The sequence below is a fragment of the Fulmarus glacialis genome, unplaced genomic scaffold, assembly GCF_000690835.1.
Source record: "Fulmarus glacialis isolate BGI_N327 unplaced genomic scaffold, ASM69083v1 scaffold9041, whole genome shotgun sequence".
In the NCBI taxonomy this organism is placed as follows: domain Eukaryota; kingdom Metazoa; phylum Chordata; class Aves; order Procellariiformes; family Procellariidae; genus Fulmarus; species Fulmarus glacialis.
In genome coordinates, this window is record NW_009193422.1 from 1 (window position 1) to 54,708 (window position 54,708).

The following is a 54,708-nucleotide window of genomic DNA, read 5'->3' on the forward strand; positions in this document are numbered from 1 at the left end:
CACGGAGCGGGCAGGACAGGGCCGTGGGTGCTGCCCGCGCTCTGCGCTTAGCGACCCGCAGGAGATGTGTGGAGCGCGAGATCTGATGCGTCAGAGCCTTTTATAGTCATGCAAAGGGGCATTTTGGTTTTCATTGTGCCTCACGCCTGCTTTCCACGCAGGAGAGGCTCCTACCACTGCGTAGTTTTAGAGCGCAGGAGTGTACTAACATGCCCTGGAGGGCGAAAGGAACGTAACAGAGTGCGGTAACATACATAAAGGCACGAGAACCATGTCCAAATACCTCAAATAAATCTTAGCTGTCACACAGAAGTTGTAGGCCTCTGAGCAAGACAGGTGCTCCAGCTCCTCGCTTTCTTTGTCCTTAAGAGGGCAGCATTACGATACCATGGAGCGTCCCTGTGAGTTAACTTTGAATCATCGGCACCTTAGTCTATTTTACTTTCCTTAAACTTCGATTTTATTTTCTTGACTGACTTTGTCAGTTGTGTTTTGTCCCAACTATGCAGTTGCAGCCATTTGCCTATTTAGGCAAAAGTTATGAGTTTAGTTAAAAAAAGGAAAGGGCCCCTCATATTGCTGCGGAAGAGTATGCAATAGTGATATGTGAAAATAAAACAAGAATTTGAACAAACATGAAGCATTTTCATTTTAGACAAGTAACACCTTCCTACACAAAAGTAAGTTCAGAATATTCTAGATTTTTCCCTGTTTGTTTTTAAAAACAAATAAAAATACTTTCGGAATAGAATAAGTCAAACCAAAAAGTGTTGGGGTTTTTTTTATATTTTATTTTAGCACACTGGTAAGAGCTAGAACCTCAGGTTTGCACTTGATTTAGCTTTTAACCCATGAAGTTGTTCAATGCACAGGTAGAAGAGTGCCTCACAGCTCAGCATCCCCATCCTGCACTGACAGAGTACCTCCATCCCCACTGAAGCATGATGCCCCCTCTCCCCGCTGGGATAACTCCCTGCTCTTCACAGCACAAACTCCTCATCTGAGAACGGTTACTTCCATCCCAGACTGACAGAAGGACAGAGCCCATGTCTCAGGCTCACCCAACTGGCCCATCTCAGGGAGCTCTGCAAACACATCTCCTGAGCGCTCCCCTTATCCTCCCGCAGGCTGGGGTAACCCCCAGACGAATACTGCTGTTGCTCTAACTTCACTCCCGTCTCAGGTAGACCCACCTATTAGCCCTTTTCGTGCTGCCACAGCACACAACCGCCCTTAACAACTCCTGAAAAGCCATCACACAGCTCCCACCCTACAGGCAGTTCCTGACAATGCACCACTACCCTTCTGCTTCCTCTCTTATGTGTGGATCAATCATCAGATTAAAATACAATTGTGGTTGTTTTGGCATAAGAATGCTGTACCTATTTAACTCAAAGGGCCTAGGGAGCATAAACCTAGCTTCATATCTGACCCCGCAATCACAGCTTGAAAGAAAAACTCACTAGTAGTCAGTGGTAGTCACACAGAAACAACACAAGTTTCTGGGATTTTGCATGAAATTTGTCCTGGTTTCGGCCAGGATAGAGTTAATTTTCTTTCTAGTAGCTGGTGTGGTGCTGTGCTTTGGGTTTGGTATGAGAAGAATGTTGATGGCACATTGATGCTTTAGTTGTTGTTAATCAGTGCTTACTCCAGTGAAGGACTTTTCGGCTTCCCATGTTCTGCCGCGTGCACCAGAAGCTGGGAGGGAGCATAGCCAGGACAGCTGACCCAACTGGCCAACGGGGTATTCCATACCATATGATGTCATGCTCAGTATGTAAACTAGGAGGCGTGGTCTGGGAAGGGGGATTCACGGCTCTGAGGACAGGCTGGGCATCGGTTGGCGGGTGGGGAGCAGTTGCATTGTGCATCGCCTGCTTTGTATATTCTGTTATTGTTGTTGTTATTATTACTACTGTTCTACTTTGTTTTATTTCAATTATTAAACTGTTTTTATCTCAACCCACGAGTTTTCCCACTTTTCACCTCCCGATTCTCTCCCCCATCCACTCGGAAGAGGGGTATGAGCAAGCGGCTGTGTGGTGTTTAGTTGCTGGCTAGGGTTAAACCATGACAAAATTGTACTTTCAATGGGATTCTTCACATGTTTAAAGTTAAACAGGATTGCAGGATTTGGTTCTATGTTTTTAAGTTTAGGACACTTAGAAAGAAATGCTTTTGTTTAGGAACCATCAGAGGAATAAGCTCAGAATATACAGAAGCAGGCCTCTGACTACGGAATGATGCTTTAGTAGACATAGATCTAGCAACACTAATTAATTTCAAGGATAACCTGGTTCTCTGTGAGAGAATGAAAGCTGAAAGAATATATTTGCTTTGAAAAACAGTCACTAGCACTTACTATTTCTGTAGTAGACCTTTAAAAGTTTATCAAAATACTACGTAATCTTCAAGCTATCCCTCTGTGACACACAGGGTGCCTTGTTACTAGGTAGAGAAGCCCAGTGAACATACTTGAATATTGATCAGGATTTACGATTTGATTAAATTCCAGCGATTTCAGAAGTTTACTTTTTATTGGGTTGTTTAGTAGTCTTTTTATATGGCACAAAAATAGGGACACATTAACTTTTTCAGTAGAAGCACATACATACAGTTTATAGCATCCTGCTGGGAGTAGGACAGCTGATTACATCTGCCACCTCAGTACTGTATTGGTTACATTCTCTGCCTCACCAGCATAGAAATGAGACTCATGCTGCTAAAGAGACAAGATTCCCAAAACTAAACCCAAGAGTTCATTAAAAGGTTAAACAGACAGTAATCCACCAGGCGCTCAGAATCTCTCAAAAGCCTGCTTATTGTCCTTATCACCTCTCTCAGATCTTGTAATCTAACTCAGGCTGTTCCCACACAACATGAAAGAAGGAAATGAAAATCAATGATTTTGTCAGAGTGATTAATAGCCAAGACTGATTGCTGGATCCTTCGTGAGTATATGTTTTAAAACTCTGAATAGTTGTCTACAGGTATTTTGAAAGATTTTTCTTTTTTGAGCTGGATGGATGCTACATTTAGTCAAAAGAAATTGTACGGGAAATACGGACTTTCTGGGAAGCTATACTTCCAAAGTAGACTGTATGTATTTTATGGCGAGAGAACTGTGTGGTTTCTATGATCTATGGGACACTGCTTTATTTCTTCTATGTTTTTTTTTTGACTATACCATTATTTTATTTTTACAGTTTTAAGCATAAAATCCAGAGTAGGACTCCTAAGTTCCCATTCATTCTTGGTGTATTCATGTGCAGATAACTTAATCGCTTATGGCTTCTATTTCTTCATAAGTAAAATTGGAATATGTCTAATTCAGACGTTCTAAGGATTTCTGAGTTGTTCAAGTAGGTTATAGGCTTGCATTTCAAGCCTGGCACTTGCTAATGCTTGCATAAAAGACAAATCTGATGTATTTCAATACACAGTCTGCAGAAAAGAACAGAGCTATCGAACAGCCAGTGGGAAATGCCACAACTATAAAACTATGGACTTGAAGATAACAGAACTAGGAAAGACCTAAAGACAGTAATCTTCTTGCCCTGGGGCAGGATCAATCTGACTACAAACATCCCTAATAGTCAACTGTCTAACTTCTTCTTAAAAAGGACCAAAGAGCCACTGAGGCAATTTCTTCCAGTGTTTAACAGTCCTTACACACAGAACACCCTGAGTTTTCTCACCCCCTCCATGTCAAAACAAAGTCTCTGTTTCTCTAATGCATCTTTTTTCCTTACATCTTGTCCTATTCCTAGCAGATGTGAGAACCATGTCATTGTGCACCAACCTTCTATCTATTTGAAGGCTGTGTATATTTTTCCATGGATTCTTTTTGTTTAGTTATTTAAGGTCATTTTAGTTAGTTAAGGTTATTTAAAAGATGAGCGGTTTTGAGCCCCCTTATCTTTCATTCTCAATCTGGATAATATTCATTCTTCGCTCATTCATATCAAATTGGTCCATATCTTTTTTTTTCTGGAATACAGGATCAAAAACTGGACACGTTGCTCCAGTTTTGGCCTTACTTGGGCTGAGTACAGAAACAATGAACCCATAGTAATGTAACACAGCAATCTGTGCTTTCAAAGTAATGTACAAGTTACTTAATTCATTACAATCATCACCACGTTAGGATTTTCAAGATCAAATTCTATCCTATCACTATGACGAGTAGAGAGATCAATTTTTTTTTTCTTCTTTTAACAGTAAGTCATCTCTCTTAAGGAGTGCTTTATCTTCTATTTAACAAATATTTTCTTCTGTATATGTTCGTTGCTGAGTATACTGGACACTGAGAGTGATGTTCCTTGCAGCTGCAATAATAAAATGCTAATAATAATGCTTATAAATCTCAAATACAACAGCTTATTTTGAATATAAATTGCATTTAATATTTAGTGTTCTGCTTCTGCCTCTAGAGGGTGTGTAGTAATGATCTGATGAAAGGATAAGGAAAAGTATGCTGGATTTTGATAAGAAAGAAGTGATCTAGAAGAATATATTCTAAAACTCTAAGTATATACTAAGCCTCAAGAAGATTCCATTATGCTGATGTAACTTTTTAAAGATCTGTACTCTGTTTCTACGTAAGTCTGTGAAGAAGGTCAGAGCCACTCCTTCTATTTTTAGGAAAAGAGTGTGCTGTTTACCTACATTGTTGTGTTGAGCCTCATGCTGTTCTCAGGGAGAGGGGGAATTCTGATAAGGTTTAAAGCTGAGGAAGCAAAGACACAGGAATATGAATTTGGGAAAATTTTATCAGAGAAGGAGAGCAAATTATTTCATCTACAACAACAGAAATCTGTATCACAAGTGGTCACTGAAAGTGAGTATCACTAAAGGTGCTTACTTCCTATCCCCTTTCCTTTCGTTTATAAAGACTTTATCTTCCATGTTGGGTAATGTTCTTTGTACAGCATCTCACTGCGTACCTGCGAAAGAATATACAGCAGAAAGAAAACAGAAGGTAGGGGACTATACAGAAAATAAACAAGGAGAGAGGGATACCTAGTCTGGAAGGTGGATGGACAGTGCACAGGGTTCATATAATCATAGGAACTGATTATAGACCCAGCCCTTTTTCTGCAGAGAGATTTTAGCTGTATAAAATCCTAGTGTGTGCACAATTTACAGTAATGTGGGGCGATTTGTATAAATGTGGTTTATCTAGCAGGAAGAGTAAAAGTAAAATGGAGTGGAGAGGGAGCTGAGCTCTTCTCCCTGGTATCCAGTGATAGGATGCGTGGAAATAGTTCAAAGCTGCGCCAGGGGAGGTTTAGACTGGACATCAGGAAGCATTTTTTTACTGAGAGGGTGGCCAAACACTGGAACAGGCTTCCTGGAGAGGTGGTTGATGCCCCAAGCCTGTCAGTGTTCAACTGGCATTTGGACAATGCCCTTAATAACATGCTTTGGTCAGCCGTGGTCAGGTAGTTGGACTAGATGATCATTGTAGGTCCCTTCCAACGGAACTATTCTATTCTATTCTATTCTATTCTATTCTATTCTATTCTATTCTATTCTATCCCTATTCTATTTTAAAATTAATAGCTAGTGCTTTTCTACTGTTTTTACATGTAATAGTTCAGTAATTTAAAGTAATTAAAAAGATGTGTTCCTTTATATGGTATATCAATATATTCTGATTGTAAGTTTTAGCTCCTTGTAAGATCCTGCCTTTCCCACATGCACAGGTCAGGAGAGAGTGCTGATTTTATTTTTGGGAAAAAAACCCCCACTTTCATTCACAGGTGAAACAATGAATACAGTACTTTGATACACTGTTCCTTTCCATCCATCCCTCTTTGGACTTCTCTGCTTCTCTTGATGCAATTCCAACTTGTGAAGATAAAGATGGTAAATCATGTTCATAAGTCATCTATGGCATAGCATGCAGACTTTGATAGAGTTACGTGAGAAATGATCTTGACCCATCATAAAATCTTCATAAATATATACACTTTCTAAATTTAAAACCAGTCCATAACAAGGTCAGTTTTGGAATACATTTTCTTAAAAGAATGGCAAAGTCATGTTCACTGATAATTTTTTGTCATCCACTTACCATATTTTTTTCCACCCAGAGATAGATTCGATTAGAAGTATTTTTCATGCCTGAGAGAGCTACAGCGTGGTTTTATTCAGAAAGGCTGCTTCATAGAAAGCAAATTAACTTACAATTTTTAACAGTGTGTGCTGTATATCATTTAGAATAATGTACGATAAAATAAAAAATAATGGCTGAGGTCTGGTCCCATTGCAGATAATGGCAAAACTCGCATTAAATTTAAGCAGAGTGAGATCTGATTGTTTGAACAAATAGAGAAAGTCTCTATTCTGTCACTCCTTGACAGAGTCTTATTCCTCTGTGTTCATTTGTTGTCAGATGTAGCCTGTTTTAGGCCCAAATTTAGCTAATAAATAAGCAACCCTCATCACCGAAGCACTTGAAAATGTACTTTTAATGCTTTCTAGAGTAGAGATGGATTATTGGATCAGCTTTATGAAAATAAATAGCCAGAGTTTTCTCATTACAAATGCAAAAGGTTTAAGGTTGGAAAATGCCAAATCAAATATAACTCTACGTCTTTGTGGATTTATGGTTTAAGATAATATACAAAACCAGGAACGTGATTAATCAATAAGAGTAAACAATTTTGTCAAGAGTAAAATTACGCGCATAATTTATTTTCATTGAAAAGAATGGCAATTTGCAAATTACAGAAACAAAATGGAAGTGCTGATTAAAAGGATTATAAAAAAGCTACAAAGTGGTGGTAATGTGTTCCATTCTAATGTGCAAGTGGAAAGAAATATAGCTGAAAAGACAGCTGTAATAAAAAAACCACTGTGCTTCATTTCAATTTGTTACCCTAAAAAACCAACACAACTTTAAAATGTTTAATCATTGAAATAATTTCCCAAGCACAGATTCAGAGGAGTATGCATTTGCTTTTCTTCTTATTTCTTTAAAGATCATATTATTTGAACATTTTACTTTGCTAGAACATTTGACTTGCCTTATCATAATGCATTAAGAAGTTTTTCTAAGCAAAGTATATTATGTCAAATATTTAAATTAGCATATATTAATGCAGCAGTATAACTACTGACTTCAAAAAGATTATACAATATAGAAGGTGATGCTACAGGCAGCAGTTTCATACATTATTTAATTATGATTCTTGTATTTTATATCTTAATTTCTTGTTTTCCCACATGCAGTTTTTTCCTGTTTACAACGTTCGAAAAAATAGTGGAGGAAAATGTTTTTTCTGTTGTGATCTCATCTTATTATTAAGAAAAAACACCCTCTTTTTCAATTTCCAGTTTGAACTGATTCATATTTCTTAACAAAACTGTTGGTGGATATTGCCTTGGAATATTCTTTTTTCCCCAGCAGACTACCGTTCTGACCGTAATTCTTCTCTGCATGGCATAGGGGAATTGTTTCAAACATCATGTATCATTAGTACCAAAGCCTGATGCTTAGTGATGTTCAATCCCTGCTCTGAAATATGGAGCAGCATATTTATGATGTGGAGGAGGGTTCATTTTTCTAAAACTCTAAGGTTTTATGTAATTATACCAATAGTTCCATACAGAGCACATACAAATCAATAAACACAGGAAATATCTTTAATGAAAACTCATACAAAATGCTTTTTGAAAGCATGGAACACAAATAAAAATTCTATCAAAACAAGACTATTGAAATGTTATGGATTCAAATCTTATCTGTACTTATTTAATACAACTCAGTCTGATACCTTAATTCATGCAGAGCAGTACCTCATTCCAAGTGCACTTCAATTAATATCAGTGTTGCAGATTAGGTTTGTACTGGGCTTACTAAAACATACCATATTAACACATTATTTTTCTGTCCATTCAGGCGACTAAGAGAAATATGTTTCACCACCATGTTTAAACATGATTGTTTTGGAGAATAAACAAAGCCTAAAGAATATTGACTTTAAGTTAATTAGAATTTGATTTAATGGGTTTAGAGGACTGCAAATTAATCCTCTAAGCAGGGGTAAGGCTCCTTGCAAGAGTCTTACTTATATAGGACTTTCTAAGCAACATATAGAATATAAAACGTAACTTCAGATATCTGTCATCCTCAAACCTATAGCATCAGTGTGGACTTTTTTGTTTATGGAACAAGGAAATACACTTTAAAAGCAGTGGGGAATTGCCTAGTTTGAAGGGGGAAATTACTAGTTGATTGAATAATTTGTTTCCTTTTCTAAAATCTAAGTTTATATGATCCTGTCAGACACAGATTGTAAATGATCCATCCTTGTTTTAAGGTGTTGTACATTTCAAGAAACTACTTGCAATATTAATGATTTTTTAAAATAATATAGGGACCAGAATACTAAATTTCAGTATCCATACTGTAAATGTGCCATTCTGGTCATAATATATTCATCTTTCTCCCTAGCTATTGCTGGCTGTAAGAATGAGGTGAGACTCTTGTGTCCTTCTCAAAGCATTTTTGCTAATAAAATTCATCAATATATCTGATTAAGTCTTTCACAGTCACTTTACACCCAGTAGCTTATTTATTTGGACAATTTCTTGTTTGACACTCAGTCTCCAAAACAAATTAAGTAAAGATACAGAAGGCCAGTAAGCAATGCCTTCTTTTGCAAAAAGAAAATATAGTGGGATGCAAGGCAAAAGAACTAAATTAAGCCCAGAAATAGGTGCTGCAAAGATGATCCTGTTAAATTGTATGTAATAGCAGTGCAGAGGACTCGGACAATAGTTTATATTGAAAAGCCCCTGAATATACATGATTATCCTTATTTGTTGCAAACTGTGAGCATGAAAATTAGGATTATGGGATTTATCAGATTTTTTTTTTTTCAGTAAAACCGGCAAGAACATTTTTATTACATTTTCATTTTTTTCTTGCCTGTGATAAAATTATGTAGTCTCTAAAACATAAGGAGTACTGCTTTATTTTCAGAAATGCAGAGAATCCTCAATAAAGTCACCAGGATGGGAACAAAGATCCTTGCAGAGGCACGGCTGCAGCGTGGCCACCACAGCTCAGCCACGGTCTTGCCATACACGGGCTCGGGAATCTACTCAGCAGTTCTCAGCAACCCCACTCCTCTCTTTTTTTGAGGAGAGTTTTAAATCTGACTGATGAATTTCATGGCTATTTGTTAAAGTCTACTTGTTTCTTAAATAGAACTCATCCTGAAGAGTTGGTTGGGAGGAAAGTAATCTGATTTATAGTTATTGATCACTTCCAGCAAAAGTCTTTCTGGTCTTGTAAAGCCAAGCACGGGCAGAAGTTGGGAGAGAAGATGAATTTAATGCCTGGGTTTATTTGATATAAGATATTCATACACACAAACATTTGTAGGCTTAAACCCCATTCTAGCTACAGTTATAAATATTTATCTGAGTGGTCTCAGTGAATGCAGTGTGCTTTCTAATGTGTATGTATATTGGTACTTGAGTGTAAAGATGAGTCTTGATCCTGAAAAGAGCTGTGCATGAGATTGATTCTGTATGACGTAAGTGGCTGCATTGTCATGATGAAACTATTCTGTGCAGTAAATGTGTATGCAAATCTTTGCCAGATTAATGCCCAAGTTGCCAGAACCACAAAACATTACAGGAAAACTATCAAATATGCAAACTGAAAAAAACCAGATTATTTAATACATCTTTGCTAATATTCTCTGGCTTCAGTAAATGTAGATAATTCTTGAAGCAAGACTAATGAAGATAGTTTCTTTTTCAACACAGGCCTTTCCTGACTTTGGATATTGTCCATCAGACCTAAGAAAAGGAAGTATCTCTTGGATATCTGTGTTCTTATTGATCTGGGTAGTGATTAATAATTGCTGTAAAAAAAACTAGTGGTGCTTCATAAACTAAATATGATTTTCATAATCTGCAAAATCAATATGCCATTTTTTGATCAGGCCCAAAGGGTTCACTACCGATTATGAGGTTTAGTGATCACTTAATGTGCATGGTACTTTCTTCTTTATTCAGTTTCCTTTGCAACATTGCAAAAGAGGAGTGAGAAGGCAATTCCCCATCCTTCTTCAGTGGATATGCACCAGATAGTGATAAGCTTTCAGTGGAGATTTCTTTCAGTCATCCCACAGTCCCTAGTCCATCAGTAGGCTTCTGCCTGTGCCACTGGTCTCCTCATTCAAAGAACTGACTGACAGACATGGTGAAAACAAGTCGCTTTGGTTTCTAAGTTATTTAGTTGGGTTTTTTCCTAGTAAAGTAAAGAAACAAAAGTCAGCAACTCTAAATGGAGCTGAGAAACATGTGTGAATGGTTTAGGAAGACAGCAGTTATTCCTGACAAAAAAAAAAAAAAAAAAAATTATGGGAGCCAGTTTTCATTATCACCAGGAAGCTGTAGGTCCACGTGTGGGTTTTGTTCGACCTCTTATCTGTAAGGGTTTGCCTCTTACTGAAATGCCACCGCATGGTGCAGACAGGCTATCTCCTGTGCTTCCTGCTCCTGCTCCAAGCATTACGTGTCCCGCAGGCTGCGGTGATTTCCAGCTGTTACAAAGCTTGGGCCGCACTGCTGGGATGTGGCAGACGCCTCTCCAGGCTGCTTTGCCGCAGCTGTCTCCAGACACCTGTGCTCGGTCTGTATGCCAGGTTATAGGTGCTTTACAAATGGGAATATACCGGTCGACTTAGTTTCATTGGCTTAGTTGGTGACTGGAAGACAGACTTTTTTTTTATATGTGGTTGGTATAATTTGCTGACCACCCAGAGCAATTTTTTGGCTAGTGCCTTTGTTTCCTTAAAATGCAGAATAAAGAATGAATTAAAATCTATTGCTATATTACTGTAAACCCCATAACATTTATTTTTCCTTCCAAGAAGTGCCAAACCCAGCTCAAAAAAACCAAGAAGCCAGAGGACTGGTTTGAAGGGCGGGCACTCAGCTGGGGAAAGCTCCCGGGTGTGAGCAAGAGCAGAAGCTGCAGGTGCGCTCCAGGTGAGGGCGTCTGCCGGCCTCGGGCGAGCAAAGGCTTCCCACCGAGAACCGAGAACAGCCCAAACCAGGAAACAAAAAGAAATATTCAAGCTGTCCACGTCGGAGTCTGCTAAGGAAACAGGCAGGTCAGCTTGGTTAATCATTACCAAGACAGACTACGGACGTTTACTGATCATATGACAGGACCCTGTCTGAGATAAGAAAAAACCCATCCCATGCAGTAAGAGTTGAGAAGCCTCCCCTGCTTAGATGTTCTGACTTTATTGTTTCGCTGTGGGAGAAGAGGCTCCACGCTCCCCCGTTTTTCCCGGCGCTCAGCCCAGCCCAGCGGTTGTGTTGCTTTCCTGTTCCGAAGAGGAAGTGAGAAATTCCCTCCACATGTGCTCCAGCACTTGGATACTCAGGTTTCACTCCCGATCCAGGAGCCACCTGTAATGAGCTCTCAGTGGGGCTTGGAGAGGAGCTTCCAGCTGTGCCAAGAGTTGTTTCATTTTGTGCCAAAGGAGGAGGGGGAGAAGAAATCCTGCAAAACGCTAGAATGTTGATGGTGCAAAAATTGGTCTAAGAGTATCGCAACTGGGAAAAGCGAAAGAAAAGCAGAAGCAGAGGAAGGCACAAGGAGCCAGGATGGGAAACTTTTGTCAGAAGCACTGCGCCTGTTTGCAGCCCTACATCCCTTGCTTATTCTCAGGGAGAGACGGTGAGCAGGATGAGAAGGGTGGCCAAGTCTTCGCCAACCTTGCTGTGATAAGGCATGACTTCCAAGCAGGACAGAAAGACAGAGACAGTAAGATAAAAGAGAAACCTTTACCTCCACTGCCTGGCCAGCATTTGGTGAATATTTGCAGATTTGTGGCACTCTTTGACTACGAGGCTCGCACTGAGGAGGACTTGAGCTTCCGAGCCGGGGATAAGCTTGAAGTGCTGGATGCGTCCCACGAGGGCTGGTGGTACGCTAGGCTCCTCCTGCCAACAGGGTCAGTCTGTCCTGGCCGCAAGCTCCAGGGCTACATCCCTGCCAACTACATAGCTGCCGACCAGAGCATCGAAGCTGAGCAGTGAGTAACCCACGTAACGCACCCCGCAGTCTCTTTTCTGTTAGATTACATGGGTTTGGGGTAGGAGGTTACGGCCTTTTCTCTTGCTGGGTGGTACCCTGCCACACTCAACCTCCAGTGGTCCTACCAGTGACAGTGCTAGTCAGCATGTGCAAGCAGAAGACGCTGTGGTCACAAGAAAATAAATTACAAAAGGCAGAGTGTTGAGAGGTTTGTTTTGGTTTAAATAATTTCTCTCTCTGATACACCCTAATCACCTGTTTAAGAAGCATCTGGGAATATCAAGTTGGTTACCACTGTGATGGTTCATTATTTTTATTTGTATAACAGTAAGTGTGTGTCAGATGCTTCCCAGAGAGTGAAAAGATATGACCCCTGCCCCCTAACGAGCTGCAAAGTTATCAATTAATCAGAGTTTCAGGAAGCTGCCTTTACACCTTTAAATCTTCTTACAAATGATGAGTGAGTCTCTAACAGATAAGTTTTTTATAGTTTCCTCTAAATTATTTGTTTCTTCTCTGGAGCAAATCTCTATTCTCAGGAGATTAACTGGAGTAAGTATTGCAAAGGACAAAAGTGGATATAGCAACGGAGTACAAATTGAATTTGTTAAAGTTTCACAGAGTTTAATTATGCAGCCCGTGTTTTTCTGCCCCTTCAAAATATATCCAATCTTATTTAATATTCAGAACTAGAGCAAAAATCGCACAAAATCAGTTACTTGGCTCCCTAGTGAGGATGAGTAAGGTCTGAGTCAGCCTGGGATGCAGAGTTACTTATATGTGTTGCAGTCAGAAGCAGTGTTTGCTAAAATAGCTCTGACTGCAGTTCCAGAGGGATGTTTTGGCAAAAATGGTCAGTGTGGAAAGAGACAGGAGAAATGACATTCATTATTAGTCTCAGAATTAATTTTTACTTTAGAGGGATGATGTTGCAGCTTTTCAGTTACGTCTCATTTGGACCTGAAACATCACTTCTGATCTGATCTGCCCACCGTACTGCCTAGGGCTAGGAAAATTGGCTCAGATATGGTTATGCCAGTCTTTTATCAGCTGTAGGATTTGTGCTAGAGGCATCTTAGGGCAACTGTAAGATTCCTCTCTAACCTGAAGAACTTAATTTCTGGAGTCTGACCAGCTGTTTCTATTTCTGTCTTCAGGCAGACGACCCTTTCAATGGTCATGTTCAAAAGAATTCTTCCAATTGCAGAAATTAATCTGCAGGGGAGGCATTTTCTGAACCACTAGAGAAATGGTGGTAGGCTCTAATTCAACTCAGCTTGGCCTTTGCTCTCTTTCAAGAACTAGTTTTATTACAAGTCATCTAAGATTTCTGCTGGCTGTTAATACTTTTAAAGTAATTTTGCTCAGTTATACAACAAAGTTTCAGCTCTTAAGGTCCCTCTCACCTTTCTATACCTACAGCATCAAATATGGAGTTAACTTTGCCAAAGTGCATTGTTGCATAACCTCTGTTTTTTTCTTGTTACAGAATCGATTTTATTTTATTTTACTCTTTTATATACCTTTCTTCCTTTATTAATAAAGACTAAGTTTTGGCAAAAGATTTTTCTTTATAGATTGTTAACAGAGGAGGAAATGGAGAGATTTTACAGCTCAGATGAAGACATTCCTCCAAAATGTTTGACAAGTTTTTAGTTTTGTACCAAAGCTAATCTGGCCAAACATGTTGTCTTTCCTCAGATTTTCCTTCTAAGTCAGTTGGCTTTAGTGACCTTCAACAAAAATAAGTATTCAAGACTGCCTGCTGTCAGGCCACACAGATACCCTTTCGTATAACCATAGACTAACTCAGGTTGGAAAGGACCTCTGAAGGACATTTCAACCAGCCATCCCAACCCAAACATGGCCAAAATAAAGTTATACTCATTTGCTTAGGGCCATTTCCCATGAAACTTTTCACCCTGATGGTGAGGATTTTTTTCCCTTGTTTCCAATTGGAATATTCCTTGCTAGAATTTCCTCCAAGACTTCCCTTTCACCCACCCTCTACATTTCACACCTCTGTTATTGAAGTGAAACAATAAAAGCAACAGTAATGATGGTGTTTTAAAGAAATAACCATTGTTTTCCCTAAAGTAAAAGAATGAGGGTGAAAAAAGTTATTTTAATGTCTCTTTAATTAAAATTCCGTGCTTTAATCATATTCTCTGCCTGAAGTTTACATTTAACTTCTTTCATTTTTCAATTTTGATTTTAAATAGCTCTCACTTTTGGCTATGGCTCATGGCCATGATATTTGTGGAAAGAGGAAAAGTTTTTATTGCATCCCTTGTATCAGTCCTTTACGGTCCCAGCACAGAACCAACAAAGAATGGAAGACTTTTACAATCTCTATCACATGTTCACCTGCCCAAATGCACATACACCATGTATTTGCAGTGTGTTGTTTATGCTTTGCCAGGCACAGCTGATCAAGTCTTTGAGCTAGTTGAAGGCACATTCCCTAGCAACAGCTAGCTTCTGTATGTCTACAGAGACAATGGGAATTTTAGCTTATTTCTGGACTGATCTCCATCTTATTAGATCAAGGCAAACTGTCTAAACTGTTCTGGGAAACAGACTTAATTTGTGGTATAACTCTTAGGAAGCTTGGGAAGAAAACCAAACTGGCCATATTCTTTAGCAGCTGATTTCAGCGTGATTGTATATAAACTTTTTAAAAAATTGACATTCATATGCATGCATAAATACTCCATAAATTCACTTAAATAAAGGGATAGAGGGGCATGAAATATTCTATATGTCGTGGAATGACTTAGAGATGACAGGGCCACTATGTAAGTTTAGCCAATATATGCTTGAAAGCTGCGTGCGGAGCAGTCAAATTTCTTTTGCTAATCATTTCAGTTTTGCCTGTAGCCTTCAAGATGATTAACAACAAAATATATCTGGGCCTTTTTTTATCAACATTTTCACATGGTCTGTATTGCAGAGCCAGTTAGAGGTGGGTAAGTCCATCTGGATCTGTGTTGTCTATTCTGGCAGGTGATAGTGCTACGTAATTGCTTGTTCTCTGCAAGTGCTGCAGCAGACTATTCTGTCTCCTCGCTGAAGTGTCTGTGAATTTTTTCAGGGAGAAAGACTTTTTTGAACTTTTTGAACTTTTTTGAAGAAAGAGAATGAAGTAAAGTAAGAAGGAAAGTGAGAAACTTTTTTCGTCGTCCTCATTTAGGTAACAGTTTTTCTTCCTGGAAGTCTCTTTGACTCCATCCAGTATGACTGAGGTAGGGCTGATAAGGTGGATCAATAACTGGATGAAAGGGCAGAAAGGATGTGCAATATCTCCAGTCTGGGGAAACAAAAATTAAATACTATTTATAACAAAGGGAATTTTTGTGTATCCTTGGCTATCAGAATGTTCAAGCAGAACTGAGAAAGAATGATATTTCTTTACTGTGTTGCTTTCCTTAGACCACAGTTTATTGGTAGAAATTGTATGCTAAAATTGAAGGGAGACTTTGTTTATATTATATTTTGCTAACATATTATAGTCATATTATATAATATAACTAATTTATACCAAAAGTCAAACACTTCCTATTTGTGCATGATATCTCAAAAAAAGTTTCTCTTGCTTCCTTCCTTTGGCTTGAGTGATCCCTTCCAGTGTGAATGACTTGGATGAAATCAGTAACATACATGTGAATAGCAGAAGGGGGAAAAAAGGTAAATCCATGGCTTGGGTTCTGCCTGCTGCAGCACTGTAGTCTAAATGTGTACTGGATAAGATTAAATACGTCCAAGGAATGCACACCTGCTAGCGTGAAGGCCGTTTTGAACAGACTGGGGAAACAAGGCCCTTCATTTTTATATTTACCAGTAAAGCATCTTCTTATTGCTGATCTTTTCTAGCACCTGCAGTGCTCCTTATACTAACAACAACATGTCAGGTGGAGGGATTGTGAAGGGATTGTGCCTAGTGTCTCTGGAGACAGGTGTGTGCTCCTGGCCCTTACTGGGATAGGTGGGACGAGGCAGCTGGGGAGTGGAAGCATTTGGCTAGCCAACCATAGTCGCACAGTGAACTTCCACTTCATGAGGAAATAAATGTTACTACAAAAATGTTACTTTGCTTAATATCTGACCAAAAGCAGATGCAGACTACACTAATGATAAATTAGGAACTGTAAGAACACTTGCTGCTTTTCTTCTCTCTGCATCACAGGTAGCAGTCAAAACCCCAAGCCAGACAGATTTTTCATTTCCAAGAAGGTTTGAATGAGGTTGTATCTGCCACATCCCATGACTTTGGAATGCTCTTCTTTCTGGGTTTAGACACATAACATTTAGAAAAAAGAAAGCAAAAAATGCAATTGAAGATACAGTCACATAGCAAAGGATGATTGGAAAGAGCAATTCAACTAACACCAAAATCTGAATTAAAAGATATAAATTTCCTTGGCAAGGAGTGTGACCTTCCTGTCTCTGTGCTCTTTCTGTGCCTGTTATTCTGCACTATGAACAGGAACCATAGTAACACATTCACCTGCCCTTATTTTATTACTGCCAGTTGTTTTAACTAAACAAGAAAATGGCATAGTGCAAATTGTTATGGACAACAAATATAGCCCAGCTGTACAGTTAATTTTAATGAAGCAAAAATAAAAAAAAAACCCTCACTGTTGGAGTGACATGAATTCTTTTTTTCTAGAGGAAAGGTGGAGTGTTGTTAGAGGGGGCTCTCACCTGCCATCCTGATGGACCTGTTGGCTGTTTATTGAAAATCAACTTCATTCCATATGTTCATGCCAACATTATTGACACAAGACTGCTGTGCTGAGGGAAGTAAATCCACACAAATTCCTAGTAGATTAGGTCAAAGAAGATCACAGCAATTTTAACTTTTGCCAGTTTCAGAAACATTCCTTATTTCAGAGAGTTTTCTTATGTAGGTATTTCCCAGCTGGTGGAAACCGAGCCCCAGACCTAATCAATGAAACTTCACCCCTCAATTCCACAATGAGTTTTTTAAACCACCCTTGAAAGCAGAAGTGACTTGCAGGTTATTTTTGTCAATCTCCATAATTCCTTCACCTTCTGAGACCTGACTCAGCTTTAACTATTTCATACATTGACTGAATCTGAGTTACTACACGTGATCAATAAAGCATTCCCTGGCCTGACCTGTTTCAGACTTTCTGCAAAGTCAGGCTTATGGGGTTTCTTTGGTTCATGTGGGTCATTTTTTAAAGGGGTATTTAGAGCCAAAATGTCTAGAGGCTTTGTTTAAAGTGAAACCTTAGATTCTGCTGAACACCTCAGAAAACTGAATGTAATCCACCGTGGTTTCTGTGTGCTCCCTCTCTCTCTCTCGTAATTCCACTCTCTATTACAGTACAAACTCCTGAGGACACCACCAGAATCAGCAGAAACCTTTGTACCAAAATAAACTTGTAAAAACTGTTCATTGCTAACACGACTACACAAAGTAGTAGTAGGTTGTGCTCACATTCTTGGAACCTGTTATGTTGAGTACGAAAGCTATTCTCATATAGTTTTTGGTAGAAAAGGTTTCTTTATCACCAAAATATGTGTTTATTATAAATAATTGAAATGACTGTATGTGAACTCATTTGAAATTCCATCTTTTCTTTCAATTGATATACTTTATGTATGTGCTTTCGTGTGTGCATGCACGTGTACACACACACAACATGGAGAAAGTTTATAAGACTAATACTTTTAAGACCATGCAAAACAGCCCTATGAGACAAGGTATGTATTGCAAAGCCAGAAGATCATACTTTTGATGTTTTTTGACCTTGTGTTCATAGCATCTGAAGAAGCCAAAGTTTGGAACTGCCGTGCGTGTTTTGGAGTGCCTCTCTTGAATTCAGATGATTGAACACTACAAAAAGACCATGAATTTAATCACTTTTAACTTCTTTAATTGTAGTTGAGCATTCCAGTGCTGTCTTCAAGCACATCTCAAACTTTGTCTTCATTTCTGCTCGTTCTTAAATAAGCAAAGATACACTGAACACAAAAGGAGATAGTTTATAGAACTGTGAAGTGTCAGATTTTGTCTAGTGCCAGCAGTATTTACACATCCATGTGTATACCCATGTCCAGAAAATGTGTGTCTCTGCTCAGAAAGGTGGAAGGAATTATGGCATTGTAGATGAGCAGTTCATGCAAACTTGTCTAATTTAGGTCACCTATTTTCTGGCAATGTGGTTTTCTAAATATACAACATTGTCCATTCAAATTCTGAGAAATGAAGAAATGTCTTTCTACATTGTCTTTATTTGAAATTAATGTGTACATTATACATTATAATCATTATGTACTAGTTTCCATTACCCTGTTGTGAAAGATTTGACAATGAATCATGTGAAGACCAGAAACAATATCCTTAAAACCTGCAAACATAGCCAGTTAGCTTTTCTTATGGCACTGTGAAACCCAGGTGGCCTTTTCAGTGCCTTTTAGAAAAACAAAGACCATATACTGGTCAGAATAACTCAATAGTCCTGTTTGATGTTTTTTCTTCAGACTCAGTAGGAATAAGCGTTGTGTGTGCTAGCCTAGATTAGTTGGTTTTGAGCAATGTTGTTGGCAAAAACATTCACCAGATATTGTACAATGGTTACTGTTTCCTCAATAGTTGTCTTTGATGGCTCTCTGCGCAGCACAATACAGAGCTGTGCAGACCTGAGTGATCTCTGAGCAGATTTAGAACTGAAAAATAGTAACCAACTGTTCAGCCAGGCTAAGAAGTCATAAAGCTGGGCTGATTTTAAACGAACTGGGTCAGGTATCTCTGTCTAGAATTATTTTGTAACATGTAAAAAGCACTGTTGGTTATAGAAGACTTTGGGGCTTTCTTTGTGTAGGATCCTATCTGTACTGAAGAGATTAAGTCATAAAAACATAAGAGATAGATACCTACGAGGTCAAACCAATGGCCTCTCTAGCCCCGTTGTTCTGTTTCAGAAAGGATTTTATGAAAAGTGCACAGGCCCATCCACTTTCTTTGATCTGTTCCCTTTGTACTTCACCAGAGGCTGGAACTGTTGTATAAGCAATGTCAGAGGGTACATCACTGCCATGTCTAATTACAGACCTATTGTCAGGTCTGTTTAGCAAAAGCGTAGGTGTTGACACTGCACAATTCTTTATTTCTGTCTGTGGGCAAAGAACAAGCTATTAGGAAAAAAACTAAACCCTACAAAATACCCTCTCATCTCTGCAGAAAGTTTTATATTCCTGAACAAGTGTTTGGCTTTTTTTTCCGGACTGGTGATTGCTTAGTCATAAGTGACTTAAAAAAACCCACGCTCAAAATAAATAGGCACAAAAGGAAATGGTAGCACTGCACAGGTCCCTGTGAAATTCAGGGACCGGTCCTTTACAGACCACACCTATCTGCCCTACCTACCGTAATGCACCCTAGTCAGCCCGGGCTGCAGACCTCAGTGACTTCACCCTCACAGATTTACCCATCAACTCATTTTGCTTCCTACCAAAGATGCAGAACTAAACCCAGGATGTGTCCTATTATTATCTTACAGAATTTCTTTTCTAACATGAGGCTACAGCAGAGATGCTTTGTGCAAACATTATAATAATGATGCAGCCTTCCAGTAGCCTAGTTTAGACAACACAAAATTTATCTGCACTTTAATTTTAAAACAGATTAGTAGAGAAAATATGATTAATCAGGATTCAGATGTTTTTCTGTAATAAATTTTTTTGTTCCTTTTCAATTTGTGCAAGCAAAGTATGCATAGCAAAGAATAGAAAGAATATAATTTATTAGGTGATCTTTAAAAAAATGACAAAATATTATTACATATTTACTACTACATGAAAGAGGAAAAAACAATTTTCAGTGATTTTTAAATAGTACTATATGGGACATATTTGAAGACCCTTCTCGTGTTAGAACTTTAAAAATAAGAGATTAAACTTCTTTAGTTAAGAAGCTTATTCTTCATCGGAGTTTTCTTAAATGTTGACATTCAGGTTTGCACATCATAACCGTGTAAAAAAACCCAGAAGAGTTACATGGAATTAGAGTGGAAATCTACATCTTTGCAGTTTTCAGTTCTCCACACATGCCTAGAATTAATTTGGAAAGAGCTTTTCAGAAGATCAAACAAAATATTGATCATGAAGGCATTCCTTTTCTTTATCACTTAAACCAAATAGAAATACATACGGGTTTCCTGTGCTGGTACACTAATCTTAATCAATGAAAACTGGAAAAACAAAGCAGTGAATTAAATAATAAGTGATGGTTCCACAAAAGATTGCACTAATTGACATTTCATTACTTCTATGGAGACTACTCTATAATTTATAATAATTTACACTATAAATTTATCTGCAGCAACATTGGTAAACATTTTCCCTTAGCTTTCTCTCACTAAAGCAGATATATTACTAGTTTAATTAATAAAATTTTTCTGTATTTATAGCGCAAACGATTTTGTAGCACACCTTTTCAAACCTCACTGCAAAAGAAGAGAAAAAAAGAAATCTGAGACTTGCACATGGGAATGAATATATGCCATGAATTTCAGAAATGATGAGAACTCACAAACCTCAATCTTCCTTTTGAAACTACCGATCTTTTCACTTAGTGGAAATCTCTCTAAGGGTATATGGAAGGATTCTGCTCCTCTAAGGGTGTGTGGTGAAAGGAGCCATACACAAGAAGATGCAGAGACAAACCCGAGAGACACGTGAGAAGGGAGGTGGTGATGAGGACAAGCCTGCTCAGTCGCACTCACCGATAAGGGTATGCGGAGTGTGGGAATGTTTCTTTTTCAGGAAGATTATCTGAGGACCTTGCCAATCAGGAAAGGAAGGGAGACAAACACAAAGAGACACCAAACCTGACCGATCAATGTTAACAAAGACAATAATCAGAAATAAACCCGGTCAGTCGCACTAATTGGTGGGCTATCAAGAAACAGCAGGCAAACTTGGTCTTTGCAACTGATAAGGATGCAAACCTGGGGGTCCAGAATGTTGGAGGGGGGTCTGTGGGGCTATGTCAAGTGAGGAAGCAAGGTTTAGGGAGAAGGGATCGGGGAGGAACAAAGAGGGGGTAGACAGAAAGGGATGTATAAAAGGTGCTGTTCACATGTAAACAGGGCCAGTCAGTGCACTTGTTTGGCTGAGCCCTGCGCCTGGTCACCACAGGCTTCTCGTTAAATCCTTTCTTGGCTGTCTCTGTGTAACCTTACCCTCTGTCCCAGGTGTGAGTGCACTAAGGACTAAGTGCCAGCTACTGGGGGGACTGGTGTGACTGGGTACTGGGCCAGCAGCTGGAGTCAGAGCCGGGGTGTAGGTGTCCCTGGCCTGTGGTCTCAGCTGCTGGAGTGAGTGGGGTCCCAGTGCCAGATGCTGGAGTGGGTGGGGGTCTTGGCCACTCGAAACCAGCTGCTGGGGGGACCGGCGTGCGTGAGGCGAGTGTGGGTAAGAGGGGCTGGGATCAGGGCAGGGTTGTTGGATGGAGAGGTGGGCTGTGCTGGTATTTGAGGGGGGGATCCACAAACGTGCATTTGTGAATTCACAATATGCTTGTGAATCTAGAGAGCGTGTGTGTGCGTGCGCCGTCACTAGTCACCTTCTGGCTCTGCCAGCCGAAGAGGAGGAGGAGGGGACTGTGCTTGATTTTGTGCGAGTCCTGTACATGGGCGCTGTTGAAGGCAGCGCCTTGTCTGTGGCAGTCTGTGTGACCGGCCGTGTCAGCGTCCTCTCCGTGTGTCTGTGTGTCTCTGGGACACATGCTCAGCTTCACCGCTGGTTGAACCTGCAAACGGGAAAGCGGCAGCCACATCCCTCAGCCTGGGCAGAGACCCTGTGTCCCCGGGCCGGGCTCCAGCAGCCGAGCAGGAGGTCCCTGGGCCGCAGCGGCTGGAGGAGGTGGCCCCTCCTAAATCCCCTTGGTGGTCTCCTTTACCTCTACTTCAAAAAAGAGGGTCTTGGCTTTCTGTTCCTTTTATTGTATGCTTTTCCCAAATTCCTACAGATTTATGAATGTTTAGAAGTGTGTATATATTGTCAGCCACTGACATGGATGAATCAGTATCATTTTTATCCATAGAAAGTCACCTGATGTTTTTTGCTGTTCCAGAATGACAACTTCATTAGCTTGGAAAGATAATCATTAGTTTTCTGAATACCTGCAAGGAAAGAAAAGAGAAAATGAGATCTTGTGGTTATTACAGAGCTAAAATGCTTGAAAAATCACCCAGAAACTTCTTTTGATGCCAACACACCTTTCTGACATGATGTTGTGATCTCTTACAAAGGAAAACGTGTGTGTGGGTCTTGGGCTGATAATATACACACTCATACGGAGTTCAGTGTGCTCCAGCTTTACTTCTGGAAGTCAGAGGTGTCCCATCTGTCGCCCTGAAAAGGTTACCCTGAAAACTGCGAGACCATTTTGTTAAGAAATGTGTCCCCATGTGAAAGAACCGTGCTGTCCTTTGGGTCAGGGTCACCTGGGGATGCCTGACTGCACAGTCCCTTTCCGAGTACCCCTGGGGACAGAGTGACCTGCTTGTTCTCCACTGAAAGTTGACCTGAGAGAGGGCACAAGTCTTCTCAGACTGCTGGCCATAGGCTGAGGATGTATGTGCCCGAGAGGATGTCCAAGAGAGAACTCTGCACAAAATGGATGGAGAGGTCTGCTCTGCCACCCGTGTCCTGTGCAGGCAAGGGGGGCTTTTTGTTTCCAAGGGTTTCTGTTTTACTTCGGTACTGAGGTGAGTTTCCCTGTGAGAAAAGAAAATAATTTCTCAGGAATGACTTTCTCAAGAAAATCAATTGAGGGCTTTTGGAAGCTGTAATGGTTTAAATGAATGTATGATTGAACATTTTCTTGTCCTTTTGAGTTTCCCTTAATGTTAAATCAATTGGTGTTATTAGTGTTCTCTGTACCATGTTAACGTTAAGGCTACCTCAAGGTTTCAGCTTTGTTCCTCAGTTGTTATGAATAGCAGAGTTATTGCTACTTTTAGAGTATATTATGGCAGTATATCAGTACTTTTATTCATGTATGTGTTAACAAATGCATACAGGTACTACTAGCATTGATGCAAGATTTTACAACGCTGTTTGGAAGACTCTATGCAGCAGAAATAGGGTCTGAGGAACACATTTTAAGTTTTTTTAAAAGAGGTGATTATATGGCTGTATTTCACACCCAACGTCCCAAAGCAATGGCCATTAAAGCCAATGGTAGCCTTTCACTGACTCCAAAGACAAGTTGTTTTAGAACAAGTTTTAAATGCAATTAAGTCCTTATCCAGGTACAAAACCACTACTGGGAACAAACTTTTGTGATTGACTTTAATCTCTTAAATTGGAGAAATACCAGGGACTTACGTAACTAAAACACCACAGAAAAAGTAATATGATATCACTTTCATCTACCATTTATTTTCTTACATAGAAGAACTTCAGGGCAGATTAAATAATACAGCATGCAGATGACCAATATTGTGGAAAATGAATGGAAATGTTGAAATTAATTACACAATAGTGAAGCGGGGGCTCATGGGATGAGATTTATTTATGGAGATTTCTGCAAATTAACTCTATCAGATTGTGATTTGGTTGCTGGTTTATTATCTTTTGTTCCTGTTGTGCGGTGAAACTAGTATTGGGTGAGCTACGCTAATTTACAGAGCTCATGCACTTGGCCTTGTAATACTATCCCTACAGGAGAAATAGTCACTTCCCAGTCATCACGGAGAGCAAGAGTAGCCAAAGGTGCAATGGTTTGCAATGGTTTGTAATCCTGAAGCAGACTCAGAGCAAATTAATTTCCATGTAGCAGTCAACTGCTATTATCAACTATTGAAAAATTAATGTAGTATTACGCATAATCCCTTACAACAGAATCACATGACAGAACAGTTACGACCTGCTGAAGTACTTACTAAAAAGGTTTATACACAACGTGTTATGGACTTTTTAGACTAATGCCCAAATAAGCTTTGTGTTTACGTTTACAAGACAGTAAATTTGTTCTAGACTGTAAGAGGAAATGCCTACCCCTGTGGTGGGTTTTATCACAGTTACTCACTGTTGAACGTTACCTTATCCAAACAATCCCACGCAGTTACTTACTGTAAAAGTCCCTAAAGCCCTGGCAGGCCCTTTCTTTAGGGCACAGCTTATTATTTCTAACAAAAACAACAGAGTAACACAAAACAAAGGTATTTCTTACACCAAAACAGTCTTTAGAGCCTCAGAGTCCTTTTTGACACATCTGCTGCCCTCTTCTCACAAGATAATAATCTCCTGCAGTTTCTTCAGCTGGGCCCCCAGTGACTTGTTAGTGCAACCTGGGGCTCCTTTTGGTCTCAGGTATACACAAGGTCCGTCTGCCAGGGTAGGCGGGTGTTTCACACGTTTGCTGTGGTTACATTACAGTCATGGGGATTGTGTGGAGTAAGCTACTGTTCAGCGCTAGAGTCAACTTTTCGTCGAGTAGTAAAATTAAAACAATTTTTTTTAAAGGCACTACGCAATCTAAGTGTGGCAAATCTGGTCCTTGAGTCTAGAAGTATAAAGCTTTTTTTCTGGCAATGACCTGCAATTTCCCATCTTGCTAAAAAGAAATGGTAGCAAAGGTTCTGCCTAATTTTGGTGGTAGTTCATGTACGTTCAGTTCCAAAAAGGATTAACTGTGTTGTAACAGTGGTACGTTCTCCAAATTACTGTATGTAAGCATCTATGCACATTGTATATTCCAGCAAAACAGTGACCATGGTATGTTAGAGGCATAAGTTTAAATTGCCTCATTTTAACTAAAGAGCCCCTGTTTCATGGATGAATGTATCACTTGTGCTCTAGTGTTCACGTTCGTGATCAAATAAGTATGGGAAGAGAGAAAGGAAAAAATGGCTCCCTTCTCCTGGAAGAAAGAAGCAGCCATGTTTCTCGCGAGTCCTTCATTTTGTATCAAATAAAAATATTTAACATGGCCTGAAACAAAATGAAAGGTATTGCTTGGTTGTATCATGTCTTCAGGTAACTTAATCCTTTCTGAACAAAATTGAAAGAAAATACTATATTTTCTTACATTTTGATGGAAACTCCATTTGAAAACAGAAATAAAAAAACTTTAAATTTGAAAATTTTTCAAATTGAGTACCTTCACAAGTTAAGCTATAATATTTTGGTTAGAAAACATATGGAGAAGTAGAACTCAATTTTCTTTCCCTTTTTTTTGCTTCTATGTCTCTTCTGTTACCACCTCTTATATTCTGCTATCTCACCAACAAAACTATCGCAAGTCTAACATAAATTTAGTATTTATGGAAAAACGCCAACTAGTCAGCTATAATCTGTTGACAAGAACATTAGCAAAATGTTATCCAAAAGCCAAGAGCAAAATGGGACCTGTTATTTTCCAAAACTGTGTATTTCGCATTGTAATGGTTATTTAAAGAAAAATCACACTGTTGATCTCGAAATACGGAAAATACAGCGGAACTTAGAGTGTGTTGCTACAGACGGACTGTCACTTTCAAACATACAGGCAGACTTCTACATACATACATAACATAAACTAATGCTGCTCTGTTGTTTTGATAGATCTCTGCTGCTTACGTAGTGTAGAAATGAGCCTTTAGTTTTTCACATCTATTCACATGTTCTATGTTTTCCCCCTTGGGAAGAAAAACAGACTTATTCCACCCACTGTCATTGTGAAAAGACTCAGAAGCTCCAGGTCCCACACACAATGCATGTGGACAGTCTTCATTTTAGTTTTTGATAAGTTATTCAACAACAAGGATCCGAGCAATGTACATGACTCAGATCTTTACGTATGAAGCAAATTCATTGTGGTTGTGAAAGGTTAAGTGTGCTGCCCTACATAAACATGCCTGAAAACCTGAATTTCTAGTTTCACTTGGAGGAAACTAGTTTCTGATTATGGTAAATAAGTAATCAGAACTGAGCTGTGTCACTATACATGTACATTTTGAATGATTTTTTATTTCAAGTATTGTCCAAGTCAGGTACTTTCTGCAGTGTGTTAAGATTTTAATTGATTTACTTATGTAGATACAGAAGGCTGTTATTACCTAAACATTTTTTTAAAGACTTTGTCTGACTCACTTGTTACTGATGGTACTTTGGTAAGTAAGGTTTAAACCAGTACATTTAGCGGTGACCCCTAGTCAATAAATATATGATGAAAATGAATGTTAAGGTATTCTCTTGGCAAGTACAAACATGAATGGTGTGATGAACTAAAAAAGGGAAAGGGAGAAGATCCTTACAGTGAGAGTTAGTCTGTGAAATTGGTTCAAGAGATTTTCTGTGAAATTGTTTCCCCAAGCAGGACTGAAATCGCTGCCAAAGACACATGCCCTGCGGGAGCAGGGTAAGCTGGAAATCAGCATTTGCTGAGCAGGTGCTGCAGCAGGTTATAGCCCTTGGGCAATAAATTCAGTCCTCAGTTTTGTCTTGTCTTTATTTTCTCTTCATCATTGCCTGTTAGCTCTGACTTTCTCCCTTCTCTCCCTCCATCTGCTTGACAATATTCTCTGGTCCTCTCTGCTTTGAATTTTTACTGTCCTGTTTTCTCCCTCCCTCCTGTAGTGTCCTATGCATTCCTTTATCGTTGGCTTTAAATTCCTTCCTCTTAAATTTTGTCCTTGTCCCATGCATCCTTCAGTATCTGATAATAAATGACAATGAGAGATAGACAGCATTAAAAACAATCCCAGGCAAGCCTGTAGAAGGAAGTAAGGAGGAAGGGCTCTGTTTCCAAAGGACCAGAAACCCAATCTTAGTTTTTCCAGCCTCTGCACAGTGAAAGTCTGCAAGCCCTAGAGTAATCCTGGAGCTTTCACTATGTGGATTCTTGTGCCGTATCTGGGAAGGCTTGTGTTTTTGAAAACGCTCATGAAAGGAATCTTTTGCAAGTTTTCATCTTCATGGTTTAGCCTGACTACAGATTTTTCTGGTTTTTTTTTTCAAACACCATCATTGCGTTCACTGTAGACTATAAAGGGAAAATTGAAGCAGCCAGTGCTCATCTCCCACGCTCTCCTTCATGCACGCAGTTCATCATTTGTAAAGCACATCTGTTTCTTGACTATGTTATAGCTGGAAGGGTTTCATCTTTGCAGTGATATTTCCTAATTTCTTGAAATGTCAGCTCTTGGAGAAATGATATTACTTCATTAGTCTTATAATTAAGGCAGCCTAATATTTTCTATCAGAAGAGTCTGTTTAGTTGCTTGTAATTTTTCCAGGCTTTGCCTGATTGGATGTGAATTTTCCAGGGTTGATACCAGGCACAGGCTGCCTCTTTTTCTCCCTGAAAGCAAAAACGTGGCTCAGAACAATACGAGAAATCCATTGTGCATGTACTTTGGAGGAAGGGCTTGATACTACCAAGTGTGTGCTTTTTTGCTATCTAAGAAAACTTTGCTTCAAACTACCCAAGACTTTGAAAATAAAATTGCCCCTTATATGTGGTATCCAAACATATTCATTAGAATTTGACAGCTGCATTCTGTTTTTCTGATATTTTGGGAAAACTGAGCACGTGCTTGGAGCCTTCCTCTCAGCGCAGAGGGGACGTCCTGATGGCGCCCTTGGTAAACTTCTGTCCCTGCTTCTGCACTAATGTTTACCCACAGCAGACTGCAAACCTGGCATGGATTAAAAGCTGGCTCAGCAGCCCGCTTTGTCCTGCACAGATGACAGCAGTGAAGAGTGGCGCATGCAAGCCTGTTCAGGTTTCCATGTGCTGAGTAAGGGCACTGGTCACAGGACGGTCATATGATGAAAGTAATTGAATAAGACCCTGGAAGATCTGTCTGTCTCTCTTCCTCTGTCTCTTTAGCTTTTCATACATCTCTCCTTGTCTTCTGTGACACAGAAGTTAGCAGCTATTGCTCTCTGGATAAACTACTACATACTGTATGATGCTAAATTCCCCAAAAGGTAGGCCCTAGGCATTTCAAATTGGACATCCAAAATTAGTAGAAAATGCTTATAATAATGCCTTATTGCCTTAGTCCCTTTCTGTGATGTTTCTCCACTGTAAAAAATATTTTACAAGCAAAAGTGCCACAAAAAGAAATTAACAAATGTTCGTAAAGTACTCAGATATTATGGTCATGAACACTGTAATAGAGGCTGCTAGGAAATTAGCCATTCATGTAATTTTATAACTTGTATTGAGAGCAGAGACTAAACAATGTATGGTAAATAAACTATCTACGCAATGACAAAAAAAATAGAGTGTAACTATTCAGTGAGCAGCATTCGTATTAACACTGTAGGAAACAGTAGACGTGGCCATGTAATTAAAGATGGTATCATACTGGATTTTCCTGAAAATGGCTGAGTAGATGCCGTGAAAGCAATATTAATATTGCCATCTCCTAGCTTTGGGGTTCTTGACTTTGCAGCTACAGCTTTCTATGACTGTAGATTTTGAGGCATTTAAAATCTAAAATTTATATACTCTTGAAGCTTTTCTTTATTTGTTTTAGCTATTGCACAAGCTTTCTGCATTCCAGAAGAAACTGGGATATATTTGGTTTCAATATATACAGTATCTATTTTTCTTTGTCCTCACCCAAGACTTTTGCTCTAATTGCAGTAATTCTTTGCTCTTCTTAGTCTAGAAAATCTTTTATTCTCCTCATAGCCTAGCACTACAGACACAGTAAACACAATCCATTTAGTCTACTGGAGGGCCAGGTAACCTGTTTGTCATCATAATTTCTTCCATAACGGAGAGTTCTGGTAGGGAACCACAGGAATCGCAACAAACCCTCCCAGCTGCTGAGATTTAGCAGGCTTGTGAGATTTACGCTAACACGAGAGGGTAAGTCCCAGTTGCAAGCACTTATGAAAAATGAGAAGTGAGATGCCCTCATGCCACAAAGTGCTGATCCAGGATAGGATCATGATGTCCATTTTAACGTCCTCAGTGTTTTTGAAAATAAATTTCATGTGACCGATTTCCTGCTATTTCTTCTGTTATGCCTCCACGCTCTTTGAATGACCTTGCCATGTAGTCCTTCTCAGCAATTTTCTCCCCTTTCCTCCCCCCTCATTCCTGTAGTAATGATCACAGTTTCTATCTGTGGCTATACCTTACTGCTGACTCAGCACTCAGGATTTTACCTTTTAGTTGGGCATTCACAAAATTCAGAGTATGTCATGGACCTCTGCCTTTAGCCTTATCTTACCTCCAGTGTCCTGCAACTTGAATGAGAAACTGAAATAATCCCCCCCTCATCCCAGCTACAGCTAGTCATTAAAACAAATTCAGTCACTTCAGATACGACGTTGTGGAGCTAATTCTGACTTTGCTCCTGTACATATTAAATCTAAGTAAAGGCAGAGGATAAAAGTGGGAAGCTGTGCTCTGGTGAGCCCTAATGCAAATGGGTGACATAGTCAGAACTTCCACATAATTTTCTGTGCTGGTCTTCAGTGTGGATAACAAAAGAGCAGTGAGGGATCTGCTGAAATTTCCAAGAAAGCCAAAGATAGTAGCTATTAGTTCAGAGTTGGTGTTTGGCTTGGTGATGAAGATCTTATCCACATCCCAAAGGGGGATGCACACAGAGTCCTTAACTCCTTCGAGTTTCTGTTGGAGTAGGGCTTCGAAGGGGCTGGCCAAGGAAAAGATATGCTGCCAAAAAATTTCTCCAGTAACAGATTTTTCACCTAGACCATGTTTGGGGGTCTTTGGTTGTGGTTCCTCCAATGCAAAAGCAAGAGATTGGGTTAGGAGAAAGGCAAATACTAGAGCTCCTGCTGGAGGGGGGTGACACAGTGGCCACACAAGGAAGGTTGAGGCTGCAGAGACATTTGTCCTCTTAGGACTTTCGTGTCTGGCCCATGCCAAGGGGTCCCCCTGCATGGGACTTAGCCCATGCCTGTTGCTTGTTCATTTGGCATGACTGAGAATCTTTGGCAGAGGTCAGCCCATATCTAGGGTTAGGATTAAGAGAGAGATGAACCCTAGAGCTCCAGTGTGCCTACGGCTGCTGAGGGACTGCCCAAGGAAGATCAAAGGTGCAGAAAGACTTGTCCTTTGGGAAGTTTTTCATGTGGCCTATAGATGGGGGGGTCTTTGGCTAGGGCTCAAACCAGGTCTACAGTTAGCATTAGGGCTTGGGTTAGCTTTAGGGTTAGGAGGGTGACAAACCCTAGAGCTCCAGTTTGAATAAAGCTTCAAGGGTCTTCCCCGAGAAGTTGAGTCTACAGAAAGACATGTCCCCCCGATGCGTTTTGTCTGGCCCATGACTGGTTAAGGCTCAGCATACATCTTGCATTATTGCTAGGAGTTAGTGTGTTTGGGACTTAGGAGAGACCAAGCATAAAGCTCCAGTGTAAAAGGGGAACAGGGGGCAGTAAAAGGGCTGCCCAAGGAATGGTAGGCTGACAAAAAAATATTTCCCCTGTGAGCTTCTTCATCTGGACCATGGCTGGGAATCCTTTTGTTTGGGTTTAACTCTGGGTGTTGGATAGAGTTAATTTCAGGAGAGAAAAAGATCCTGTAGTTCCCAGATTAGTTGATATCCTCTGTTAAATCTTCAATCTCTACCTCGAATGAGTACATTGCACTGATGACAGTGATATGATCAGAACGGGCTATTACATTAATGAGAGCGAACAGAATGGAAGGGAAGAAAACTCATTTTGCATACTCTTTTTTTGGATGGAGATATTTGTGTTTTTTTGTTTTTCTGCTGGGGTTTTATCTTCTTCTAGGCATGTTGCCAAGCACTGGAAACTTTGTCAGTGGTATAGCATTGCACAACTTTGCCCCTCTAACTTTCTTTGCTTTAGTGATTCTGTCAGCAGCTATGCGGCATGCAGTACCCTTGGCCCATGTTACTCTTCCTGTCTTCCACCTTCCAGATTAAAAATTCCTGCCATATCTTCCTGTTACAAGAAAAAAAGTGCAGAAGATTAAACATTTTTATTTTAGCAGATTTTTATATAGCAAAGCACAGGGAGACACAAAGCAGAACCAGGTGAATGGGGCTTTGACATTTAGACAGAGATCAGCAGTGCATTGCAACCTGGAGGACAGAGGGCTTCTGTGATGGTGATGGAGCCAAGTAACACCATCAACTTCTCTTGAACTCATGACTCCATTTTGATTCAAGCTGGACTGAATGGGGAGGCAGGGGTGAGCACAGGTGACATGATCTCTGTTTCTTAAAAAATTTGCCCTTCAAGAATATCAAGATATATCCTATCCTTTGCTGGAAGAAAAGGATCATAGGATTGGAGTACGGGTCTCAGCAATGATACTGTCACAGTCAGGGAACATCCCATGAGAAAGCCTGCTATGATACATGCGTCCATCAGCTGTTGATCCTGTGGTCAAAAACCTGCCAGCGAAATTGATGACCAATAGAGATGGGATCACTACACTGAATGACCACAACAAACCTCGCTGGTACTCTAGTATTGGGCGTCATCTGCACCAAGTAAGGACTGTGTTTGTTATGGACCTACATGAAGGTCATCTTTTCTGTCCCCAAAGTCCGCCTATATATGGTGGCCAGATCACCAGTATCTCATGGTGAGCAGTTACTTTGATTCATTATTACTCTTTAGAGTAGTTTTTCCTTTAAAATACACACTTTTGGATGAAGTAAAATATTAAGCCTTTTGAAGCGTAAGTTCAGTTGCTAGAAATTGAAATAAGCCCTTCATGCTTTATAAAAGGAATTTAAACTTCCATTTGTAATGGAAATAGTACTTTAAATTCGGATGTGCTTTTGTTAAAAAAAGTGAATAACAAATTAAATTATTTGCTTTGAGGTTAAGGGGTTATTTTTTCACCACCAGTGTGGCTTTTAGTACTGTATGATTATTATTGCAAACCAAATTACTTTGATCTAAGAATCCCATATTCAAATGCTATTAAAAGTAGTTTTCATTATATTTTTCTGAAACATTTTAATTCGATCATATGAAGTCAGGCAAATGAAGTAATATACAACATGTGTCCACTTCTCACTCTCCATAATAATTGCCTCAGTTACACTTACCTTCTCAAATACTGTTGCTCTAATTATCTTATTTTGCAAGTCAGGATCTTTTTAACTGCTAAGTTTATCTAAAGTCAGAACCTACATATTACATATCCTCCATATCTGCTTTAATGGTAAATTCATATTGATTTAAATGAAGTTTTTCCAACCTAAGAAAAATAAACATATATTTTGAAATATTTTGAAGTCAAAGGAACAGATACATGTGCCTAAATACAATATACGCTTGTGTTGGGTTTTTTCCTTACATACACAAGTGTAATACTGTTTTAAATTGTATTTGCCAAATAAACCAACAATTTCCTCTTGTTGCATATATTCTATTACTGCTCATGTTTTCAGCTGTAGCAATATGAGCAGTGTATGTACAAACACTGGGTCACGTAAAGTCTATACTTTTGACTATCCGGAACAAAAAATTCAACCTTGCTAATTGGAAGCTCTTTTGGCTTTGGTACAAAATGAAATCCTTTTGAGAGGATGCTATCCTCCTAACCCGTGAAGAAAGGAGACACAAAATGAAACACCTTTTCTTACACACTCTTATGAGAGTCACTTTGGACATTACTAAGTGATATCTTATAATTCAAGGAGAAAAATACTAGTTCAATTTTTTTTCAGATCATATAGTTTATTAGTTTTCAGATGTTATTCTCAGAGCAGTTGTATTTAGAAATTTCAGAAAGGTTCTAATTCAGTTTTTAAGGTAGACAGATTTTCTTTGAGACTTGAATGGAATTGAACTTGTACTCTGTCCTCTCATTCCTTTGATGAGAACCTCAGTCAAGGATTTGAACATTTATTGATTACTTAGTTTTCTACAGTCTAATTAATGAATTAATTAAATTAATTTAATTAATTAGTTGAATTGATTGACATGTTTAACTAATTAAAATTGTTACTAACACATTCCAGCTTTCTAAGGAGATTCCTTTCCTTGCCAAATATGTATCAAGGCCTATTTTCTCCAAATCATCTTCAAGTCAGAAGACAGGAATGCAGTCCAGAATATCTGGATTTCATTTTCTTCTGTTAACAAAGCATATTCAGTGTAGTTTAGCACCGTCTGTATTTGCCTCTTTTTATTTCACCTTTATTCATACAAAACCATTTTTCATCCCTCAGGCTTGCTCAGCCGAGGTGTCACCCAATGTTCTCATTTATTTCCTCCATTCCTCCTTACAAGCCTTACAGATATTAAAGTAGTTTGTTGATGACTCCTTCTGTACTTTTCACTAGTAATTGACAAATCAAGTGGTTAGCTGAATAGGCAACTTACTTGTGGTGCGATACATTGAGTTATCTTAAAAGCTTGCATAATAGGTTTAGTTATGATTAATTTAAAAGGCGTTCACCAATGAGTATATGGCATATTTCTGATAGCTATTTATTGTCATTTGCTTCAAATAAGGGGTGGAGCTGATCTTGGAAAGAGCTTTGTATGTTTGTTGGATGGAAGCTGAATGCCGCCCCAGCTGAAAATGCTGACTCATCTCAGTCTTATTTCCACTTAATTTGCACTCACTACAAAGCAGCAAAAGAGCTAAATAGTACCCTCAGAGGAGCAAACTAAAACTATTGCTTGAACAAGTCCTTGTAAACTACAGGGTTTAGTGAGAGAGGAAAAATATGTTTTAAAAGGCATAGATAGGAGTAGATTGTTACAGAACAGGGATATTGAGATGTTTGCTGTGACTTGAGGAACATACTGGTTTTGTTTGTCTAACAGCAGCAGAGCTGAAAAATTGCCAATAACTCATTTGAGGTATCAACGTGGCAGTGGAATGGGGAAGGCTGCAGGGTGGTTTACCTCTTGGAACCTGAGAGCCCTTCTGCAGTTTCAGGGATCTTTGACTTTTAAGAGGTCGGGATGTTAGCGCATACCCGCACCTCTACATAGTTCAAGTGGCATCAGTGGACTTGGCCTCAATTTCTGCCACAGCAGCCTTGGCAAAATTTCTTGGTGAATTTTTCCTGGGTCAAGGCCAGTCTGTCACTTCTGAATTCTCATTCCTTTGAAATCAATAGGACTTTCCATCAGCAGTAAAATCCAGATTTCTTTCAAATGTGTAAGCAATATTTTCTAAGCAATAAATTTGTTGTGTAGTTCTTGTTGGCTTCCCCCCCCCATGCTATTGGAATTTAATTAGCATAGCACAGATTATCTTTTAGTAAATATGCAGCATGTTTATAAAAGTTAAATTGTCTTCCTGGTATGTTTCACTGACTGGTAAAATTAATGTTTTTTATTTGTTCAGATGGTTTTTTGGCCCAATCAAACGAGCAGATGCCGAGAGACAACTGTCGTACCCTGGAAACCAAGCAGGAGCCTTCCTAATTCGAGAAAGTGAAAGTCTAAAAGGCGAATACTCACTTTCAGGTATATTCTAGCTTTTCATCTTAAACCATGTTTTAAAAATTTCTCAGGTGATCTGGACTTTTTCAGTTTTGAGAACAATAAACTGTGGGCATGAAAGTGAAATTAAGTTAATGATAACATTTCTTTCCCGGGAGATATATAAGAAAACTTGGTAAGAGTCATTTGGGTTTTTACTTATTTATTTATTTTTGTAGGCTTTGTTTATTAATATGCTCAGAACAGAAATTAACTTTCTTATGCTTAGTACTTCTAGTGCGCCAGCTGCCTTAAAATAGAAACTATCATGATTAAAATGCTGAAAAATACATTACAGCTGTACACTACTGTTCTGATTAGTACACAAAATACAAATTAAACCATGTTGGCAGATATCTGCAGTTTAAGAAAACGAGATTTCTGCTAGAGCACACCCTTAGGTTTATATTTATTTGTTTTCAGGGGCAAAATGATAGGAAGATCTTCAAAGCTCTACTTTAGAATCAGTTATATTTCATTGAAAAGTTAGTTGTAAACATCAGTAAAAAGTTAGATTTGTGATGATGATGGGTTTTGAAATGTATTTAAAGTCCTTTATTTGAATCCAAAAGACTATCAATAAGGACACTTATTTGATAATAATTTTACTTACTCACATGTATGTACATGTCATCTTTTTCATGTCATAGATATTTACCATATTAGATAGTAAACATGATTGTTCGTTGGTTGTTTTCCGTGAACATTTTCTGTCAAACTTGTTGTACGAGTGTGAGTCAAGAGTATAATGTTGTCCCTGAGACAACAGGGCTATACACCCAAACTTCCTAATGTGCTCTACCTATATAGTTCCACACACCACTGAAGACTCTTGGTGTTTGTGAATACCGTAAGTTATCACATGCAGAATTATGTCAGTAAAATGACAGATGTCTTGTGCATGACCAGATTCTTTCATATTGACTCCTCTTCTGCCTGGATGCTTATGTGTCAGTCATCTTCTGAGCATTACACAGAAACACATTAAGCAGCTTAATGAACTTTTGACACATTCTTGGTTTCTCTTTCTGAATCATAAGGAAAGGGTATATACCTGCAATGTCTTGTGGTAATGGGAAGGTTGCTTTTTATTGCCAAGACAAAGAAATACATGTTGCCTGTGGAGTGAAATACAGGGAAGTTTATGAAATAAATACAGTTCTGGGAGAGCTCATTCCATAGTCTTCAGTTTTCCCTCAAGGAAGCTTGTTCTTGCCAAGAAGCTCTGATGAGAAAACTAAAACAACAGCAAGGAATCGGACTGCTCCCAAGCTGCGACTGAACTGACCCGTGTGTGTGCACCCTTTTATCCAAAGCCTGTATTATAACCTGAAACCTTTCAAAATGCTTTCCCTCTCTATGCCAACTTATCCCTGTCTTACGTGGTTTCAGCTTCCTTCAAGTGTTCTTCATCAGTGAACTGATTTCATCCAAGGACTGGGCTAGACTGATAACCGTGTGGTGTTATGCAGGGAAGGGTAGACAGGCCTGTATTATCTGCTTAATGCTGGCACTTGAATACATGACGCCTTACTAAAAATCAATGAAAACTCTTGTGCTTGTGCACCTAGGGGTGGAAATGCAATTTCTTTTTGTTATTCTCCAACTGTAGCCTTCTAGGAAAGATTCAAAATCTTAATTCTTCACCCTGCATCCTGACTACTTCTCTAACAGGAAGGCAGCACTACCTTATTTAAACTATGAAGTACCGCAGAGAAAAATCCAAGAGAATGAAAATAAATATTAGGCCAGCATTTGTGGTAGGATGAGATCATCCTTTGATGCTGCTGTTTAATTTTTTCATTACAAATCATGGATAGAAACTATATTCTATCTGGTTTAGTATATTTGATTCAATTATAAAAGCTTGTGGCAGACATTTTTCAGGTTTCTGTACAAGGTTATTTGGGAACAGGAGATTTGATGATGGCTGATAACAGCAAGATATGAAACCATCAGTGTGGATTTCTTCCATGCTGGTTTGTTTGATGAAGGAAGGGAAGAGTGGTGCTGAAGAACATAATATATGCGAAGGCAAGGCTCCAGCTACAGGAGCCAGCCCTCCTTCATGCACAAACATGGGTTGCCCTCGGAGCATGTATGCATGTATATGCGTGTCATCTCAGATTTATTACACATTTGTGCTCTTTTAGGCAAAGAAAGAGAATAAACTCTGAAGCAGACCGTAGAGAGTGAGTATTAATGACATGATTTACCACTGCTGCTAGATCTTTTAGCAGCTTCCCAGACTTGAATGTAATTTAGCCTCAACACACTACTTCATCCTGAAGAGCTAAATATTATTTGCTGCTTACTGAATAGGCTTGACTGAATGGTGTCTGTTTGTGTTGTGCAAGATTTTTGCTTCCAACCTAATAGTATACATAATGGTCCAGACATTGTATGTCCATAATCCCATTACTTATGTCTACTTTTGGGAGAGCTAGTGCATGCTAAAACAAATAATTAAGTGGACTGTACTGTGGGTAGAATTAGTTGGAAGGAAGGTTGTTTAGTTCACCAGATGCTATGGAGAAGGCAGTTTTTCTGACTCTCTCCTTTTTGTTCCATCAGAAGGAGTTATGAGACACTCAAAAATGAGGCAAAAAAGCAGTGTTTTCTTGAGGAATAATGATTCAGGAGTATTTCTTTTAGGAGGTCCTGGATGGCTTCTATCTGCATGGTAGCTTATACACTGACAGGGCAGAAGTCACAACCTGATATTTTGGAATATATCCCTAATTTCTGTTTCCAATTTTTTCGGTGCACATAGACCCCCATCCTCTGTAGAACTGGTTGGGGTTGCTGTACCTGCTATTGCTGTTTTGGTTTCACTCCAGGGTAGATGATAACGGCTAGAAGAGTGACAACCTGGCTTTCAGAATTAAGGTCTTTAAGAAAATATTACAACTCTCTCTCCAGCCTAACATTTAAGTATAATAAAGCTAAAAAGGAAAAGAAGTAGAAAAGGAAGAAAGATTTTTACCCAAGCACCCATAAACTGATTTTATGACTTTCATGCTTGATTTCATACTCATATGGGCAATGTATAAGAGACTTAATGTTAATGAGGGAGACAAATGGATGTCCTTAGGAAAAAAAAAAGGAAAAGAAATAAACCCTACCTTTCATTAAAATGACACTTTTCACTTCTAACTTGCTTTGATGGGAAAACTCACAATTTGTAAGATTTAGATGATAAATGACTATTTAAATTAAAAATAAAAAGTCATATTCAGAAAGGTTTTTCTCAACTGTGAATGGTTAAATGGAAAGCACATCAAACCAGATAGGCCACTGAGATGTGTTGCTATCATTTTAAAGTGTTTGACATTTCAAAAATAGGTTTTCCCATTTTAAAAATGCACATGTTGTCGACAGATTTTTATGTTGATGACTCCAGCATCTGGTGTGAAATATATTAAATTTTAAACATGTTGGTGCCATCTTAGACATTGCCTCTTTTTAATTAAAAGCCATAATTTAGATGTGCTCGGCTTAATTGAGTGTCATTGCCAATGATAGCAGGAGGCTTTCTACTTCCCCCCCCACTGAATAATGGTATCTGAAAGACTGATTGCATTAAATAACAATGTAAATGGTTTGTGTTTTCTTCCATTTTTTTCCCTGCTCCTAAAAAAGATTGTGTGGTTTCCTCTAGGCCAGATTGGCTTTCAGCATAGGAAAAAATAGGTAATAGTTTAAGGCAGCAGACTGATAGGAGTGGCAAAATGATGGCGGCAGCAGGAGAACAATTTCGGAGCAGCCCCTGCACCCGCTCTGTGCTGGCGAGGGTGATCTCATAAGCCACCCTCCTCCCACATCCACCCTGGGCCTGGAGAGCCAGCACAGCTCCTGCCAGCAGCACTGCACGGTTGTGCTGGGGGAGGACTGCTGACAGGAGAGATGTTGGGACACTGGCAGTAATGCTGCCTTAGTGTCTCCGTGACTCATTTGGTGAAGACGTTGACTCTGCTGATGCCACCATAAATTTTGCTGCCCTAGGAAAGGAGTAGTAAATTATTTTATTCTCGTCCTTGCGGGGGCAAAATCTACTTCTGCATGGCCCAACCTTATGAAGATGGGAAGCAGGGAGAGGAGAACACTTTTGTTAAGCCAAACCCATGAAGAAATCTAATGGGGTGTGGTGATTCTTTTGGGAAGGGCAAGTTGAGGAGAAAACCACTGCGGTCTTCAAACCTAGTTGCTGTCAAACTGTGTGAAGCTGAAGTTGTGATCCTGTCCTGTTAAACAGTCTGGCGTGGATGTAGGGATGACTGGACGCACCGAGGGGGTTATGGCTAGCTCTTCCCTGAGTGACACGTGCTCTGTGTCGTGTTGGGCAGAGGAGCCACACCAGGCTGCAGCTCTGCGAGTGTGCGGTGCAGGACTCGTACAGCCAGACTCAGCCCTGGGATACAAGTAAACAGCCCCTTGTCAAATACTGCACTGATCTCAGCTGCTTATGACAAGCAAAGACGGTATCGGAGCAGAAATTTTCTCCAGATTCTCCACATGCATCACTGCCTGACCTGTATGCTGCCAATCATAAGGCTTCATGCAAAGCTCATTTAAGAAATTATAGCACAGCCTTCAAACCAACTCTAGCATTGACATTAGCTGCTTCACAAGTAATAATTATAATGCTGCTAATAAATAAAGCAGGTAGTCAAACTACTATCACTTGTGATGTACAACTGAGACTGGATTAACATAGTCATCCTGTTGGCCTTTTATTCATCATAAGTAGCAATTCATTTGGCCAGATGCACTTTACTGTGAGCTTTGGAAAAGCCATTACATTTCCAGTCTGTTGTTACTGTTCAGTCACATTTCCAAATGATACATCTCAAAAATATGCATGCATTTTATAATTAAAAAATACTAATTATAAGGCGTTAAATTAAAAAGAAATGGCATTTGAAAAGTGTGATGTAATTATCTTTATACTATGGAGTTATATTTACAAATATTCTTATTCCTGGTCCTCATGCAGAATTGTAAATTGGTAAATCAGCTCTCTCAAAATATTACCTGTGGCAGAGATAAAATCTCCTAGTATTTTCAACAGCTCCTGTGTGCCCTCTGGTGGCATGGCGTGACAATCGCACAGTACAGTAGAAAAAATTTGCTTATACATGACAGTACTTAAGGAAGGAGAAATTTTTCTTTTTAACTTAATCACTTAAGCAGTGAGAAAAATTATACTTTATATCAGCTTTGTTAATTGCATGCAACCCATAATTTTCTATAATATTTTCTACATACAATACGTGGCTGTGTATTCTTCTGTTAGTATAACCAAAGTGATTGCCAAAATCCATGCAGTGTTACAATATCAAGGATCTATCAGCTATAATATCTCCTGGGGTGAGCAATAACAATTTTTTAGATTAGATTTTTGAATGTGACAGAGTAAGGCTGCTTCTAGGATTGAAAAATATTTCCATTAAATTATTTAACTAAGAGTAGCCCCTAGTCAACATGACTAAATTATTTGCTGGAATTTTGGCTACTAAAAGGTATACTGGAGGTAAACAGCAGAAGGCCCTTCCCCTATGCCTCCCTTTTGCTTTTCAGACTTTCATCTTGCATGAGGGCCCTGAGAAAGGGACAGTAATGGTAATCTCCCAAATTGATGGGTGTGGAAGGAGCCACCTGACCTATTGGAAAGGTGTAATGTTGGGTGATGAGGACCGGGATGGCAACTGGAGCATCCGCCTCCCCTTGAGAGCTCTGTCCTCACTCATCATGGAAAAGCAGTGTGTTGTTTCATTAAATGCAGGGTGGGATACCCCTCTGATGATAAGAGCTAAATCAGTTACCCTTCAGTATGTAACACTGGCTCTCCATTGCCCATTGGAAATGGACAGGGATGTCTCAGTCGTGGAGTGTCATGCTAAATGAGAGATTACACCCCTTTCCAGCTCTTCAGAACTGCCCTCTCTGCTGACGCTCAGCCTGCCATTGCTACTGCTGAAATTCCTGTATAAAGGAGATGTCTAAGCCAGTGGTGTCCAAACTTTTTTGATTGTGCACCCCTACCAGTAAAAAGATTTTTGAGCATTCACCCCCGATATGTGTTTATTTATTTATTTATTTGTAAATTATATACATGTACTACTGTACTGATAGATTATGTACGTTATAGAACATACACCAAAAAAAAAAAAAATTAAAAGGATGAGATGAAGATAATATAAACAGTATTTTAAAAATATTTATTTTATTTTCTTTATTAACGGTACAAAAAAAAATTTTTTCCCACACCCCAATGGACTGCCTTGCACATTCCCTGGGTTGCACGCACTCTGCTTTGGAGACCACTGCTCTAAGCCAGATATGACAGAGCTGTCAGAAATGACAATTACAAGCCTAATATTCCTTAGATAACATACTAGGTGAGTGGCAGTGCATTTTTTTGTCCATCTCTGGCCTGATGCTGGTCCAGGTCTAGCCCCAGCATGAAGTGGCCCAGCCTTCCTTCTGACACCTCCCAAGAGGGCTCTGACGGTCACAAGGAAGGACACTTTGGGTGTCATGACATACAGTTAAATAACCTATAGGAGGTGAGGAGAGAAAGGTCTTGTTGATTAAGAAAGAATAGATAAGAATAAAACACATTTCAATGGAAAGGGAATCATCAGCTACTCAAACCAGAGCATTATTGGCCTGATTTTTACATATTCCGAACATGCACAAAACTCAGTAAGACCCATGGAAGATGTGAGTGATTTCCGGAGAATCATGGCCGTGTGGAGGGTATTTCTGTTTGCTCTAAAATGCCTGCCAGCCCAGCAGCTGCTATTTAGAATGTTAACACTGATAAATGAAATATTAAAAACTGATTAAATGATTACTGTGAATTAGATGCTCCCAGCTGGTTTTGGTGTCTTAAAAGATTGAAAATAGGAGCTGCCTCACAGAAGATGTCTTTGTGTATTTTTGTGTCAGTTCTTACGGTGCAAGCAAGAGTCTCTGAACCTGAATGGTTAAAGACCAATAGACTAGATATGTTAAGCTATCTAAACAGTGGGCTTTGGTTTGAAAGAGATTTTGTATAGTTGTCATCTTTGAAACTAAAATAATTTATTTTAAAGTCCTCATAAATACATTTAGGAAAATTATGATGGTTTGGCCGTAAGCTATATTGTACCATTGCTATAACTCCTGGAAACTTAATATATTTAAATCTTCTTAGTTTTTGATGGTGTATCTGTGAAGCACTACAGGATCAGAAAGCTGGATGAAGGAGGCTTTTTCCTAAGCAGAAGGAAAACTTTCAAAACTCTGAATGAGTTTGTTGACTATTACAGTAAGAACAGTGATGGCCTCTGTGTGGTGCTCAGAAAGCCATGCCTAAAGGTAAGAGCAGATGCTACATTGTGCATTGTACATATGTTTTGTAAGCTAACACATCAGCTATCAGTCAGAAGGTGTTAAACCCATATCTGCTTCTGCCATTTCAAAATGTTGATGATCTGCTTATTGTCAGAAAGTTCTGGGTAGCGCTACAGTTTCATTCTTGAAGCTGACATGTTAATAATAAAATACCATGCCATTTTGAACAAATCATTGTGTGGCTGGAGGAGAAAATACGTCAAATCATGATTTATGAATACCTTTTTATAAATGTATATGGAGATGAAATCTCCAACTTCATAACTCTAGCTGTCCGTAAGTAATTACTGAGACAAAACCACAAGGTTCAGGCAAACAATACGTCACTGTTCAAAAAGCTTGCTAGAGGGATGATTTCTAATTTTTACTTTTAATGGCAGGATATTTTCTTTAGAGAATTTCTAATTTCTACTTTTAATGGCAGGATATTTTCTTTAGAGTATTTCTAATTTCTAACAAAAAGTACCCAGGATGTGGGCTGTATTTTATGTTCTCAGCTTACTTTATCATGTGTATGTGTACTCTAAGGAAGCATTATTTATATCAGTTGCAACTTTACATGACGTAGTTAACAATGACTTGTATATGCTGTTGAAAAAATATTGGAAGTCTCAATTACTGTATTATTTATTTTCTTTTACCAGGTACAAATACCTACTACTTTTGATTTGTCTTATAAAACTGTCGATCAGTGGGAGATAGACCGAAAATCTCTGAAATTGTTGAAAAAATTAGGATCTGGTCAGTTTGGTGAGGTATGGGAAGGACTGTGGAATAATACCACCCCCGTGGCAATCAAAACATTAAAACCAGGTATGTGAATTACTCTTAAATGCTAATAATGTGAAATATTAGCAAGGGTGCTCCTTTATTTTTTAAATGCTACTGAAAAGAGAGCCTATCCATCTATGCAACTATTCTTAAAATCCATGCACTTAAACATGAAGGTTAGTAAAGCTCAAGGTCCAGATATTCTTTGGTATTTTGAATTACAATTGTATACAGTTTTCTGTTTCCGTATGAGCCGAACTCCTTCAACACCTGTATTACATAAAAATGCAACCCCAGCAAGGCCATCTCTTTTGTACAATATTGCTTGTATGGAATTGAATGACTGCATTTCATCTGTAGGTGAAGTAATCGATTTACTACTGGTTTGTCATCTGTAGAATTTCTTTTAGTGATTAGATGCTATATTATAATGATTCCTTTGGTAATATAGAATATGTGCTATGTTACGTTTGTATTTAAGAAGTGCATTAATTTTAATATTGATTGAATAAAATTTCTCCAAATTTTTGATACACAATGTTAATACCCAATATATGCGTATAATGTAGGCTTGTTACTAATACGGCTTTTAACATTTTTCCTTATTATTTTTCATTAACTTCAAGTAATTTGTGCCTTTTAAATTGACAACATAAAATATCTGCCAGCAGATGGCAAGAACCACATAGATAAGAAAGGTTGCCTGGATGATATACATGTTTTTTAAAAAGAGATAACAATATAATGAGTTGTTGTTAATTGAAAAAGCTTGTGTTGCGTATTAATGATCATGTTTCAGAAAGCAGAACAGATTCAGCTCTTTGATTCCGAAGAACAGCTAAATATGCTTGAGCCCTGCTTGAATGGTCTCCTGAACAGCAAGGAATTCAAACATATGTTTTAGGGCTATCTTATATCAGGATATTGCTTGTGTTTTGGGACTTGCAAATTGAAAGCAAATAAGCACCTTTTGTCCTCCTCTTAACTGAAATTAGGAAAACTGCTCAGACTAAAGGCTTTCTATAATTCATGTGAAAGACAGCATACTTTTTTCAGTGAACTGATGCATCTCCCTAGTGAACCAGTAAACACAGAACCCATCTTGAAATCTCTTTGTCCATTTCTCTTTCCTAAGACAGTATCCAGTAAGCCTGTATCTTTTGTGACAGGGATCCATATGCCTATTTTTATTGACTTCTGAAACCACAAGTCTGAAACCAGTCGTCTTCTCCTTTGCGTCTGACCTGAGTCTTTCATTCTGCAGTACAAGCCCATTACCTCTTGTCTTACACACCATGACTAAAGAGTACCTATTATTTTCTTCCTCTTTACAGCAGTGTTGAACGTACAAGAAAACTATTATCAAGTTCCTCATCGGTCTTCTCTTCTTTATGTTAAAGAGCTCAACCAGATTCTTCGTGTAGCTCAGCTGTTTTAGATGTCCCATTGTTTTCAGAAGATCTTTACTGGGCTGTTTTGAGGTGGTAACCGTATTTTTTTCCAAGTATGATGCTAAAAGGAAGAACGAGTCTAGATGTGTAAAGAGAGGGACTTGCTTCATGTTTCTGACGTGTTAGACCTCTGTTTAAAGAGTCCAGTATGATGCTTGCATTTCTTCTCCATGCAAGAAGAACCTAATATTTCCATCTGTGTTTACTTTCCTTCAGTGATTCAATGCAACATCTGGACAAGTCTATTTTATTGCAGAAGACTGAAGGGTTCTTCCTAAAGTGTGAAATCTCTTAAACAATATTTAATGAAGGAAACTAATGAAGCTGAAATGAAGAACAAGACTAAGCTTTCTTAAATTTTGTGACATTAAATTTTCTTTTAGAAATTGTCTTTTCTTTCCTCTTTAAGAAAATATGTGACAATTAGCACTCTAGGAAAAGATTTGTTTCGCATTAAAAAAAAAAATTAGATTTTGAACAAATTGCAGTGCATGCATTTCTACTTATTTTCTTTAGTGGGAAAGTGGAGCTGACATTCATCTCATATTGCATATGTAAAAATGGGAAGCTATCTTAATCGTATTTCATCTCCTTCTCTTAATAACTCATTTCAAAACTCTAATTCATCCTTTCCTTCTCTGTAATGGGGACAGTACATATTATCAGTTCTCTGTGAAACAAACTTCTATTTTAATAAAGGATTCAGTTAGAACTGGGAAGACTACCCCAGAAATACATGAAACACAGTGGCAAGTTCCAGCTGCAATTTACCTTCTTTTTTTTCTTTTCTTTTTTTTTTTCTTTTTGATGCTGATCAACTGAACGACTGCTACTAATACTCTACCTGAAGAAAAAGAAGAGTTAGTTAATTTTATATCTGAAACAGATTTTAATGTGTTTAAGACCAAACTCATCTGTGGAGATCCGTTCTTTGACTGTTGTTCAATTCATTATGAACAATTCATACATTCAACAATATTCAACAATAATGTGCTGATAAAGCACACAGAGAACACAGTACTTCTAGAGCGACATGAGCAGGTAAAGAAGAAGGGGTTTTTTTGTTTCTATAATAATAGAGTGTCCTAAGAATGCACTTACAGAAGACTAGAAAACAATAAAAAAAATCACATAAACTTCCCCAATAGGTTTGTTAGCTAAAAATTAAATTTTGCACTGGAATAATATTCACTGCAAACTTGTTATTACGTACAGACTAACAGAGTACAGAGGAAGAAGCCCCTTCAACTGTGATACTTTTTGTAGTATCATAGTTCGGCTGGGAAAAAGGGCTTGATTATTCAATACTTTTTCCATCTCTGGTTTTTTCACTCTAATCTGCCTCCTGTTAAGGTCAACAGTAGTAGTCTCATTGATTTCACAGTGGATTATATTGAGTTAGGGCAGACACAAGCCTCACCTGGATGCGATGCTTGGATAGCTGAGAGCTTGTGATCTAATACTGTGATAGAGAAGTCGTGCATTGCAGTTAGTGATGCTCAGAATGAAGACTTTGATTCTCAAAGCTGTCTTGATAAATTATATAGGTAATACTGAATCTCTTATCACTGTACTTTGTGAACTACCTCGTTCTACAAAAGCAGTTCAAACAGTCTCGAATGGAAGCATTTAACCTTGTATACTTCTCTAGGAAATTATCCTCTACACAATGTTTTTCACCACTTGCAGTGCCTTACTGTAATCAATTAGCACATTGGTTTTCCATAGCTTGTTCTCATCGTTATTCATAAGGAATAACATTTCAATAATTAAAGAAAAACCCCAATACCCTCACCCTAATCTGAGTAATAAATGCTTAGCTTGGTACTAATAAAATTATAGCAAAGGCTAGGTCTGGTAATTTCATTCATCATAATATAAAGATGATAAGTGAATGGAAAACATAGTAGTTCATGAGTAATCAAGAAATGCATCATGGTACATGTTGATGATTGAAGCTTCCAATATTCACATAGGCAATATTTTAGGCTTCAAGTGTGACACTGTCCTGGTTTCGGCTGGGGTAGGGGTAAATTTCTTCCTAGTGCTGTGTTTTGGATTTAGTACGAGAAGAATGTTGATAACACACTGATGTTTTCAGTTGTTGCTAAGTGCCCTCCTAGTCCAAGGCCCGCTCCCATGCCTACTGACTGAGCTAGGTACACAAGATGGGAGGGAACAGAATCAGGACAGCCAGCCCAGCTGGCTAATGGGGTATTCCATACCATGTGACGTCATGCTCAGTATATGAATGGTAGGCGTGATCCAGGAAGTACCGATCGCTACTTGGTTATTGGTCAGCGCGGGTGGTGAGCAATTGCATTGTGCATCACTCATTTTGTATATTCTATCATTATTACTATTATTTTCTCTTTTCTGTTCTATTAAACTATCTTTATCTCAGCCCACGAGTTTTTCTCACTCTCACCCTTCCGATTCTCTCCCTGTCCCACCGGGGAGGGGGAGTGAGCGAGCGGCTGCGTGGTATTTGGCTGCCTGCCAGGTTAAACCACGACAGACACACTGCAAAACGATCCTCTCCTGTTGCTTGGCTCAAAGATCTAAATCAGCTGTCTTTACATTGGGGGAGGGGGGGCATATTTTAAAGCAAATTCTTTTTGCTAAGCTACTTCACAGTGTAGACCCGCTGGAAAAGAAAGTCATCAGAACAACAGAGGGGTATGATAAACTGTAAGTGATCTGGCAAATATAGGGGATTGAGATAGAGAGGGTTCTGTTAAAATGGCTTTACCACCAGATAAATTGTGACATGGAACCATGCTCTCATTTCCAACCAGGAGCAGGTTAATCAAGTAAGGTAATCACATAGCAAACAATATAGAAGAGCATAATGCAATCAGTATGTCGTAGAGTTATAGGTCTGAAGGCCAGAAGGGATTTCTGCTAGTTTTTCTGTTGAGCGTTATTTTGCAGTGTATATCTGTCCTAGATCATGACTAGTCTGAACACTTTGCTGTTATATGCCATTACATTTCATCCCTCTGCTGAGACAGAGTATTTATATTTAATCAAAACACAGCTTGTTCTTGACTAGATAATAACTAGAAGTCTTCTAGTCCTGAGCTGGAGGCACAGAGAGAAGTTGCCTCTGCTATCTTTGACAGTTTGTATCAATCGTATATCACTATGCCTGTAAGAATGTGGGCCTAATTTCTCATCTGGATGTCTTCTCTTTAACTCTTGCTATGTCTTTTTGTAATAAAATAAAAGCCTCCTCGTATGCATTATTTTTTTCTTTCCGTTCCGGAGGTATATACAGAGCGAGTGAAACCAATTTTCAATTGTCTTTAGAAAGGCTAAATATAGTTTCTTGTTATCTGGTACTCTCCTCATTTCTCAAATAGTTTTTCTGGACTTGCACTGATTTCTAGCTATTGCTGCTAAAAGGCTTAAAATGATTGTGTTTAGGTAGATGACCTTCCAACCTGTAGGAAATATTAAACTCCCAGAATTCTGGTGAGATGGCAGCGATGGACTTTTCCCAGAGCCAGTTCTCACTTGATGCAAATGTGTGATTCCTGACTTGTCAGTAATTAGGGTATTCAAGAAATCTGTTTCCATTCCAATTTGGAGCAAGAGCCAATTTTTCAGATATTGCACACAAACTGGAAATTTCACAAGTTGTTTCTTTCAGAAACATTGATGCATAGTATACGAGCTACATTTTTCCTATTTTTAGGCATCTAACATCTTAGATGTATCAGGCTTTTTTAATAATTAGTGGGAAGAAATAAGCACTCACATGTAAGATAGATCGCACTATAGATTAGGAATGTACATTATAATGAGAGAATAACATGCTATTAAATATTTTTCTTTCCCTTGATTTTAAAGTCTGGACAACTAACTCAGATCTAGGTGCCTACAGTTGGAGGAGGTGAATCGAGCTACCAGCAGTATTCTGTAATTCCACAGAATTTACACCAGTAATAAAACTGAGGAAAATGTCAAGCTGGTGGAGCCTCTGAGATCTTAAACTGGTCAGCCTGGGACCCCTCTGACCAAGAACTGCAGATGGATTCGGGTTTCTAAGGAGGCTATGGGAAATGTCCATCTTCTGATGAACCTGGTGGGGTGTCATTTCACCCCCTGCCTTCATGATTATGAAGTATCTAGTTTAAGCAGCTTCAGAGTTCGGGGTTTGCAGTCCACTGGCTATGGACAACAGGGCTCCACACACAGCCCTTATGGACCGTAAGGGAGATTTTGCAGGAAAAAGAACTCGACCAGATATGTTTTCAGATTTAATGAACCATCCTTTTTCAGTAAATTCCTGTTTCTGCTAGCAGTTTGTTGTCCATCTCTAAACAGAATGTTCAACACTTCACGATTGAAAACATCAGAAGATGAAATCTATTGATCCAGAACCATTTTTTTCCCCTGACTCTGTAGAGACTTTTTTCAGAGCCAGTGGTGGATTATAGAGACCTTCAAAATGTCAGGATGATTAGTCTGTGATCTTTATATTTGTATAAGATTTCTATTAACGCTGCAGGAAGAGTCACAAGACTCATAATTAAAATAGAGTCTTTTGGTTAAAGTAATACCAAGTATTATCTTTAATATCTTTCATTAATACAACAATATTTAGAACTTATTGTTATCCTAAATCTCATTTGTGAGTGTGAGACAGGCTGTCATTATGCTAAAAATCATAAATCTTGATTCTTTAATTAGTACCAGCTTTCTGTGTCATCTCACCACTTCCACGTGTTATATTCAGAGGTAGCACCTTAGCATTTTGTCCCCCTGGGACAGTACCCTCCATTGCGGAGGATACAGATGGCGGTCATGTTCTTCCATCTCCTACTCTTCTTTGTTTCCCTTTTCCCTTCTCTCCCATTCTCCTCTTCCCATTCTCCCCTCATAATTTCTGGCAATTTTAGTTCACCCTCTTATTGTTCCTCCCACAAACATCCAGGGGAGAATGGCACGGGAAGAGGAGACCCCAGCACTGGTAAGACAGCCTATCAGCCATGGTTGCTGCTACATCCCCTCTGCAATAATCATAAATGTCCAGGGATCTGAGTTTCCCTCTTCCCTGATCTTCTATCCAATTGTTCATACTGTGCTCCCTGCAACCTCCAAAGTAGGACCTGGTCCAGATGAAAAATGTCAGTGGAGCAGGAGGTTCTTTTTTTTTGTGCTGCAGAGAAGCTGAAGAGTTCCTATTTCCCTACTTTGTCTGTTTGGTGCTCACCAGGATGTCCATGGTGGATTTCCTTCTCTACTTGCCCTCTGATTATGCAGTCTTGTTTTAGTACTCTCCTATATGCTGTCCCAAATTAGTGTTAACATTAAAAATAACACTCCTTCAAAGGAGAATCCCATGAATGCATTTCAGATGTCTATAAAACCCTTTATCTTATGCAATAACCCTAAAATCAAAGGAAACATAAGTTCCTAACTTTATAGGGACATGACTTAATACACAATTACTTTAGGCATCAGGTGAAAAAACTGAGCAGTGTGGGTTTGTCCACTGCACTATGAAGACCAGATTTTTCACAGGTAATATACAGGGGCATAAACATGAACCATTCATCCTATGTTGAAGAACTGCATTGCATGAACCAAGCTTCTTCAAGCTTCTGGCAGTGAGTTGCTTAAATGTTTCAGCAGTGCATTGAGACACTCCAGCTGTGTTTAAAAGTTGGATGCACATTAGTATTTCTAGGCCACAGTGATTAAAATCTATGGCTCCTAGGCTAGAAGGTGCAGAACTATGGATTTTGTTGAAACAATCTGTTGATCACTGTGACTATAAACAAAAAGCAGTAGTAATGTGATGCCTTCAGTCAGATAATTCTCTTACTTGTGCACTAGTGTTTGACTCTGCTTTGAAGACATCTGTGACATTTTACCAGCCAAAACCATAGTGATGGATGTGTGAATGAAAAAACAAAACACACGAACATCTTTGCCTTAAGAAATATCTTTGACTTTTGAGTTGTTGACCCACAATCATCAAAGAGGTGTAGGGATCAGGAGATAGGAAAATGGTCTAGAAGCCAGCAATTGCTATTTCTGTCCCCGGCTCTGCACAGCACTGTCTTGCTGCAGGTCCCTGAACATGTAATTTCACATTTCTGTTTTTATTTCCTCACTGAGGCATTGTTTTTTCTATTTAAGTGGAAATCATTGCAGTGGGGATTTGCACTTTGTCCTATGCTGAGTGTGATGGATTCTCTAGAACCTATTGTCTGAGCTAGCTTTCTTCTCCAACTGTCAGCACGCAAAGCAGACATCTATCATCACCAATTAATCGTATCTGAGAAAGTTCCTTATGCCTGTTCAAGTTGACAGATGCATTTGTCATTATCATATTGTAAAGCATCTCCCAAGCTTCTCTCTTTGCATGGAAGCTGCCCAAGCATGATTTTTTTTTAGGAGGCTTTCTCAAAATAGTCTCTGGGTTGGTACTGTCAGTGGAGGTTTTAATAATATTTTCAGTTCTTCAACATGTCATCTCTTTAGTGCATATGCAGTATAAAAAGCTTTGCACTCAGGAAAGTCTCCCAATTTCCCCGAACAAATAAATGATTTTATTCCATTTAGTTCAGTACATAACCTTACACTAACTTGTAAGTTCACTTCTGTATGGTGAGAAAGCTGCTTGAGGATTGTCAGATACCTATCTCATTCTCCTGTTAATGTGAATAGTTTACACTCAGTCTCTTGTGTTACCAAGAACTTGTACTTTTTAATGTTATTTCTTTATTACACATAAACTTTTTCAGAAGATCACAGTATTTGCTCAACGTACTCTGTACATAAGTTCATTTTGTATGACCTTATTCAGAAGACAAAGTTGCTCTGGAGTACAAGGTTACTTTGAAGTCATTTGGGAGGGTTTATTTGAAAGTTGCAAACAAAGGGTCTCTGGACCCCCTTACCAAATATTTGAGAGCCACTTACATTTAGGCCAGTGGAAACTACATAACAATAACTGATCTTTCTGTCTAACTCATTTCCAAATTATCAGTGTTTATCTTATAATGTGAAGCTTCCTCAATTCCAGAACAAAACATTTTCAGAGGGAAAGTAATCAGAACTGATATACCTGCTTTAAGTAGGCTTAAATTAGAGGTGATTTCTGGCAAAGCAGCACATTATAGAACACATCAAAGAAACATATTCCAATATTTTGTTCTTAAGAAGGGCTTTGACATTTACAAATACATTTTTCATTCAAAAAACAAATTATCAAACCCGTATTTTCTTCAGGTACTGATCAGTCTACTCCCAAACTGGTGTCTGACACAAGGGATACTTGTTGTTTCAGTAAAGGCTTCTGTTAACTAGTTGGTTTTTGGTCAAGTGGTTTCTACTTACAATAATCTCCTCTTTATACTGTGTTTACCACTTACAGCTGAAAATGTATCCTTCGTTAAAAACACATGTAATTCAACTGCAAACTGAAAACCCCCAGTTATTTGAAACTCCATGTGGCATATGTTTTACATATTTCATTTATATAAACTTCCTCAAAGGAATGTATTGTAACTTCTTTGCCACTATTGTGACAAAATTTATCTAACTAATTTGTAACAAGCATGTTCGCTTGTTTTTAAAGGCAGTTTTTACTTTGCTTATCTAGTTGCTAAAACCTAACCTTAGACAAAACACTGATAAAGACACTTTTTAATTTTTTTAGTTAGCATCCAATCCACTTCTTAACTACCGTATAAGAGCTACAGGGCTCTGGGAGGTTTTTTGCTACTTGTGCCATTTAAAGATATAAACTAAGTAAAACTGAAGGTTTTTTTTTTTTTTCCTTTAAAATATGCAGGAAATACTTACTGATCTTTGTCACCGGTTTGTTATAGTTGTTATTATTATTAGTTACTTTTACAGTGTAAAGAAGGATTTGCTGCTATTCAGCGAATAGAATACTTCCCTCCTGATCAATTTATTAGAAGTTGTCATATGTGAAAAACATCTTGCTTGGTTTCAGTTTGTTGGAAGAAGTTTATAGCATGATTAAACTGAGAGATTCCTTGTTGCCAAACTTTGATGATGGGAACAAATCAGACTGTCATTTTCTATGGTGTGAAGAAATCCTGTATAATGATCCATTGAGGGCAGGTGATTTGGTAGACCCCAAGTTAGCAAACACTTTATCCTTTTTAGGATCAACTGTCAAATTTTGGCACCGATGCTAAATCACTAATCATGCTTATGCATTTACCTTTCGAGGCAGAACACCTCACACCATGCAGCTTCTCTGTAGACTTTAGGATGATTTCCACGCCAAATGCATGTATCTCGAAAAGAGTAAGCAAATGAACCAGAATATTAAATCAGTATCAAAGTGAGTCCAAGCCCTTTAAATATAACCCTAGGCTTTTTTTTTTTTTTGAAATCTAGGATTGGTGGAAAGTTCAAATAAAGCTGTAAAGATTGTGCTGCTCTGAACATGAAAAGGACATAGCGTTAGCATTACAGATATTTGGTTTTTTTCACCTGTCGTAATGTCTGCTTTATCCAGACCAAGTATGAGTCATTTACTTTTCATGCAGGCCCCCACTTTCCTCTGACAGTGACAAAAGGAAATGGGTATAGCCTGTACCTGTTGAGAAGATGTATTATTGGCTGCTATCCATTTATTGATGGCACGGAAATCCATTGCCTTTCAGCATCGCTCCTAATGGCATCCTATAAAATATTGTGAAATTGGGCCCTGTGGGATTGCCAAGGAAAGTATGAGGACACTGGGGAGAGGAGCAATTGTCCCTTGCAATAATCTTTGCTTGCACAAGTTGCAATGTCAAGTGGCTGTGTTTTCATAAAGTCTATGTCAGAAGCATTTCTGAGTCATTCCTCTTGCATTGATGTGTTTTGGGAAATAGGTTGGAGCACTTTTCAGGAGGCAGCGTTCAAAGCAGGTATTGGGTAAAGGTGGCCCAGGCTGATTTGCCAGTTCGTTCTGTAGAACAGATTTTCTGGTAAAGTTTTATGCTGATCCATTTAGCATCCTCCCAGCATTTCACTTCATTTAAACATCCATGTTAGGAACAAAGCCAAACTCCCAAATGAACCTTGTCTGTTACCTAATGTTAAAAATCATAAAATAAAGACTCTTACTCTTGCAGCCTTGGCTTCTCAAATTACTCAGTCTGTTACACTAAGAAAAGAGTCTTTAAAAAACCAGACTCTTTAAAAAGAGTTTTTAAACATGGCATAGAGCAGACTGGTCTTGGGTAGATTTTTTTTTTTCCCCCAAACCTTCACTGTAATCTTTTCTTCATGAAACTATTTTGATTTGGGAGGAAGGAAATATTTGAGTAGTTGGATAATTTTATATTTGTTTGTACAAACATTGTGAAGTAGATGTTATTTACCACCTGAGGATATCTGATCATCCATAGAGAAAGCTTTTCTTCGTTATTTGTGCGTGGTTTTTTTCTAATCAGTCCCCTATTCAGGACGTATGAGCTTTAATCCTAAATTTGCCACTGGCTTTAATTCCCTGTGCCATTTCTGTATTGTTTCTTTGACATTATTTTATGCATTGACTCACTGTGTATATGAATAGAACTAGAGATATTATGACCTTATGTAATGCTTAAAAAGTTGGGATCATTAGCTGTTAAGATACTTCTGCATTTAAGGGAGTATAAAATTATTGTTACATCTGTGCATACATTGGTATTTCTAATAAGGTTGTTCCAGAGCACTATGAGAATATTTGTATATATATATTTGTATATTATGTGAACATTATAAATAGTTATTTGTATTTCTGTATATAAAAGGCACACATCCACTCCTTATATGCTAAAGTGATTTCAGTGCTTTCTGGCTTTGATTGATGAAGCAGTAAAAATAGTGCAACAAGTTCTTATTGCGGCACTATTTTTCTGTCAGAAATTTTATGTTCATTACCTAGGCACTCTTGCCTCAGTTTCTGGCTGTTTCGTTAACCAATTGTAACATAATTGTTTGCTTAAATTGTATCAGTTAACATTCTAGCCTCACTTTTTTCTGCCTGGGGGAGGCCTAGGGGAGGTTAATTTTAGCCTGTCTATTTCTGGTGGCTGGAACACATATGTTCTCTGTCCCTGCGCAACTGGCATGTTTCACTCATTAACTATTTATTTCAGCTGCACTGTCTGTTTTCTGTGGGAACTGTGAACATTTGAGATGCTGTCCTGGTTTCGGCTGGGATAGAGTTAATTTTCTTCCTAGTAGCTGATATAGTGCTGTGTTTTGTATTTAGGATGAGAATAATGTGTATAACACAGTGATGTTTTAGTCGTTGCTGAGCAGTGCTTACACTAAGTCAAGGACTTTTCAGCTTGTCATACTGCCCTGCTAGCGAGGAGGCTGGAGGTGCACAAGAAGCTGGGAGGGGACACAACCAGGACAGCTGACCCAAACTGGCCAAAGGGATATTCCGTACCATATGACATCATGCTGGACAAAAAACTAGGGGGAGTTGATCAGAGGGGTGTGGCTGCTGCTCGGGAACTAGCTGGGCATCAGTCAACAGGTGCAAGTGCAAGTGAGCAATTGCATTGTGCCTCACTTGTT

General features: G+C 38.8%; 1 protein-coding gene across 1 annotated transcript; it reads left to right on the forward strand.

The window, feature by feature from the left end:
- Nucleotides 1-11,649: 11,649 nt before the first annotated feature.
- LOC104070025 (tyrosine-protein kinase FRK-like) lies at nucleotides 11,650-42,742 on the forward strand (the record flags this gene model as incomplete). Its single annotated transcript, XM_009587449.1, has 4 exons — nucleotides 11,650-12,080; nucleotides 34,392-34,513; nucleotides 41,730-41,893; nucleotides 42,574-42,742. Coding segments are annotated over exons 1-4 (886 nt in total), but the record flags the coding sequence as incomplete, so codon positions are not given.
- Between the last annotated feature and the right edge of the window lie 11,966 nt (nucleotides 42,743-54,708).